This window comes from Cricetulus griseus, chromosome 3 (genome assembly GCF_003668045.3).
Source record: "Cricetulus griseus strain 17A/GY chromosome 3, alternate assembly CriGri-PICRH-1.0, whole genome shotgun sequence".
Taxonomy (NCBI): domain Eukaryota; kingdom Metazoa; phylum Chordata; class Mammalia; order Rodentia; family Cricetidae; genus Cricetulus; species Cricetulus griseus.
In genome coordinates this window covers 251,947,491-252,019,579 of record NC_048596.1, presented here as the reverse complement: position 1 = coordinate 252,019,579, position 72,089 = coordinate 251,947,491, and the positions used below count along the sequence as shown (strand labels likewise).

At 42.3% G+C, this 72,089-nt stretch overlaps 1 long non-coding RNA gene across 1 annotated transcript; it reads right to left on the bottom strand.

The window, feature by feature from the left end:
• Positions 1 to 34,504: 34,504 nt before the first annotated feature.
• Positions 34,505 to 67,202, bottom strand: LOC107979406. Its single transcript, XR_003484104.2, has 2 exons — positions 66,740 to 67,202; positions 34,505 to 37,667 (listed from the first exon to the last, which is right to left on the bottom strand). It is a non-coding gene; the product is annotated as an uncharacterized LOC107979406 (long non-coding RNA).
• Between the last annotated feature and the right edge of the window lie 4,887 nt (positions 67,203 to 72,089).

Below are 72,089 nucleotides of genomic sequence, written 5' to 3'. Positions count from 1 at the left end.
TCCAGGATAAATAAAGCCTGTGATTTTTCTTATTAATCACAAACACACGGCCTCTCTTTCTATTGTTCTGTGCCTCGTTCACACCCTATATAATTTTATTCTGTCCTACAGTCCTGACATGCCCTAAGTTACAATTGACATTGATTCAGTGGCTTTTAAAAGGTGCTATCTGTTCCCTGTGTCTACAAGGAGCACTCTGAGAGTTGCCACAGTGGTGACTCAGGCCTTAGAGAGTGGGGCACAGTGAGGTCACATGCCACCAGGGAAAGGATTTAGAACTCAGTGAATTTATATAGGGGGTGTTGGGGGTGCTTTTGTGGCTGAGCATCTTCTTTCCTGTGGTTGAACTCAAGATACTTTTTGGTGGAGTTCCACAGCAGTGTGTGAATCCCGCTAGCCCCATCCTATGTCTACTCCAAGAGGCCCCTAATGACGAAACAGATTGGATAAGACACACACAGCCTTGAAGTATTCCTGGCCTAGCCATGGTCAGCAAAGAAGGGACTTTTGCTGACAAGGTTACAGAGATCTCACCAGCATAACTCGTCAGTCGTATCCAATCCTGGGCTTCGGGAATCCTAGGATAGCTATGAATGCAGCCCAATTGGATGGAGGTAACAACACAATGCGTGGTGTCAAAAGGCTGGACAACTATCATTACAACAGAAAAGAGCCAGCTTTATGGGTGTGCTGAATGCAGGTTTGTTCAACTAGCAACAAATATGGGAGGAAAAATTAGAATAATGTAGATGTGTCCAAAGTAAACAAGGAAGGCTTTAAAGTTTAAAAGTGCACAGAATTAAACACTCTAATCAAAGTGAATGCTGGCAACATCTCTTCAGAGAAAGTCAACAGGTTAAAATTATGTTTAGATTTGCTCCATCCAAGCTTCTCATTTCGACATGTTTGGAACCAGACATTGAGGCATCCTGGAGAAGCTGCTCTGAAACACTCCTGGACGTGTAAGATAAGATCAAAAATGTCCCCTGCCACTTTCAGCTGGAGGCCCTGTGATGACACCTGCATTTTTCCTTCCCCCAGCATTGGAGGCTGCCTGCAGAGCTACAAGTATGATGGACACTCAACCTACATTCAACTGTGACATTATGTCAACATTTTCAGGATTTATTTGTTACTGAAGTATGGCCTCCTCCATTCTGCCCAGCCCTGTCATACATTAAAGCAGAATAGACTTTTCCCCTGAAAAGTTAGCAATAAATCTATGACCAATTTTACAGTTACTGCCAAGCAATTCAAAAACCGGAAAATTCTGTTTATTTTAGTTTCAGTAGTCTATGTGGAAAATTACTAGAAGCAATAATTATTCTAATGAAATGTTCTCCAGGACGGGTGAGAGTGGCTTATAACAGACAGTTCCCTAAAGAATATTCTTACCTTCTGACCCCTCAGATTTAGGTATACCCTTTTCCTACTTTCCATGTCCATAAATTAGTGAGAAAAAAATATGTTGGAAACATAGTCATTGAGCTCAAATGAAAAGTTCTTCCCTCCCACTCTTTCTCTTACTTTGTTTAAAAATGCTTGTAGGTGGCCAGGGAGATGATTCATCAGGTAAAGCACTTGCTTCTAAAACCTGTAACCTGAGCTTGGTCCCAGCACTCCATGGTGGAAGGAGAGAACTGAGTCCAGAAAGTCTCTCTTGCCTCTACACTCAGGCCATGGCATGTGTGTGCCCCTCCAAATTATACACACACACACACACACACACACACACACACACACACACACACACACACACGCCCCACCATATATGTATAAACACACTAATAATAACAAGTTAAGTTTAAATTAAAAATATGTATTTAAAGAATTCAGGTAAGGGAAGTCAAAACCCTTGGGACCCACTAGTTAGCAGCTAAGATGGAGTTAAGGAAGAGAACAGCCTGAGATGCTGAGGAACTGATCCGTGGCACACTGGTTATATGCAGGGGCCTGAGAAAATAAGTATATGTACTGAATATAATGGGTCTGGAGGTTTGCTGGGCATGGATATGTACCATGGAGGTCCTGTAAGTTGATAATGAGGGTAGAAACTCCTATCTCCTAGTGTTGGAACCAGATGGAGTTAAGAAGAGTCTAAGTAGGGCTGGGCACATTTTTATCAGAAATTAATATGTCTCAGGATGCTGGGACACATGGAAAAGACATAGGCACCACACAAAAGGCTCCTGGTAGCCAATGTTGGATAATTTGCCAACAAAATAAGTGACAGGAACAAATTATAACACGTTGACTGAATTATAAGTCATGCAGCATGCTGAATACAGCTAAATAAATAAATATGTGGGAGGAAAGGTCCAAGAGCTTCATAGCAGATTGCCACCTGTCAAAAGTAGAAAGAAATGAAAAATCTCTACCTGGAAGCCTGAATATTAATAATTAATTCAGTTACGCCCCATCATCAGGCTCTAAGACTAATGTATGAGCAATAGGTAAAGGGCAGGGAATTTGCCCGTTCTTGAAGTATTTCACAAGAGGCTTATCTGTCACACGAGCACAAGGAAGTTTACAGTGAAGTAAGAACACTGCTCAACCCTGGACTCCTATCACAGCATCATGGGCCACAGAAAAGACTCCTCCATTTCTTCTCTGTGGGTTTCTTGTGAAACATGAATGACCTCGATCTAGTCATGAGAAAGTACCAGGTATAACCAATTTGCAGGATACTCCATCAGCCACTCTCTTAAAAACTGTTAGGGTCGTGGAAGCTAATGAAAGACTGGGGAAGGTAGGGTTGTGGTACCTGAGGGCAGCTTGTGTATGCCCTGTGTGTGTGTGTGTGTGTGTGTGTGTGTGTGTGTGTGTGTGTGTGTGTATGTAGGTGCATGTGTGTCTGTGTATACAGTCAGTACTTTGTACTTCCAGTTTTTATATGCTTGGATTCAACAAGCCTTATATAAAAAAAAATACCTGTAGCTGTTTTGAACAAATAGAGTTTAGTTTTGTTGTCATTATTCTCTAATAACAAGCCTAACAACTCCATGGGATTTATGTTTTGTTAGGTATTATATGGGATTTCCAGTGTGTAGGAGGATGAGTGCCCATGTTATTTAAATATCATGTGTTTTATATAAGAGACTTGACTGTCCTTGCATTTTGGTATCCTTGGGGATCCTGAAACCAATTTCCTGGGGACATCAAAAGCTGTCTAATAGATACAGATACAGATACAGATACAGATACAGATACAGATACAGATACAGATACAGATACAGATACATACAGATGCAGATACAGATAGATATAAGGAGAGGCAATGACAAGAAATGCTGTTGCCGGGCGTTGGTGGCACACGCCTTTAATCCCAGCACTCTGGAGGCAGAGACAGGCGGATCTCTGTGAGTTCGAGGCCAGCCTGGTCTACAGAGCGGGTGCCAGGATAGGCTTCAAAGCTACACAGGGAAACCCTGTCTCAAACAAAACAAAACAAACAAAAAAGAAATGTGATGCAGTGCCAATTGGGGATCCATAAGGGCACATGGAGGTCTGTGCACAGTTCTCATTACTTGAATCTTAATGTGTTTCCCACACAGATAACTGAAATGATTGGTTCTTCATACCCTGCCTCTTTCTCTCAGGGTACCTCACTAGGCCCTTGTGAGCCTGGGTTCAGGGAAGTGGGAGAGGAACGAGGATGTCTCCATGGTGGGAAAATCTGAGAGAGAGAAGCCAGAGTGTCAGAAACTCATGGGAGATCATGGAGGAAGTCAGATTCTTACTGCAGTTCTCTCTGGCTCTAAAACACGGTCACCTTTGCAGTGTTGGACTCTGCTTTCATCTCCCTCGGGCTACCCGCCTGCATGGCATCCCCTCCACTGCTTACACTGGTTAACTCCCACTCTACAATGGTGGATTTTCCATTGTGCAGAGCTCTGTGTGGGGTCTGTGTAAACACAGACCTAACGTTTTTATTTTTAACTAACATTCGGTACACATTTCAGTCCATTTGGAGCACCTCAAGGGAGCGGTAGAGTACCTGGATGGTGTTGTGCAAACATCACTGCCATCTCCAGAACTTTTTCATCCTCCCAAACTGAAACTCTGAACTTATTAAACACTGGCTCTCCATTCCTCCTTCCCAGCTCACTGACTCTCTGTCTCCATGAACTTGACCACTTTAGGTGCCTCACATGAGTGGAACAACAAAAGACAAACTTCAGAGTTCATCCATGATGCAGGGTTTGTCAGAATTTCCTTCTTTTTCAGGGATGAGTCATGTTCCCCTACATGGGCGTACCACTCACCACTGATGACACCCTGCTCCACCTCTAGCCTATTGGCGTTAATGCCCTGTGAACACGACACAACTTTCACCTGGAGACTTAGACTGTTTTCATTTCCATGGGCAGTGAGTAAGAGCTGTAAGGCTTTAACCCATATCTCCTTCTCCATCTCTTGTCAGCAGACTCACACTGGAAGAGAGACCTCATGTTGTGTGAAGCAACAGACCACCAGGGTATCTTTTGTATCCTTCTTCATGCAAATCCCTAGCAACCCTGGAGGAGTTGATTGCACAGTGCCTGGAGTGCTGTTGGAGGGAAATACAGGGAAGTTTCCATGGGCAGTTAGAATCCCTTCAGACCGATTTTACACTTACATATTCACATTTACATAGAAAGGGCTTCCAGATATGTGGAGGGTACTGCAAATGACATTTTTAAGCTATCCATGGCCTGGAGCACATGTGTGCTCCTTGAAGACATCCACATGTGTTCAACAAGAGAGCAGGCACTGAGAATTCTCCAACACACACACACACACACACACACACACACACACACACACCAGCAGAAGACCTTTAATACTTTAGCTCTCATACTTGTCATTTTCTGATTCCAGTGGCCAATGATCCTCCTATAACTCCCTGCACTATCATGAGTTCAGTGGTGGGACTCTCTTCTTGTCCAAGCTGGAAAGTTAGCAGCTGGCAGAACTGTGAGTTGCAATTGCCTGCTTCTCAGCTGCCCGTGGGCTCCAACTGGCGAACTGTGATTTGGAAGATGGCTTGATTCTCCCTTGACTCTTATCAAGTTTTACCTGGGCCATAGCAAAGCTTGGTGGCGGCTCAGGCTTTAATTCTTTACATTGCTGGGCCCACACTGAGCCTGGTGTTTGTCACATTGTGTGGAAGGCTGACCACTCCCTCCTGGGATGCTTCATTCTACACCCTGGTTCCTACTTTATCAGCCCTCATGGTAACATGAGCTTGGAATCCCTCACCCTCAGATCCTCCAGAGAGACATCTACTCTGCTGTTCCCTTGGCTTTTGCTGCAAAAAGGAAGCAACCTTCTCTAAGTCCCTGAAGTCACAGGTCTTCCTCTTCACCTCTTGCTGGCTGCCACCATGGACTTTTGGAAGAAAGGAGGCAATGGGAGAAAGAGAAGGAGGAGAGAGACACTTCCATACCTGCTTTGCCCACTTCAAAGGCTCTGCTAATGAGCCTTCCTATTGTCTCAGAGCTGTCTATTCCTGTATTTTGCAATCCACATACTAGGGAGATCAGAGAGCACCAAGGAGCCTTTCAGACAGGGCAGGACAGCCCACCCTCCCCTCAGAGGAATCAAAGGGGCAATTGTCAAGAGCAGATGACCTGGCACAGAGCTACTGGGACAGGTTCTGTGAAGTGAAAGAAAGGGGCAGTCACCATTGGGAGGAGGCTAGAGAAGGGACTGTGGAATGCCATGCTTACAAGAAACTGTTCAGACAACTTCACACAGACGGCACAGCGAGGAATGGTAACATTCCTTTGCCAGATCTATCCCTCCTCCCACCTCAGCCTGTAGGCCAACAGTTGCCCTTTGCTGGTATGGAGGTGGTGGTATTGACATTTGGAAATATCTAGGGACATTTTTGGTGGTCATAATCAGGGTGGGGTGTTTCTAGCTTGTAAGTTAAATATCCTGCAGTGCACAGGACGGACAGACAGCTTTCTATGGGTAAGAACTACCTGGCTCAAATTGCCACTTGTTTCTGCTATGAGTTGAATCAGGAAAAAAAAAAAAAAAATAATATATATATATATATATATATATATATATATGTATATATACACATGTATATATATATGTGTTTTATGTCTATCTATATGTTTAATATCTATATAAAAACACATATGTAAAATATATGATATACAGTGTGTGTGTGTGTGTGTGTGTGTGTGTGTGTGTGTGACTCAGCTCCTTGTGTGGCTTTAAGGAATATGTTGCTGCTGCTATATTCTTTTTTTAATCATTTTTATTTGAATTACAAACAAGATTGAATTACATGACAATCCCAGTTCCCTTCTCCCTCTCTTCCTCCCCTACCACCCCCCAACTAAAACCCTACCTATCACATATCCTTTCTTCTAATCTATACCTGACTCAACCTTTCTGCTCCCTCAAGACCTCTGCATCCTTCCTCTTCTTCCCTTCTCATTCTCGTAGCTCCCTCCCCCCTCTTCCCAAGCTCTCATTTTGCTCAGCAGATCTTGACCCTTTCCCCTTCCCCAGGGAACCATGTATGTCTCTCTTAGGGTCCTCCTTGTTTACTAGCTTCTCTGGCAGTGTGGATTGTAGGCTGGTAATCCTTTACTCTATGTCTAAAATCCACATATGAGTGAGTACATATCATGTTTGTCTTTTTGTGATTGGGTTACCTCGCTCAGAATGGTTTCTTCTAGTTCCATCCATTTTCCTGCAAATTTCAAGATTCCATTGTTTTTTTCTGCTGAGTAGTACTCCATTGTGTAAATGTACCACATTTTCTCTATCCATTCTTTGGTTGAGGGGCATCTAGGCTGCTTCCAGTTTCTGGCTATTACAAATAGTGCTGCTGTGAACATGGTTGAACAGATGTCCTTGTTATATGAATGTGTTTCTTTTGGGTATATGCCTAAGAGCGGAATTGCTGGATCTTGTGGTAGACTGATTCCCATTTTCTTGAGGAGTCACCATACTGATTTCCAAAGTGGCTGTACGAGTTGGCACTACCACCAGCAGTGGAGAAGTGTTCCCCTTTCTCCACATCCTCTCCAGCATAAATTGTCATTGGCCACCTAATCCTTCCCAAAAAGTTCCAACAAGTTCCAACCAAGGAGCAAGTACTCAAAGAGATGAGCGTGTGGGAGACATTTTCATTCAAACCACCAGAGATGGGCACTTCTCCAGCTTCCAAAGAGTTTCACAGCGCATCTCTCTTACAGTTTATGCTCTTGACACTAATTTAGGGAAATGTTCCCAGCTATCTATCAGGCCATGATCATGATCACCCACTCCCTCTGTTCCACTCCCGAGTCTGTTCTTTTTAAAGTAAATCATCTCCTTTCCCTTCGTGGCCTTCCATGTAGAGAGATTGTATCATTATGTCACATCAGCACCAGAAACATAAAGGGGGTGGGCTTTGAGATTTCAAAAGACTCATGCCATTCCCAGTGTGCTTTCTGTCCCCTACTTGCAGATCCAGATGTGAGCTGTCACCAGCTGCCACAGCCACCATGCCTTCACTCTGTTCTCATAGATGATAACCCTCAGAAACCTAAGTTTTAAACTTTCTTTTCTAAGTTTTCTGGCCATGGTGTCTTATCACAGTCTTATGGGTGCTGTTTTCAAAGTCCTCAATTGTGTCCTTTTAAAACTGATGTTCAAACCTCACAATGAAGGCTGCACAACCCAGGTCAAAAAACAAGCATCCTGGTGCTGGCTGAAAAGTGATGGGCACCCTCAGTACACACAGATGGTCTGGTTCACACTACCCTGGGTTTTGTTGGCTGGTTCTGTCCATCTTTATTGGCTTCATGGGATGGTTAAAGCATATAGTACCGTGGGAGAAAGGCCCAGGCATTCCGATGAAATTGTTGTTGCCATGGGTTTCTGATCATTTTTACAGACATGTTACTGCTCCCATTTTTTAAATCAATCCCACTTGACTCTGCTGGGTTCCCCAAGAGCCATCATACCTCATCCATTGTCTTGTTCCTCTGTAGAATCTGGGTTGTTCTTTGTTGAATCTCCAGAATCAAAGGCAGAGCTCAGCAAAGAAATCAATACAAATGTGTTACTAGATTTTTTAAATGCAGTTGTACATGTCCTGGAGATGGAGAACATGGGTTAATTTAATTTTTCATATAGTAATGAGCACTGGATTTTATTTAAACTTCCCATGTGTTTTCTTCAAGTTTGAATGATAGTCTAATCTTAGACTATAAAGCCCAGACGTTCAATCTACCCACATGGCAGGCACCCAATGCCCACTGCCCTTCCCCACACCAACATATTCTTCCATAGTATCTCCTTCTCCTCCTCCTCCTCTTCCTCTTCCTCCTCCTTCTTCTTTTGGTTTTTCGAGACAGGGTTTCTCTGTGGCTTAGGAGGCTGTCCTTGAACTAGCTCTTGTAGACCAGGCTAGTCTCAAACTCACAGAGATCTGCCTGCCTCTGCTTCCTGAGTGCTGGGATTAAAGGTGTGCGCCACCACCATCCGGCAAGTCTCTCAATCTTAATATTAATGCATACAAGTTTATTTTCCAATGGTTTTGAAAAAGGAAGAGCAATCCTTATCCATCCTCCTATCTCTCCCCCATTGTAAACTATCTCTTGCAAAGATTCAAAGAGCTTCAACAACATCCAGTATTGTTACAGTTTCCATTGCTGCAGCAAAATATGCACGACTGGGAACGTTACAGAGAAGAGCAGTTTGTTTAGCACTCATGTGTAGAGGCTGGGGACGACACAAGACTGGACACTCTGGTCTCATGCTCTGACAGGAGCTCTGGGCACTGGTATCACAATAGGAGAAACTGTGAAGGGGGAGACACATGGGGGAAGGAGCCAAGGCCCAGTTCAGAGTCAGGCTCATTCCTTTGAACCAACTTTTCCTCCTGAGTGCTAACTCCATTCCATGAGAACTGCTTTATTGCTCTCCGTGTCCCAAGCATCTCCCATTGGGTCCCACTTTTTAAAGTTCTCTCCCCACCCCGCCCCAGACCCAACACCGCCAGGGGGACCAAACCACCAACACATGAACACATCAGGGCCATGCTCAAAGCACATCCAGCCACAACACATCAAGAACTTAACACTAGTATGCACTGATGCCTACTATTGTAGCAAACACGACCCAGAAGATGTTGCATGAATCACTTTAGATAGTAAAAGACATGAGGTGGAAATTGGTATCCCTATTTCATGATAGAGAACTAAGGTTCTATAAGGCTGTTAAAGAGCAGGTAAATGGTAGAGTCACTAGACTTACCCTAGGGTAATAAGGAGTCCCACAGAGGATGCAATGACGCTTTCGAACAAGTAATGCTGGTCAATAGGTACCAGAGTCTGGGATGAGACTCTTGCGGGGCGGGGGGGGGTGGAGGGGACGACGAAAAGGATAATATTATTCATCAGGATCTAAGCTGACTTTGGCAGATCCTAACAAAAAGGCTGAGTGTGGAAATGCATGGGCCACTTCCTTCTGGTGCTGTCCTGAACATGAGTTCATGTCTGTCTCTAGCAGCCTTACCTCCAACCACACCTCCCCATGGCCCAAGCTGCTGCTGGGACAACAGGAAGCAGATGAAAAAACACTTGTCCCTCAGTCCATGAGGTGGCCTGCTGTGACATCCCTAGATCTCCAGGAAAGGTCAAACAAAGCTTAAGAAGCCCCTGGAGTTGAACATCTGAGCTTCGAAGTCACAGGGAACTTGTCTCTTTGAAAGTGAGGGAAGTTTAATTATTTTGGAAACGGGACCAAGTCCAGGATGTGAGTGAGTTTTCTTTCTTTTGATTTTGAAGGAGGGAGGAAGAGCCTTTGCTAGTCTGCTGCATGGCAGCAAACAACATGGAGATGCCAAAGGGTCTTTCCTCATACTGCTCAGGAGAGATGAGAGTGACAGAGGCCAATTCCTTAAGAGACTATCAAAATTGTAGCCGAAGAGTTAACTTCCCCCTTCTGAGAGGAAATGGTAACAAGTTAGAAGGAAATTTGAATGAGCTGAGTGAGGTATAGAAGGTATTCATACCTTTCAAGGTGCTGACTCTCCACCCCAACCAGGGACCTGGTAGCTGTAATCAGGTTCCCACTGACCAATGAAAAGCCGAGAACAGCAGACCCTAGCACTCTGTTTTCATTAGACCCCTTCAATATTCCTTCAGTTCTCTACAGATGGCATGGTGACAAGGAAAAGAGTTAGAGATTAAAGAAAGAGTGCCAGTTCTCCAAGAGGGGGAACACCTGTGGAAGGACACCACATGAGTGCCATGCCACTAAGTTTGCAGCTCAAATGGGAAAGAAATGAACACTCTGAGTTCAGTCATGGAGATCGAAGACATCATTAGATCCCATTCTGATTAAGAGGAGAGCACACTAGTGGCAAGATTCTGATGGGGATCTGTAAGTGGCAAGGCTTCCCAGGGAATCCCATGAGAACAACTGGCAGAAGACAGTGTAAGCTGACCAGAGAGTGTGGCGGAGTTCCAGGTGGGCAGTATGGGACCCCCCTGACTCAAGTGCAGGACACAAGGACATATCATGTGTTCACAGATGGATGATATGATTAATGAGGAGAGAGGTAGGACAACCAGATAGAAATGCCAGCTATTATCACACAGCCATCCCCAAATCCTAAGACTTCACCATGTACTTTGCATATTCAGAATTAAAGCAGAGGGTAGTCCCAGAGCAGTGGTTCTCAACCTTCCTAATGCTGTGACCCATTAATAGAGTTCCTTATGTTGTGGTAATTCCAACCATAAAATTATTTCATTGCTATTTCATAAATATAAATTTGCTACTGTTATGAATCACAATGTAAATATCTGGTACATAGGATATCTGATATGTAACCCCTGAGAAAGAGTCACTCAACCACTCAAGGGGTTGCGACCTCCAGTTGAGGACCATTGTCCTAGAGTTATACAGGCTAATGTAGTGGGTTATAGAAAAGGCAGACAACTGCTTCTAGAAGTATTCTTGAGCAGATACCCTCCCACCGAGCAACGGCAGCAGTGAGGCCCTGCAATGTCATTAACAGAGGGCATCTAGTGTCTGTGCCTATATCCTGGGGGCTCTGGTCAGGGAAGCTCTTTGGGGTGCACCTACCAGCAGCTCATCCAGGCACTGGGTGGGAGAATAGTAGGTACCTCTCTCTGATTGAGACAGCCATTGTCCTGTTTCCCCACTCAGGTGAAGCTTGGATACCATGTGCCTGGAGCACTGTAAGGGCTCTGGAAAGGCCACCTTTTCCCAATGCCCTTCAGGTATTACTGATCTGGGGACTTAGCAGATAGCTGATGACAATGAATCTATTTCAAAATCAGTGTCAGTTTTAGTGTGGGAAAGTTAGCAAACTCCAGAAACAGAAAAGTCAAATGGATCTTCTCTAAAACAACAAATTAAAATTCCTAGAATTACTCACAGATTATCTTATCTGAGGTTTTGATGATGACAACTCTTTCTAAAGATTTGTTTACATATGTGTGTGTGTAACAGGGATGCTTTCAAGTATTTGCACGCACATGCTCCTTGAAGCCAGGCGATGACATCAGACCCCCTGAAGCCATTGTGAGCTGCCTGCCGAGGGTACTGGGAGCTGAACTCCAGTCCTCTGTAAGAGCAGCAAGTCCTCTCAACTGCTGGACCATCTCTCAAGCCCCATTACTTCAGCGAACTCATGAGAAACAGTTACTCAGAACCTATAACACACTGTCCTTAAAAAACAAACAAACAAACAAACCAAAGCTACAAATAGAAATTAAGCTTCAGACTCTGTCTTAGTATTCTACAGCTATGAAGAGATACCACGACCACAGCAACTCTTATAAAGGAAAGCATTTCATTTAACTGGGGCTAACTAACACTTAGAGAAGTTCAGTCCATTATTATCATGGCAGTGGCCATGACTGCACACAGACAGGCAGACACAGTGATGGAGAAAGTAACTAAGAGTTCTAAACCCAGATCCACAGGCAGCAGGAAGATGGAGCCACTTGGCTTGGACTTTTGAAGCATCAAAGCCCACCTCTAGTGACATGATGCACTTCCTCCAGTGAGGCCACACTTCCTAATCCTTCTCAAGTAGTACCACTACTTGATGACTAAGCTTTTGCATTTATGGTCTTATAGTAGGCCATTCTTATTCAAGCCAGCACAGACTCATCCACTGAATCTTGCCTGATGCACCATGTAACTGATGCTGAATGTGGGAGCACTGTTTATCCCAATCAGGATCTAGTTCAAAATGGGCACTTGTACGTACACAGCCCTTTTCTCTTCCCCAGTCAGTCACAATATTCTTGAAATCACATTTATTGACTTCGACTATGTGATAGGTTCTTTGATTGAGTCTCCTAATTTCTCTCAAATCTCACAATACTCTTTTGTTTCCGTAGTTGGAACACTCATATTTTTTTTCCTAGCATAAAAGGATCAGAGTTCCAGTATGTGATGCTGAGTGAGGTTGTCCTTCCTTCAGTAGAAGTGAGGACATTACCCAGTTCCTTTGGGCTTGATGACCTTGAGACCTTAACCACCCATGGAAGAGGGACTTGAGGCACATTCTTTCCATGAGGCCCAGCCTCAGAGGTCAGGAAAACCAGCACCCAAAAAGAGAGAAGCAAAAATAGCTGTAGTAAGATGTGGAAAAGTTGGACTGGTACCCACCATGAGAGATGGAGTTTGAGCTCTGATCTTCCTCAGTGTAACACTATAGCTGTTTGCTATCTATTCACTGACTGGTGTTTCTGCTACAAAATAAATGCAAGTTATTGAGTACTAACTTGGAAATTATTCTAAGGAAAATATAGTATTTTTATTTTGGGAATTACAAGCAGTTCTTCAAGGCCTTCAATAATTGTATTTTTATTCCCATAGATGCATGAAAATGCCCACAGGAGACTCAGCTCTAATCATCCACAGGTCTGTGGAACTGTTTTATGACAGCATCAATCAGGTGTCAGTCACCCTTACCTTAACATCTCTTCCTTCCCATTGTCCCTTCACCAAATCAAACCCTAGAGATTGACAAGCAGGACAGAGAGCCAAAGAAGAAACAAGATACCAACCCTTACCATCATGGGACAATGGCAAGGGCCTGGGCAGGGTTACCAGGGAGACCAGTGCTCTGGTGTTGTTTGTACTTAGCACTGTTGTCCATGTTGGCTTTGTTTTTATGTTTTAAGGTCTTGGTGGGATTTTTCTGTTACCAATGAGCAACAAACCAGGGAGATGGCCCTACTTTTCATCTGGGACCAGGACAGGGCTCCATTTAATCCTTATTGAGCTAGCTTCAAAAGATACGAGAAGAGGAGGAAAAGGCTTTTTTTTTTTTTTTAATGGCTATACATCTAAGCTTTGTTTTCATTGATCAACTGAACAGCTAGCAAAATGCTTCTGTTGTCTTTCAACTTCACAAATAATTACTTCACACAGGTGACAGGACCCATTTGAAACAACCCATTCAAGTTCTCATTTGCTCCTGGGCAGTGGGCCAGCCCTATCTCTGAGTACCTTTCTTCCTGGCTTGAGTTGTCCCTAGGTGAGGCAGATGTGGTCTACTCCTTCCTGTCTATAAAGTGGCATCTTGTCATATAGTTAAGCCTGACTTTTGCTTCATATATTTTAAAGCCCAACCCTTTGCTCCACTGGACTTCAACTGCCCTGCTCCACGCGGGTGGAGGGAAATCTCAGATGGTGCCATTCTGTGTGTCAAAGGAGGTTTGTTTACCTTCCTTGCAGAGTCAACAGACCTGCGACTTCCTGCCAAGGACTGCATTCTATAACAAGAAAGCCAAGCTGATAAAAGTAATTGTTCTGGAAAATATGCTAACAATGCACCTGTACCTCCTCTTCCCTGTCAAGAGGCCACCTGGTGCTCAGTGGCAGGGAGGTTTGGGGTGCAGGTGACTATATTGCTCAGAAGCCAGGCATGGAAACTGTAGAGTGAACACAGACACATTGTGTATCTTAGAGAAGTTTCACAGAATGGCCCAGGACCTGAGACTCACAATGGCAGAGTCACCCAGGAGGGCCTCCAACTGCAGTTCCAAGCAGGGCAGCACTTGGGTTGCAGATCAGTCGCCTCCTGGAAACACTCAGCCCTTTGCTCACAGCAACAGACCACTGTTATCAGCTAGGGAGACACCCAGAGATGCTAAGGCCTCACTCTCATTCCTGCAGAGCCTGACTTGTACCTTTGGGATTTCCCTGCAATCAGTTACTGTTCCTTCCCAGGAGGATATTAACGGAGGGAAGGGGAACTTGCTACTGCTTTATCCATGGCATTCTCTACGCCTGCTGCTTTGTAAGACTTAGTTAGGAGTTAAAGAGGGCACTAAGGTTCTAATCATTTTAGTCAAACAATACTAGATAGTTAGGTATGACTTTAGGAATGGCAGTCACAGTGTTCAGAAGACAGCATGCTCAGTTTTTATTTGTTGTTTAGCAAGCAAGTTAGTGTTGCCAGGCAGTGGTGGTGTGCACCTTTAATCCCAGCACTCAGGAGGCAGAGGCAAGTGAGTTTCTGAGTTTAGGGCTAGCCTGGTCTGCAGGGTGAGTTCCAGGACAGTGAGGGCTGCACAGAGAAACTCTGTCTCAAAAAAATAAAAATGAAAAGAGGAATTGGGGATAGGATTTGATTTGAATTTCAGGATTCCTTTCTGCTATACTTTATACTCCTTTCCAATCTTCTTCCGCATAACAAGGTACATGTCCCCCATACAAAGTTCACCACTGGAACACATGTGACATGTCTCCAGATAATTATGTGAAGAAAGGAAGAGACACGGACTGACCAGAGTCTGTCTGAGTGACATAAACCTTTTCCCTCATTGCACACAACAGAGAGCCACAGAGAAGGGAGACAGCAGGTCATGGTAGGACCATTGATTAGAGGGTGGAAAAAGAAGATGCTGAAGAGATAAATGCTTCTTGCAAGAGACCAAATACCAACAATCCAGAGGAAAGAACTGAACAGTATGGTGGCATCATCTAACCTGTGGACTGGCCTGAGAACAAGACTATGAAATCAAACCAAAGGCTCACTTGCTGAGGTACACGTTTCCACATGGGAAAAAGGCAAAACTCCCGAACCCCAAATCACCATGGCTTATGTATACTTAACACATATTTCATATTTTTTCAAACAGCAAATTTTAGAAAAAAATCATAAATGCCTTTTTGTCTGTAGGTCCTGTGGTTCTACATTCTTGTTCACTAGAATATCTGGGGCCTTTGTAGCCTCTCTGCTGACAGTGTTGACCCAAGTCTGAGATTATAGAGGCTTTTAGACCTATGTAGACCTTTCACTCTAAGAAAATTTCAGCCTCTTGCCAAAGCTCCACCTCCTATGGCTTTCAATCATGATACTGATTCTTGCCAGAATCACGGGTTAGAATCAACCCCTTCATAGAATCTGAGGATGAAACTCTCAGGTCTGGTCCCGCCACCTTCTAGGCAGTTGGAGGAAATGACTGCCATTTTACTCTGATGACCAACTCTGAGGCCAAAGGTCACCACCATAAGAGCAAACAGACACCAAACCATAATGCTAGGGCCCTGGCAACATAGCTGAAAGAGTCACAAAGAACCCTCTCATAATCTGTCTACAACCACAGCATTTCAAGCAGCAGGAAGCTCTGTGGACACCCATGTCCATGCCAGCATCATCCACCTTGGCTAAAAGGTAGACACAACAGGTGTTGTCTACAGATAAACAGATTGCAAAATGTAGTGTATGCATGCAACAGAGTATCATTCGGTCTTAAAAAGAAAGATTCTGACACACACTGTAACACAAACGTACCTTGAAGATATTCTAATTGGAGAAATAAACCATTCACAAAATGACCAATAACATGTGGCTCCATTCACAAAAGCCATCCACAGTGACAAAACTCATAGAGGAGGAAGTAGAAGGTGATGTGGGGGCTGAGAAAGAGAAACAGAGTTGGTGTTTAAGGGGAGCAGTGTTTTCATTTGGGAAGATGCAAGTTTCCAGGAGGTGGGTGATGGTGATGATAGCTCAACAAGGTGAGTGTGCTTCATGCTAGTGAACTCCACACTTGAAATTGCTAAGATGGAGACTCACAATACAAGCAGTGACAACATTTTTAAAGAGCAAGAAGTTCTTTGATGGTTATGTCATTCACTCCCAGCTGTGGTGTCTAGGAAGCAGCTGCTATCATAGGTGAAAGACAAGTCTTTGTTGTAATTTAGAATTTGAATGCTCACAATGGCCTTTTGTTTGTGTCTCATCTCCAACCTACAGGTGCTAAGGGGAGATAGTGGCGCCTGTAGGAGGTGGACCCCAGTGAACAGAAGTTAAGTTGAGGGATGCTGTCCTTCATGGATATTGGACACCTAACAACCCTCTTTCTCTGTGCTTTCCTGGTTCCCATGGAATGGAGGAAAGACTCCCTTCACCACATGATCTTCCAGAAAGTGCTGCCTCACCAGGGGTAACAAGGCCAACTGACCACAGGCTGAAACCTCAAATCACCAGTCAAATAACCTTTCCTTTTTTTTTCCTCAGGCATTTGTTACCGTATTGGAAAGCAGATCTGAAACTGTGCTGGTGGCTTTGCTATCTTGGACCATTTCAGTTAGATAATTTTATTTCTAGGAACTGCATTGCATTTGGTGATATGCTCCAGTGTGGTAAATATTTAGCTTGTAAAGGAAATGGTTATGGACTATAAAAACACTGTTTTTAGTTTATCTTTGGCAAAATGTTTTTCACAGTGGTTTGTACCCTGTTTTACGGATCATCTGCAAAAGATCAATAGCAATACTGTTCTTTTATGTGCCCCTTGTCTTTGGTGGGGGCAGCGCTGAAATTGTGTGGTCTAGATGAGGAGCAGGCCAGAAGGTAGCCCGTGGAAACCCCATTTTTGCCATCACTCCTTGACTACTGCTGTGTTCCAGCACTCCCCCATTCATTTATGTAAAAGCTTTACCCACCTTCTATCCAGGGACTCATATGCAGTCTTTCTTGGGGATGCTCCTGACTTGAGAAGAGGATGTAGTTCTGTTGTTCAGCAATGTGAACACACACAACTGAACCATCCACTTAAAACGGATTGTGAGGGTAACACTTTCTATATGTTTTCACAGTGACAAAACTAGACTTTCAAAGGAGGATCCAAAAGAAGAAAGTGACCCAATAACTCCTTGAAAAGAGGAGGTAGAAGTCTAGGCATGAAACTGTGGGCCAGTGGGAGTGATTGTTTCGATGGTGGGTGAAAGGAATGCCTTTAACAGGTCTCCCACACCCAGGAGTGCACCTGCCTGTACAAAAGTGGCAGGACCCGGGTTAGGAGAGAGGGTGGCTTCTGACAGCCTGACAATGACACCAACCGATTCTCAATGGGAAACACTGTCCACTCCCCACTGCCTGTTTGAAAGTGCAGACTGCACTGAATCTCATATGAAAACACTTTCCCCTATACATCCATCCCTACAGACAGGCCTACGATAATTAGCAAGACAGTAGATAATTATAACAGTATAATTTCTCCTTCCTTATGATATCATAGAGAGAAGATTTGCCTTTACCTTGGGTAGGCCCCTATCCTACAATGTTTTTCACCCCTCTAGGTCAAGAATTCCCTTCTCTTATAGGAAGCACTTCTTAGTGTCTCTTTGGCATGTTTCAACTCCCAGCATCATTACTCTTGCCCTTGGGGCCATTGTGAAGGGTAATCTGAACATAAGCACTGTGGTGCAATGACAACCTGATCACTACAATGGGCACTGAGTAATTAAGGGTGAGCAGTATATACAGTATGGACCCACTGGATGCGAGATGAGTCACATCCTGGGTGAAGCAGCGTACTGGCAACACAGCAGGGGTTTCATCACCCTGCTTAAGTAGGTCCACTGTTTGGAACAGGAATTGTTAATTCTGGGGCTTTTCCATTTGCTGCTTCAGACTGTGATTGACCAAGAGTAGTTAGACTACAGAAAGTGAGGCTGCAAAGCAGAAGGTCTAGTCTTCTCAATGGGAGACAATGAAGACTATTGGGTTGGGCACTTGCTACACAGTGTCACAGTAAAGAAGTCAAGACTACATGGGTGATTAAGTGTACCCTAAGTAGATTTTTCAGTATCAGGAGCCTACCCAGGCCCTCTTCATCCTCACAGGGGCTACCCAGAACTTTGGGTCAGTTCATCCTTTGACACCAAAGAAGAGTAAGGATCCACAGCAGAGAGGTGGGAGAGAAAATGTTCTTCATCCTTGCCTAGCACTTCTGTGGGAAAGCTGGGCCAGCTTCTGTGGAAGTGGTGCCAGATACATCCTTTCCAAGCAAATTCTAAATGATCTCTTGCTTCATTTGTCTTCTCTTTTTCACCTTCACCCTCTCCATGAGTTCCAGCATCACTGTCAGCCCTGAGAAAAGAAAACTCAAGCCTTGAGAGCCCAGAATATGGAGGAGGTGACCCTTGTCCTGTGCCTGCATCCTCAGCCTGGCCCCAAGTCAAGCAAAGGGGGGGGGGGTTGGGTGGTGGCCATGCAGAAGACAAAGTCCATGATTTTCAGCTTAACCTCATGATGAAGCAATCATCAGGAATCCAGAACCCCTTGCTGCAGAGGCCTAAAGAATAGCAGCAACATTTGACATGTGGGTGGAAGTGAATCAAGGCAGACAGCAATTTCCTTACAGGATCTTTTCTCTTTCTTTGTTCACTGTCCCCACCCTTTGGCATGGCTCCTCTGGGGATTTTTATCCTTCCTGGAGGTAGGGTTATGTGCAAATGCATGTAGCCAGTGATATGCAAACAGCTTGACTTCAGGATACATTGCCTCTCCTTTTATGCATCATGGAGGAACACGAGTTTAAGGACCTAAGAACTAGACCTGCTCAGACACAATTACTGGGAGTTAGACCCATGCCACTTAACACTTGACTGGATAAATGCAATGATGCCCACTTTGCCTGATTAGAATATCTATAGAAAACTTGCACAAATGTTGAGTTTTCTGGGAAGGGATGGGAACTGTCAATCGTTGTGGTAAAGAGTTGAACAGAAACATCAAATCATACACACACACACACACACACACACACACACACACACACACAGAGAGAGAGAGAGAGAGAGAGAGAGAGAGAGAGAGAGAGAGAGAGAGAGAGAGAGAGATTTGTGTTATTTATGTTCTCTAAGACCATTTGATTAAATGTGATTAGGGAGATCTTATTAAGCTTCACAATCAAGGGTGAAAAGTCCTGAAGTAAATCACATTGGACCAGAAACACTTTAAACTAGAGAGTTGGAGTCTTAATGCCTGTTGCTGTCTAGTCTTGTTAATTGTTCTCCGGATGTATTACTTAGCTGGGTCTCCCTGTTGTGGCCACAAACCCACATCACTTATTTCAGAATGGCACCAAATGTTGGATCCTGTCCCCATGGTCTAGTGTCTATATGTTTACACACAGAGGGAGATCAAATATTCCCTCTGAATTTAGGTGGTGTTCAGTAGTCCAAGACTAATGCTCGACTTCTCATTAACTACTGGGAAGAACACTCCACACTCGGCTCAAAAAAAAAAAAAAAAAAAAAAAAACCCAGCACAGGAATGAAAACAAACTGAAGAGTGGGACCTACCTCCTTAACCAAGAGGCTCTGGCTCTTGGCTCTTCATTCAAGAGCTATTGTCTGGACCTAGAACAGGCTCTGGCACAAGCCTATGACTCTGCCTGTCCCTTTTTCCTCCCTCTGTGGTGAGGAGGCCGAGGGCAGAGCTGCACATCCACTTCACAAGCTGTGACAAGTGAGATTTGTATGCAGTAGATTTTATATAGGACTTGCCGGTGAGCTCATTAATATGCCCACTGTATACCCAGGCTTGCAATAAAATCAGGTAGTATGCAGGATATGCTCCACTCATGTATACTTGTTTCCTGCTATCTGTGATGAAGAAACAGAGCTTGTATCAGGCCATTACCCCAGGGCCACAGAGCTAGAGTAAGTAGTACTGCCCACAACACACGGGATTTTGTTGTTTCTGGATGCTTTTTATGTCATGAAGATTGCAATCAATAGTCCTTGAGGTTGACTCTAAAATTCGGGGGAGGAGTGATAGGTACCTAGATGAAGAGCATCAAGCAGAACCTGGAGAGTATCACCCACCTTTTCTGTGTCATCAAGATTTTAGGGCACGGTCTGTCTCTGTGGTCTTTGAACTGTGTTGGATTCAGAGGTTCTAGTAAAGCTCCCAACCTAGCAAGCCTCAACAGCACACAACCATGCCCCAAACCTGACTCAAAACTTCATGGTACAGGTTGTTTAAATACAAATTGGATTTTTTCATCTGTGGCTTCAGAAAGAATTTTGATAAATTTGGATTTGGAGTGTTTGTTAGTATTCAGGAATCTCTACTGGCCTGCCCTCGGGGTTCTGACAGGATATGCCATTAGCTGCAGCCACTAAGAGCACCACCTGTGCACATTCACAGTGTCCCCCTGTAAAAGGGCCCTGCCCACCTTCTCTCTCTCTCTCTCTCTCTCTCTCTCTCTCTCTCTCTCTCTATCTCTATCTCTCTCTCTCTCTGCCTATCTGTTTCTCCTTCTCTCTCTCTCCCCCTCTGCCCCCCTCTTCTCTTCTGCTCTCTTCTGCCTCTCCTGTCCCCAGAGGCTGGTCTCCCCTCACCGCTCCCCCTTTTTTCTATTCACTTTCCCCCAACAAAAAGTCCTTCCACCCAAGCTCTGTCTTATAGTTTCTTTTTCTCAAGCACCACTTTTTAAAATTACAACGTTTCTCTTCTGACATGTATAAATAGCCACTTTTCATAATTTTCTACTTTCACTTCTAATGTCTTAAATTTAGAAATAGATCACTAGTGAAAGACCGAACATATTAACCAGGGAAACTGAAGATGAGTGTGAATGAGAGGCAGGACTGAAGATAGACAGTGACTCACAGTGGACAGAAACTGGTGTTTCCCTTCGGTCAAGACCCCAAACTGAAAAGATAAAAAAAGACAGGACCACCCTCCTGTTTGATGAGGGCTCTTCCCTGAGCCCTTTCTACTGATGAGGTTTTTTTTTTTTTTTTTTTTTTTTTTAGAAATAGTCTTGTGAGTTCTAATTAGATATAACATGAAATTATCAGGTCAAAACAAGACCACATGCAATACAAATATACAACTTGTGTTTTTAAATATATGGAACATTTAATTTTTGTTAGTGATTCAGGAAGTACTTTTATTGACAAAGACATTCAATGTGACATTTAATAGATAAAAGTGGTTGTAAGATAAATATTTAATAAAATAATATAATTATGGTCCATTAATGATTCATTAGAAGTCATATATTGGAAAGTGTTTAATGACAAAAATAAGTTACACATAAAAGTAATATACTTTATTAATATAGTTCCGCTGTACTTACATCTTTTGATACAATCTGTTTATTAATTCTTTGATAATTTCATACAATGTATTTTGATCATATTCACCTACTCCTCCAGATTCACCCCTCCCTCTCTTTTCGCCCCTTCCCCTACTTTGTGTCTTTTTTTCATTTTTTTGATATGTTAAATTTTTTTCTCTTTTACAGATACATTTTTATTGACAATAACTTGTTTCATACAGTATATTCTTGACACGGTTTCCCATCCCTCAACCCCTCCCAAATCCTCCTACCTTCTCACTACCCAACTCTATGTCTCTGTTTCTTCCTCTTTAGAAAACAAATAGGCAAATATAAAAACAAACAAACCAGCATTAAGTAAAGCAAACAAAGAGGAGAAAAAACCTAACCAAGAAAAACAAACAGAATATAAAAACAAAGCAAACCAGAATAAAACAAAGCAAACAGACCATGAGGGAAAAAAACCTAACCAAAACAAACAAACAATATAAAAACAAACAAACCAGAATAAAACAAAGCAAACAGACAAAGAGGGAAAAAAACTAACCAAACAAACACAAAACAAAAACAGAGAAAATCCACTCAAAACACGTACACATGTGAGATACACTCATAAAAACACAAAATTATAAACCATAGTAGTAAGTGAAAAACAAGTAAGGTAAAAATGGCCAAAGAATTATGAGACAAAAAAAAAATCACCAAAAATACTCTGAGTTTGTTTTGTGTTGGCTGTCAATTGCTGGGTATAGGGCCTCCTTTAAGTGTGGTTCATATACCCAGTGAGACTCCACTGGAGAGAACTAATTTTTCCATTGTGAGCCATTGCCAATTAGAGGTCAATTCTGGCTTAGGGATGGGTGCTCATGTCTACTCCCCCTCTCAGTGCTGGGACCCCATCTGGCTTGGACCTGTGCAGGCCCCGTGAATGCTGCCATGGTCTCTAAGAGTCCGAAAGTGTGTCGCACTATTGTGTCTAGAAGACACTGTTTCCTTGGTCTTTTCCATCCCTGCTGGCTCTTATTCTCTTTCTGCCTCCTCTTGACCTCCAATTCCCATCCACACCTCTGGTTTCATGTCCTCTTTTTTGTGCTGTTCCTATCTCCAGTATGAGGCCTTTCACTAGAGCATGGCTGACCTATTGGGGGCCACATCATTGAAGAAAACTGACTCTGTTTCTTCTAGAAGCTGTCAGCTGTCAGTGGCTCTTCAGTTAGGGGTAGGGACTCAGGAGCCCCTTCCCCTTCATTTTTTTTTTAAATCACAAATCAAATGGTCAAAATCATAAAAGATGTATATATACATGAAATTCAGAGCCAACTGGAGGATTCCATTCAGACCTTCCTTCAAAGTTAGGCAACTAGGTAACAAGCAAGCACCTAACACTTGAAGAGCAGCCTGCCCCATCAGGTCATGTCCATTTGTGTGTCATGGTCTGCCGGGCATTGTAAGAAGTCTGTTAGACAAGTGAGTTCCTGGAGCAGCCCGTCAGCAGTACTGTCTCCTGCCCCGCTGTAAAGCTAAGAAACTGGACATCCTGTGGTGTTTTACTCCTCTCACCCCAAACTGATGCTTCTTTAGCTTCCAGATTCCCAACCAATCCGTTTTCTCTTCCACTCCCGAAAAGATCCCAGACAAGCCTACAAGACCCCAGAGCCAACTACAGCACAGTCTCCTGATGGTACTTGGAATGTGTGTGTTTAATTCCCCTGGTGAAAGACCGTTAGGGGCCTAGCCTACTGGTATGCGTGGAATAAAGCCCACATTTGTAAACCCTGGCTTGCTGTGTGCTCTGTTCACCCCGCACCAAGCCCCATCCTGGTTTTTCTTCACACCCGGAGCTTTTTCTTGCCTCCTTGCTGAAGACCTCATGACCTTGGCCTTTCTCCCCCAGCACTTGCTAATTTGCACTGCTGATGAGCACTGACTCATTTGCCCGTCTTTCTTCTGCCTCTCCCCTGGACACTATAAACTTGCTAAGGGCAGGAAAGAATTCATCCTGTCTGTCACTATGTCCCCAGCACCTACTGGGTGAAAACTGAGATTCCACTACAACCCCAGACAGAAACTTTTGCCTTTTTATTATAGGTGATTCAACCTGATGTTTCCCATCCCATCATGCTGTAGCCTATTTTACTTTTAACATGCAGGGTTTGACTCAGGACAGTCCATAATTCACTAGCACTCCAAGCTGTCATTTCGAACATTATGATAATGAAAAGTACAAGTCATTTGGACAAGAATATGCCTAATCTCTGCAATTAGCTGGACAAGGGCACAGATTTGAGAAAAACCTTCAACTAATTCTAGAAATAGTAAGGATCAAGGCAATTAAAACGACATATGTAGTTACACAATAGATAAGGGGAGTTTCTTTTATTTTGTAAAGAGGAAAATGGGAGACAATTTAGATATGAGGTCATTTTACATTACACAATGTGACTTCCAAACTGATGATGGAAAAGCAACACCAGGCACATTTTTATGTGTGGTGGCTCCTAATGAGCCTGTACAAAACAGGTCCAGGTAGGGTTGGTTGCATGCTTCAAGGGCTAAGACAAGTTCCCTGAGTGAGAAATAATTCCCATATAATGTGACATTTTTCTGAAGAAAATTTGATGTTTTTCTTTACTTCATATATTTTATTTATTCACTTTGGAATAGAAAATTACTATAGTTGCTTTGTGTGTCCCTCAAAAGCTAGCCTGTCCTCAGGCCTTGTGCTGTGGGAGGTGGGGCCTACTGGGAGAGAGTTAAGACATCAGAGAAGTGCTTTCTTTGGGACTGTAAAGCCCTGGCCATTCCATTGTTTTACTTCCTGCTAAGAAAGGAACAATTTTCTCTGTCACTTGCTCCTCATATGATATGTCACCCAGGCTCACAGCAAGGGAGACCACTGATCGTGGAGTGAAACTTCTCAGACTGCCAGTCTCAGTAAACCTTTTGTCTGTATCGATTATTTCCAGTATTTGCTATAATGATAGAAAGCTGACTGCCACAAGTAGTTGGTTCTTTTTACTCTTTTGGGAGACTACCACCCAGTTCCCAAATAAATATAAGGAGGCTTATTCTTACTTATGAATGTGTGGCCTTAGCTCAGCTTAAATGTAACCAGTTTTTCCTAACTTAACCTGTTTCTCTTCTATATTTTGCCTCTGGGCTTTTTCCCCCAAGTCAGGCTTTTTCTGTGTAGCTTTGGACCCTGTCCTGGAACTCGCTCTGTGGACCAGGCTGGCCTCAAACTCACAGAGATCCCCTTGCCTCTGCCTCTGGAGTGCTAGGATTAAAGGCGTGCACCACCACTGCCCAGTGCCTCTGGTTTTTTTTTTGGGTTTTTTTTGTTTTTATTTTTTTATCTTTCTCTATTCTTTTTTTTATTTTTTGTCCCCATAACATTTTATGTCTGGAATAGATAGATATTAAATATCATATAGAATATAGATAGATATTGCCTGATTATTTTAAATACATGTCAAAGAAAGGAAGTTAAATGACAACATTAATGATCACAAATAAAGGTATGTGCTAAACATTTCATTATTTCTTTTTTATAAATTAGTTATTGAGACATGTTCCAGATTTTAGATGCTAGAAAAATCAAACATATGGATATCTTCCTTCTTTTTAGAAGATATTTCTTAGAAAATTTGAGCTTGCTGTTCTTTCTTCTACATGATAGCGTTATATCTACCCTCCAAAATTATGTTTCCCTGTAATTTAAAGGACTTAAAATAATCTTGGCAGGTATGGATATATGAATTATAATTTTTCTAGGAATAAATATCTTCTATTTTATTTGGAAGTAAGTAATTCCATCAGACATAACATTTCTAGCATTGATATTTAAGCTATACTTCACTTCTCAAAGCAGAGAGGATAATTCATGTGAACACCCACTGCTGAACACATATGTCAAAAGTTAGAGACATGCCATCAGAAAGTTATCAAGGATTTTTTTAACGATTTTCTTCTTTGTTTCTTGCCTTTTGCTACATAACTTATTGATTCAAATATAATATAATACATATTATTTCCATGGTAAACCACAAGTTGTATTAATGTATTAACAAAATTCAGTAATAAATCACATAGAAAAGAATAACATATAGCCATTTGAATGTTTTTAGGACTTAATTGATTGCTGAACATGTAAAATAAAATGACCACTAATAAAGTGTTGATATTAGTTGTTCAGGTGATTTTATATATATATATATGTTTCTAAAATAATGCATATATCTTATTTGCATATTTCTAAATGAATAAAATTTTCTAAATGATATTTTGTTAATGTAACATGTACTGTTATGCTATTCAGTAAGTTAATCAATCTTTTTACATTTTTTACTGTTGTATATTATGATATGACAGGCTACACAGGGGCAAAAGTCAAAGAAATCTTTCATTTAAAATGTTAGACAAAAAGTTATATATGAAATTTATTTTGTAGATAAGAGGGGAAACTTATTAAAACTATATTTTAAAAATCTTTGGTTCAGTTCATTTGGCATTGATTGTTTTTTGTACAGATCTAATTTTGCCAGATCTAATTTTGATCTTCTACTTGTAGATTTTCCATTTTTCCAAAAGCATTTGCAGAAGCTGTCTTTTATATAATGAGCATTTTGCATTTTTGACATTTGTAGTGACAATCATGTTGTAATTCCATGGACTTATATCTCAATCCACTAGCCTAAGACATTTGCGCACACACACACACACACACACACACACACACACACACACACACACATATATATATATATATATATATATATATTTGTACCAATACATGGCACTTATCAGATGTGGAAAGACAATGGCATTAAAGTTGGAAGGCAGAAAGCTAACATCGCTAGTTAGAGATAAGGTGTGATGATAGTTCAGCAGGTTTTGTTTTGTTTTGTTGTTTTTTGTTTTGTTGTTGTTTTTTTTTGTCCCAGATTATTTTGTATATCTGGTGAATTTTTACTTCCATATGCACTTTGAGGTTGTTTTAGGGGAAGATGACACATTTAATGGGAGGGGGAGAGGAACAAAGAAGATACTGTAGACAGGCCGGGCAGTGGTGGCACACGCCTTTAATCCCAGCACTTGGGAGGTAGTTGCAGGCAAATCTCTGTGAGTTTTGAAAGCATATGCAATAAATCTTGTACTTCAAGCATTGTATATTTCACCATGATAAGAAGTAGCCTTAATCCCCAAAGCTACCTTTTAACTTAAACATATATTGCAACTAATTATCTGTACATGAGGAATTTCAATTCTATATAACCAAAAATTATAGGCTATAACCTGGAGGATAAGGCTGACATTAAAATGCATTCCTATACTTGATTTCAAATTTTATGGTTACCAACAGATTTCTGTCTCCTCACTAAGTTAAGTAATTTGAAGTGTAGACTTTCAAATAAAGTTGTAACAATTAATTACAACTACTACTGCTTTTCCAGAATGACCTAGGAGGACATAAGACCACTTACATTTTTCCTGGGCATTTTTCCACCCTCCTATTCTGGACATCTGACTGTAATTACTTTCATTCTGTGAAGAGTTAACTAGTGTTTATGTTCTCTTACATAACTCTAATTCTCTCTGTTTTTAAACTTCTTCATTTCTTGATTATTTATCACCAGAATTTGTTACATTTTTTAAGTTGACAGATTTTATTTGATCTTCCTAAATAAATATATTTTACTTGCCCTGTAATTATATGTAATATCCACAAAGAGCTCTTTCATTTCGCACTTCAGCAAACAGTCGAAAATATGAACAGTCTATTGTCTTCCGCAGAACAGACCAGAAGCAGATCTGGATTCAAATGAAATTCAGCCGGGCTTTGAGCAAAACGTTGGTGAAGTGGTTTCTCTGTTTCTTAGCTCTGGGTCTGCTAAGTTGCCCTAACTCTCATGGGGTCCTCCCCTGGTGGTCCTCAGAGGCTGACTGAATCACAAAAGCTGCCTTTCCACACGGTTCCCAGGGTTGGAGTTGACTCGCCCTCCTGCAGGTCTCTGTGGGTCACACACCTGCTCCTAAACATGACATCCTAAAGATTTAAGACCACTTGCTGTCTCGAGCAATTCAGGGCTCACTGACTTCCTTCCAGAAAAACCACCAGGTGTTGAAATGCTGGTGCAAAAGGGGGACTGAGTGATGGTGGTAACCAGAAACTGCTCTGAGCTGGCAGAACTGACTCTAAAAGACATCTTTCATATAATCCTTGGTGTGGGGCTCTCTCTGTCTCTCTGTATCTCTGTCCCTCTCTATCTCTCTGTCTCTGTCTCTGTCTCTCTCTCTCCCCTCCTCTCTCTCTCTCTCTCTCTCTCTCTCTCTCTCTCTCTCTCTGTGTGTGTGTGTGTGTGTGTGTGTGTGGTGGATGTGTGCACCTATCCAGAGGGCCAAGAGGAAAGATATGGGTGTTCTACTCCATCAGTCTCGGCCTCATTCTCTTGAGATGGCTGGAGATGAACCTGGAGCTAGCTGATTTTTCACTAAGCAGGAAGGCAGCAAGTAAGCCCTCTACAGTCCCTTTGTTACCACCTGTCACAGAGCATTACAGGCACAGATGGCTACCCACACCTCTTTCTATGGATATGGTGTGGGGGGGGAATCAAACTCAGTTCCCTGTGCTTGTTTGGCAAGTGCTCTTACCCATGGACCCACATCTTCAGGCCCTCTTTTCCCTTCTTAGTTTATTATGGAGCTTATTCATTTGCTGTCATGGTCCCCTACCTGTGTGACCTTCAGAGGTGGAAAGTGAGTAAAATCTGTGTCTGTGCTGGATAGTTTTATGTTAACTTGATGCAAGCTAAAGTCATCTGAGAGGAGAGAACCTTAGTTGGGAAAATTCCCCCATGAGATTGGGTTGTGGGGTGTTTTCTTAATTAGTAATTGATGGGGGAGGGTTCAGCCCGTTGTGGGTGGTGCCATCCCCGAGCTGGTGGTCCTGGGTTCTATCACAAAGCAGGCTGAGCCAGCCACGATGAACCAGCCAGTAAGCAGCACTCCTCCATGGCCTCTGCATCAGCTCCTGCTTCCAGAATCCTGCTGATTGAGTTCCTGTTCGGACTTCCTTTGATGATGAACTGTGATATGGAAGTATAAGCTGAATAAACCCTTTCCTCCCCAACTTTTTGGTCATGGTGTTTCATTGGAGCAGTAGAAACCCCAGTGAAGACAATGTATCATATTTAATGAAGTCCTAGAATAGAAATATTTATCAGCCTTATGATTTGAATTCTCTAGCCATCATCCAACACTCTCTGAGCATCCCACCACGCAGTAGGCATGCCTACAGGCCTGAAGTTTCCCTGGGAACCAGAACAGACACTGTCTCAACCCTTTATGGCAGTGTAAACTAGTATATTAAACAAAGTGGGAGATATCGACTTTTCTAATTACTGAAAACCACCAGTATGTTCCAGGTAACGTTAATTATTTTGTTTTTGGTTTTATTTTGAGGCAGGTTCTCACTATGTACCCTAGTCTGGCCTTGAACTTGCAATCCTCTTGTCTCAGTCTGTTGGGTACTGGGATTACAACATGTGCCCCTGTGTTCCATTGCTTTTTTTTTTAATTAAGAGGAGGAGAGGCAAGGGGATTGTGGAAAGGAAGATATCAGTAGTGAAAAGAAACCAGAGGAAATGAGAGGCTTCCTGGAAACGCACCCCATTCATCTGAGCTGCTTAGCTTTGGGTTCTCAGCTCTCAAAGCAAAGCCCACATGCATGATTTCTCCTGGTTCACCACCTTTCAGTGATGCCTGCATATGCTCCGTGTGCTATTGGAGAGCTCAGTCCTCCTGCTTGTTCTTCTCCCTCCCTCTTCGTGGCTTTTCTGCCTCATATTCCTACAGGTGTGTCAGGCAAGCAAAGGCCCAGGACTCGCTGAGTGCACAAACACGCTTGGCAGGAGGCCTGAGTGGCAAGAACAAAGCTTGGGGATGGTGTCATGGAATTCCCAGAGTTGCACACATACAAAGCTCTTTCACCTGTGTCACCAGGCTCTGCCTCTGCTTCTTGGGCTCCAGCTACCCTTGTGATGACAGCACTGAGTCATGCCAAGCTCAGCTTTCCATGGGTCAGTCTGTTCAGTACCTCCTGTGTGCCATTTCACGATGTTTTTCACGTCCCCTTGAGCAGGAACATAGTTATTTCCATCTTGCTGAGGGCACTGGGGCCCATCCAATTCTGTCACATGCCCAGGACAACTGGCAGGTCACAGATGCAGAGAACAGCTCCGAATCTCTGCTCTCTTGTCCTGGTCCCTACACCCCTTGCACCAGGGAAGGGAGCACAGTCCTGAGCCGGTGGCCTCCTCTTCCTCATGTGGCACATTTCCGGGGCAGGGCTGCTGTTTTTCAGCGGTGACACCAGCTGTTCATCTTCTATTTCTTATGTGGCAAGAGTGTCTCCCTTAGAAAAGAGGAGACAAAGACAGGCATGGCAGGGAGAAGGGGAGCAGGAGATGAAGAAGACTTAGAAGGCCAGGAAACCAAACAAGCCTGCAAACTTGGGGTACGGGTTGGGGGTAGGGGTGAAGGGTGGCTTTTGTGGACCTCAGAACTTTGAAGGTGGTTTTTAGCTTTTGGTCTTTTCTTTGGTCACATATTGTTTGCTTCTCAGTGATGTTTTAGGAAGGATTTCTTTTGAAAACCCCAAGCTTTCTCAGCTGTGCAAAGAAACAAAGGAGCAGGCTGTGGTGTTCTGTCCAGGCTTGGACAGGTGCTCAGCAGAGGAAGTGTTCCCTTACCTCCGCCCTGGTCACATGGTGCTGGCAGGGTGGGGAGGAGACTTTGACAGACTACACCCAGCTGGGCCCTTGATATGCTTCTTACCCCAAAGCCTGCCTATTTCAGGAATCATTCCGAAAAAAAGCTGCCAGCTGCCTGTTTTATCAGCCAACAAAATAGAGGTTCCCAAGGAAATACACTAGAGAAAGGTTACTGATTTATCTTATAAAAGGATCCAACTCTAAAAGGGAACTTGGTCAACCCTACCGGTCCTACTGTCACCAGTGCTGAGGCAAGACAATCAGGAGAAGTCCAGGAGAGTGACAGCTCTGTCCTGAGCTTTCCCTGAAGCCTGTTGAGCACCAACATCTAGACTTGAAAAGGAAAGAGTGACACTGGTTTTCCAGGACAGTGGTGATGACCGAATAGTCCTTGCTACAATTTAGATCTTAAACATGCCCCAAAGGTGCACTTGGGCTTTGTGGTGCCATTGGTGCCTTTGGAAAGTGCTGGACTGTTTGGAGATGGGCCTGCTAGAAGAAGATTTTTTTTTTCACTATGTGTGTGCTCTTGAGAGGAATATTGGGACCACAGCCTCTTCCTTTTCCTCTTTGCTTCCCATTTGTCACGAAGAGAGCAACTTTCTCTGCCACAGACTCCAGCCACGATGACTAATCAAACCATTAAATTTAGGAGTATCAACTATTACATTAATTAACATCTCATAATTAATTAACGTCTCATTATTATTCCCTTCAATGCTCATGTCAAGGGCAAAGCACTCAAGCCAGGGAGCCCTGGCTTAGAACCTCCAAAACGTGAACCACAATAAACCTTTCTTCTTCATAAGCTGGTTCATCACAGGAACAGAAAGCTGACCCCACAGGATGGAGAAGTTTTGCAAGGATCACATTGCCTGAAAGCTGGTGTTCTGATTGGAGGGCCCTGAGGGTATGACTCATCACACTGAGTCTGTGCTTTTAAAACCAGAGTTCTTGTACTGCAAAAAGGTAGAGAGAAGTTCAGTCATGCATTGCAAAATAACACTACAGTCAGTGAGAAGACCACAGATAAAACAGTGGTCCCTGGATTATAATGGAGCTGTAGTGACACTGGCATGGACAGACTCACTGTGTTACCAAGCATCCAAAAGTACAGGCTGTGAACAATGTTTACTGCTTTATTATGGAGAAAATCACTGTGGTACTTAGAGTGTGAATTTACTGAAGTGGGCTTTTGGTCTCTACTGTATAGCATGCTCCTTGTGTTTAAGAGAACTGTTTCTTTCTGTGAAACAGTTTTCTATGTGAGCTCAGCATCATCCACATCTATCTCATGGTTAATCCCCTGACTACATTATTGTCCCTTCTGCTAGACTTAATCTTGAGTAGTGGAGAGGCCCAGGTACGTACTTGCTCCCCCCCTCTCTGCACACTTATATGTGTGAAACCATGCAGGAGAGTGTATTTGTGTACCTGTGTTTACAATGAGCTGTCAACAGATATCTGCCTGTTAGACAGACGTAGGCAGGCATTGGTTGGTAGCCGTATCTTTCTCTAGCCCACATCCCAGGGTGCCACACTGGCTGTTGGGGCAACTTCATTGGTGAGCATTTATGTTTCACAGAATGGCAACTAGGACATCGCACACATGAGGACTTTTTGATCCATAAGCTAGTGTCCCAGCACTAGTGTCTGGTAGGTCCCAAAGAAAAGGCTTCCAGGTGTTGCCTTAGTTGTTGCTCGAGTCACAAGTGGGACCCAAGAGAGCATTGGAACTGTGTGAAGACACCAGTGTTAACTGACATTGTGGGCAGTGCCCAACAGGGTGGATGGGTGGTACTTCCTGAGGATGGAAATCAGATCCCAAGTGTCCATCATCAGAGGGCACTTTTCTCTTACAGCTGGAAAATCTGTTTATTTTCTCCTAATCTAAATCATGTTTTCACTCACAATGCTTGGTTTTTCTTTAAAGGTTCTGCGAGTCTATAAAATATACTGATACACAAAATTAGACTTGAATTTTTTTAAATGAGTAGATGAAATCAAGTTAAACAAAACACAACTGTAATTAGTCAATAATTTAACAATGATTTAATAATACAGCTCAAAAAGCAGTCTCAGTAGCATCATTTGTCAGCAAAGAGTGATGGTTCATAGGTATATGAAGATGATTTCCACCTGGAAGAATTTTTTCAAAAAATCCAATAAAAATGAAAATTCATTCTGTCTTGGGGAAGTATATTTTCAAATAGTCACAGGTAGCTGTTTAGTTTAGTTGCCTGTATATTTATGTTCCCCAGTGGAAGTCAGCAGGGGTCTAGCCATCACACTTAGTATATTAAACAGGCCATGAATGGCATATTACAGTGGGAGCTTAACTTCTCAGTGCTTGCTACTAATGAATACAACCACCACAGTGTCTCATAAAAGCACCAGCCTGTCTTTGTCCCCTGAAGAAATAGTAGTAAAGGCACATCCCTCCACAGCAGGCTCCTGGCATCCCTGACTTTGTCTCCATGAACTTGGCTCTGTGGTTTATTCGTATTGTGTCATAATAAAGAATAAATGTTCCCTAAAGCCCTTAAAGCTATAGTTGCTGGATATAAGACAGACAGCCATTAAGAAAACTCACTGTGGGTGGGAGGGGTGTGCCCGCTGGGTACCACTCCCCCCTCTTCCTCTGTGACATCTGGTTTCACCTTTGGGCCACAGAAGGGAAGTTCAATCTTCTCTAAACAGAGTATAAATTAGTATCTCATGTCCTACTGATTTTCTCATTACGGTCATAATAGCAAACTTTCGGCATGTGGTGGCTCCAAAGATCTTGAAAGAGCTCTACTAGAAGTGTGGCTTCTACTCCATAGTGGACAAGGATGCTCTCCACCCAGAGCTCTAGCCACACAATATGTTTGCCCAGAAGTACCAGCCAATGGACTGGATACCCATCCCTTTATTTACTTGGGTCACATGCATAGTCAGAGGACTGTGTTTTCAGGCCTTTTCACCCTCACACAATAATGTTTACTAATAAGAACCTATGTAATTTCAGTTTAGATAGAGCAGCTTTCTACCTCAGTAGGGGATTGGTTCCAGGATGTCAACATGTACAGATACTCAAGTCTCTTATATGAAATAGTATATATAGCATTTGTGTAGAACCTATATACAATCCTCTTGTGAGCTCTGTACTGTATCTAGAGTTCTTATAAAAACTAATGTGTGTAAATCACCATTTTATTAGGGAATAATGACAGAAAAAACTCTGTATGTGTCTAGTCAGATCATTTCTTTAACCAGATATTGGGTCCTCAGTTCATTGGAGTGCTGAACATGATGGGGAGTTGCCTGTAGTCCTGTCTGCTTCTCAGAAGATACAGTTAAACACCAATGGCATTAAGCATGGTTTGAGTAGCAGTTTAGAGATTGGATCATGCACTGGTTGGCAGCTGACATGGTCACTATCCTGGGGTAAGAGGCATGAAATACTGCCCTTTACATAATGTGGAAGCTTAGCTGTTGAAAACATCACTAAGGTAGCCATGGAGGATGATGTCAAGACAGTTGCAATGATGCAAGCATTTGCAAATACGGAGTATTGGTGTCTGTTGAGCAGTGGCATTGCTTGGTTTTGCTGAGTTGGTTATATATCCAGCAGAGGAGAAAGAGAAACTATAGTTAATAGGAAAGCACAGGCACTCATGAGCTTCATCATCTGACCTGAATGGGCGGGTGCAAACCAAAATAAGATAAATCATGTAAATAGATCTATAACCTGCAATGATACTGAATAGTAAAACATCTCTCAGTGTGTGTGTGGGGGGGGCGGAATAGGACCATATACACTATCCAAACAGTTCTACCAGCTCTTCAAAGAATATCCAACACAATGCTACTCAGGTTACTCTAAAGTCTCTTAGTCTTTAAAATAAAATTCAAACCCTTTAAAAAGTTCTGTTACTTTAAAACGTCCAACACCTTTTCGAAAGTTAAAAGTATCTGAACTGTGGGCTCTGATGGGGAGGTCTTTCTGTGTAAATGTTTGTCTTATTGGTTGATAAATAAAGCACTGTTGGCCAATAGAGAAGCAAGTTAGGTGGGACTAGTAGAGAAGGAGGATTCTGGGAAATACAATAGGAGAGGAGTCGCCATGTGATCGCCTGGAAGAGAGGACACATAAGGCCAGCATTCTCCATAAGATAAGTCCTTATAAAAATATATAGATTAGTAGTTAAGGTTGATAATTAAGACTGAGCTATCAGATACAAAATCAGAGTCATTGGCCAGCAGCATGTAACTAGTATAAGACTCTGTGTTGTTTGGGGGCCCTAGCCTGGCGGCAAGGCTTGGGCGGCTGGCAGAAAGAGTTATCGTTAAGGGCTCCTGTAAAATAAAATTAAACAAACAAACAAAAACAAGTCAAATACTTTCTTATTTCAAGACAGAAAAGTCAGGACACAGTAACAATTAAAGCAAAGCAAAAGCAAGATTCAACAGTACAAAAATTCAGTGGTTGATGTCTGAGTACCACTCACAATCTTTTGGGCTCCAAAGAGCCTGGGCAGTTTCACTTCTAGTCTCTGCCATCTGAAGTTCATGCAGCTTGTCTGGTAGCTCTACTTTGTACTGATTGCTTAGTCCTTAGCCATTATCCCATGGTACTGGTATTTCTAGTATACTGAAGTCTCCACTGCAACTGAGGCTGCATCTTCACCAGTGGGCTCTCTTAGCCTTTCCTCAGAGCCTCCAGCCATGTCCCACAGGTGCAAACCTCAACTATTCTCCATGACTCCCTCATTTCTTCAAAGCCATTACTATCTGATTGACTCTTACATATTGCCAAGTTTTGTTGCAAGTGTAAGATGCAATGGAGACCCCAGAATATATGCACTTTCCTAAACACACCAATGACAAACAGATTAAGAAACTAGAGAAACAATCCTATTTACAATAGCCATAAAAAATTAAATACCCTGTGAATAATTCTAAGCAAGGGAATGAAAAACCTTTGTAACAAAAACTTTAAAACACTGGAGAAAGAAATTGAGGTAGACACTAGAAGACAGAAAGACCTCCCATGTGCATGGGTTGAAAGAATTAATATTGTGAAAATGGTCACTTCACCAAAGCAACTGAAAATTTAGTGCAGTCCCCACCAGAACTCCAGAGCCGTTCTTCCAAGATGCAGGAAAAGGATTTTTAAAATTATATGGAGACACAGACTAAGGACAGCCAAAGCTGTCCTGAACAAAAAGAACACTGTAGGAGGTATCACCATACCTGATTCCAAGTTATACTATTGAGGTACAGTCATCAAAACAGAATGGTACTGACACAAAACAGACATGCAGATTAAAAGAATAAGCTAATGCAACTATATCTATCTGATTTGTAATGAAAATTCCAAACTATTCACTAGAGGAAAGACAGTATCAACAAATGATGCTGGAGAAAGAGGATGTGACTGTAGCTTGTGTCAAGTTGACAAAAAAGGAGAGAGAAAAGAACAATTCAACCCATGCCAACTTGAACACCAAATACATTACTATTAGATTGTTATTAAACCATAACTTTTCCTTTCTTATTCAACCTCCAATATATCACAATATAAAACATAAATGACTTCAAAAGTCCCACAGTCTTAAAAAAATCAAACACTTTTTAAAAAGTGAAGCTAGGGCTTTATCTCTCATCTTGCATAAAACTCAATTCCAAATGTGTCAAGGACTTCAACATAAGACCTGATACTTTGAAAGTGCTATTGAAAAAGTCTGTGAGTGTACTTCAACATAGAGTCACAGACAAGAACTTTCTGAACAGGATTCCAGTTTTGTAGGAAAATTAAGAGCAACAATTGACAAAAATATCTCAGGGGACTCAGGAAACTAAAACTCTTCTGTCAGTCTAGTGAAGGAACAGCATACAGAATGGGAGAAAATCTTTTCTAGTTATTCATTTAACATTATACCAAGCTGGCTAACCCAGCCCCCAAACTCAACCAAACACAGCATATTCTCTTTCGTATTTGGGTCATAGCTTTGAATTTTTAGATTTGTTTGTTAAAATTGGAATATCTATAGAGATCTAGAAGGGAGAAAGGGGCCATGTTGAGCATGGATAAAAGCATAATTCAGACATCTTGAGGTATGTGGGGATGGCAGAACATACGTGCTATGAAAATAGAGTGAGGAAATATTGGGATGGCAATGCTTAAACAGGCATAGAATGGTAAATAGTGATAAAGAATGTATAAAGAAGGCACATGAAAACCAAAATTAAATAAAAAAAACTTTGGATAGAGGTTTCATACACAGGGCCTTGGGATGCCAGAGAGTATCAATACTGATCTTCAAAGCAATGAGTTACTAAATTAAGATCCCAGTACCAGCTATGGGACACCTCTCTAGGAATTGGTGACCAGTAAAGCCAAGACTCCTCCATGTAAGTTGAGGTTAATTGTAAGAGACCAAGAGGCTACAACCACTGTAAGGAACAGCAGGGTAGAGGGACTTGAGGGGAATGGGCTCACAGAGAACATTAGAGGTATTGTTTTAACAGAATTGCTTCTTACGATAACAAGAAGAATCACCAATGCTGATGAGCATTTAGAACAGGTGCTTCAAAGGGAAGAAAAGAGGAGCAGGGGGTAGGCAATCCCTACAATAAGCCACAGCCTCGAGTTCAATTCAGCTCACTACCTAGCCCATTCTAGATCTGAAGCCTAGTAGGGTTTGTCCTTGAAGGAAGGAGTCCACAGCACCATGGCCAGTGTGTAATTATTCCCTTAGTCCTTTCCCAAAGGGGCCCTGGTCACTTACACTCTTGACTATTGTCAGGGAGAGGACCTACCAGATGTTTCAGACTGTTGGGCACAGACTCACAGCCTCATTTTGTCTGTCATGTTATAGTGAGGGTCCATGGAGTCAAGTCGTATGAGAATCCGGCTAATGTCTGGGTTACAGTGAGTCTCTGGGTCTGTGGCCCCACCCAGCTGGTCTGTCTCCAGTTCCTCAGCAGACTGGCAGATAGCTAGCAAGTATGAGCTACCCACACCCTAGAGTTGTTTGTGGAGTCTGAGCTACGGTAGTAAGAAAAGACAAATGGAAATCATGAATAATCCCCCCAAGAGCTCCGCCAAGATATGAAATTAGAAGCAAAATTAGTCTTATCAGGTAGCAGGGAAAGACAGACAGAAACGAAGGCCACCATGAAGGGCCTGGAAGGCACAGCTGCACAGAAGACTCAGGACACAGGTCTTGAGGAGGTGGAGTCATGATGTGTGTGGCAGTCATGCACCCAGAGAAACAGATCTAGTGGCCTGATGGGCCCCTTGAGGCTCACTTCTCGGCCACCGGGTACCAAATCCCCTTTTGTTCAATGCAGCACATCATGGAACAGCAGAATTGGTAGGTCTGGCTTGAAGGAAGAGATGAGGGCTGTCCTCTGAAGTGTTTCCTGCATCCCTTGTTCCGTGTGAATGAATGCTCTTGGCAGCCTGTATGTGATGAATGTGATTTCAAGGGTTTATCCATGTCACCTCCTGGATAACCAATGACAGGAGCAGCCGTGGTGAAACCTGAGAATGAAGTACATGAAAGGTGGGTGGTGAAGAACAGAGACGCCACATCCCTAAGTTAGAGCTAGCAGAGTGACAGTCCACCCACTCACCTTCCTCTGCCCAGTCTCCTTACTCAGAAGTGCTTCTCAACCTTTCTCATGATGCAGCCCTTTAGTACAGTTCCTCATGCTGTCATAACCCCCAACCATAGAAGTATTTAGTTGCTGCTTCATTACAGCAATTTTACTACTGTTATGAACCATGATGTAAATATCTGATATGCAACTCCTAATGAGGTCAAAACCCATAGTTTGAGGATCACTGTTATATTGACAGCCCTGAGACCATGTGGGGGTGACTGTGTGAACTCTACTGCATCTGCAGTACACTGCACCAATAACACCCATGGCTTTCTCGGATGGTCCTGGAGAGGCCAGCCCCTGCCTGAAGACAAGGACTCTCTACCTCTACTCAGATCTTCTATAGTTTTCAAGGCTTCTTTTGCATCCAAGGCTCTTTAGGATGTCTCAGGGCCTCCCAGGGCCTCCCTTTGTGCTCCTTAAAAAAGGGATTCACAGAATCCTGGCACATTTAATACCATCAGATGCTTCTAAAATGGTTACACTTCATACTCTGGACCTTAGCTTGTCATCTTTGAACTTGTAATCTAGGGTGCTGCTGGAGAGATCCTAATTCATCACACCCAAGTCTGTGTTCAGCTTAGCCCCCAGATACCAGCAGCAGGGAACTGGTTTGCATTCTTGCATTTTTCAGGCCAAAGGAATTTAAATGATGGTGTGATACACAAGTTGGAAGACAGATATCCTTTAGTGTCAAAAATAAAATAAACAGAAATTCACCCAAAGCCATGTTTTTTGGTTTTTTTCTTTTTTTTTTTTTTCTTCGAGACAGGGTTTCTCTGTGTAGCTTTGGAGCCCATCCTGGCACTTGCTCTAGAGACCAGGCTGGCCTCGAACTCACAGAGATCCACCTGCCTCTGCCTCCCAAGTGCTGGGATTAAAGGCATGAGCCACCAACGCCTTTAAAAGCCATGGGTTTTTAAAGCTTTTAAAGCCATGAGTTTGTAAAGAAGAGCACAGTACTGCCTGTCCCCTGTCAAATGACGTAAGTATCCAGTGATGCAGAGGATCCAAGGATTTTAAAGGCAGAAGGGCCTCATTGTTGGCTGCAAGGACCCATTTCATAGGGGTGAAATGTGTCAGACCACAGCTGACACAGATGCCCTTACAGGTGCACCCAATGTGTGTGTGTGTGTGTGTGTGTGTGTGTGTGTGTGTGTGTGTGTGTGTGAGAGAGATACAGCAGTGGTCTTTGTGTAAAGATGTGGATCTAGCAAAGCAAGTTCTTATAATGGTTCTTGCCTGGTATAGTTCTTGGTATCTGGCACACATACATACTGTGACCTTCATGGCTTAGGAACTGGCCTAACTAGGGAGAATAAGTAAATCACACACACACACACACACACACACACACACACACACACACAGAGAGAGAGAGAGAGAGGAGAGAGAGAGAGAGAGAGAGAGAGAGAGAGAGAGAGAGAGAGAGAGAGAGAGAATCTGGGATCTGGGATCAGGTGGGCCTTGCACTCTGATGGGGACACACAAGCAGCATCCCAGAAACTTATATTCACAATTTACTTTATGTACCTGAATCAAGGCAGGTTTAGTTAATCTCCACAGGGGTATGCTAGGGGAGCAGTCTCAGGCTGTAAACATCCTGAGGAAGCTGTAGCAGACATTGTGGAGCATCCATTGTCAACATCTTCGTGTGGACCAGGGGAAGGCTTTGCCATTTCCTTGAGCCTGAGGCATTGGGGTCCTTGACATGGCCATGCTCATGTCCACAACATATATTCATTCACTTGGGACTCCTTCCACACACATGTATGGTCTTTTTCATGCCTTCCTGAATTTATTTTATTTTATTAATTTGACATCATTGTGGTTGTGGCAGTATTCATGGAGGCTGCTCTTCTAGGACCATTAGCAGCAACCCCACCTGCTCCTGTCCAGACCTACTTTTTTCTAGGAGCTGCAGTAAATGTAGTTTCTCTGGAGCCTAGTGTCTGCCTTTTTGTTTTCTTCCACCATGACCTGCAGCTACAATGCTGACTGGATTCTGTGTTTGGATGAACAGAGCATCGTGTGTATATGGAGATCATAAGCCCTATGGCCTATCTGACACTTCTTTCCACCCCACAATACAGAAGAGCCAAATCTTATCATATTCTCACACAGAAGCAAAATCTTATTGGATCATGTATCAAGTAACAATAACCACTTGATGAGTGCAGAGCATTGTTTTATTTATTTTATAGTCCTTTCAAATAATCAGAGGCTCATGGTAATATCCCCATTAAAAATGTGTAAGAACTGTGAAAAGTTAAGCCAGTTCTTTCAGATCATAGACACAAGCAGACAGCAGAATTTGAATTTACTAATCCAAAGCTCCTTGCATTGCTTTCATCTTACTGAAGGTGTGTTAAAAATCAGAGGAGTCAGGGCTGGGCAGGTAGCTCAGTTGATAGAGAGTTTGCTATAAGGACTCTTGCGTGGTGAGTGTGACAGCCTTCCTGTAATTCCAGGACTTGGAAGGCAGAGAGAGTTGGATCATTAGAGCAAGCTGGCAAGCTCTCTGCTAAATGGTTAGCCCTGGATTCAATTGAGAGACCTCTCCCTTTCAATGAATATACTAGAAATCATTCATGGTCAATCCTGATGTTAACCTCAGGCTTTCACACTGGCACACACATACACGCATGCTCCCTCTTACACACGTGGTTTCCTATATGTGAACATGCACATCACATACATACATATGTGAAAAAAAATCAAGAGTCTTTATTCCAAGACTGTCAATACTGGAGCCTTTCTTCCCCTCAAGGCCTCTGACCATAAGCAGGGTACAAGCAGGACACACAGCCCATCTACTAATCCTTCTTCCACTGGCTTCCCTGGATGCTTAAAAGCAGGGACTGGCCCTAAAGCTGTATCCCTGCAGCCCACCAAAAAGATCTCCACCCAAATTATTCAATAAACAAATGATTCTGTGGGTAGCTTAGCGTCTAATCTAAAACAGTGTAGTACCAGGTGGAGTTTTTATTTTAGTTTGATTTATTTATAAAGTAATTAAAATTTTATTCAAGTAATTTTGGAGTTTCTTTTTTGAATTGTAAGCGTCTTTAACACTGAATGACACATGTGAGTTATGAAAGCTTACATGCATGTGTTCCTGAGAGGCATGGTGATGAGATACTAACCTGTTCCTGATGAGTGGGGCTCAGGTAGCAACTAATGTTGCTGGATTTCACACTTAGGTTTTAATGTCAGTGTAGGAACTACGCTAGTTGTGAACTTGAGCAAAAACCAAATCAAACCAAAACAACAGCAATAAAACAATGTTTTCCTGGCAAAGCACACGTGTTAGAGTCTAAGTGGCACAGCCGATCTGCAATGAAGGCCAAGAGGCAGTGCTAACACCGAGGACCAAGCAGGCTCACCATGTCAGTGTGGTCTTCACTAAACAATACTGCAAATGCCCTCATGACTCTGGATGACAGTGTGATTCACACATTCCCTAGACTTGCAGGGAATATGGAATTCTGAAATCAATCACATACTTTCCATGGCAACCCAAAGAACATATTTTTTCTTCCCATTCTAAATGTGTTGGGAGTGGAATTTCTTGGGGAAATTAGCTTGATGTATGAAATGTTTGTGTTTATTATTGGAGCCTGTTGCTGAAACATGATGGGCACAGCTCTGCATGTACAGGTGGGAGCACTTAGTGGGAACTGTATCCTCTGCCCCACACACGACTCCCTGGGAGGGAAGGTTAGAATTCCAAAGGCACAGAGTTCTTTGGAGTTTCACCTACAAAGTAAAGGCAGGCAACCTCTTATCAGGGTAGGTTTATTTCTGAGATCCTCCTGTCACAATCATGCTCGAGGCATTGGTCTGTGGTATTTTAGGGTGCCATCTATGCCAGCTCTTCTGTGTCAGCCTCTGTGGGCTGCTCATCTTTCCCTCCTACCTAACAGCAGCTGGCTTTAAACTCCCATCTTCATAGAGCCATCATAGGTGGTTGTGTTGACTACTTGAAGAAGAGAATGAAAGAAAAAATGTAAAACTATTTTTGCACTCTATAGTCACAGTCTGGGTAAAGTTATTGAGTATTCTGTTAGCATATGTATTTCTTTGAAATCCCGTAGCTGTGTAAGCTTCTATAGCTGTAATGCTTTGGGGTGTTTATTGATACAGGGATGACTTTGCTTGTTCCACTCTGTTCACCTAATGATTTTTAATATAGGAAAAGTGTGTAATTATGGTTCTATTCTTCTCATAATATATTCATATTCATTACTAACTCAAAATGTTGTTGTTATTAGCATTTGTTATTTATTGAGCATTAATTATATGCAAATATTTGCTGGGCACCTTCCACTAGTATTCTATTTCTTAACACACACACACACACACACACACACACACACACACACACACACATCCTTTGTATTTCTTTCTTTTCTAAGTGGGAATTACATCTCAGAGAGACTATGTAACTTGCCTGAGGTCACACAGTTAGAGATGAAGAAACCTGGTACTGGATTCATGATAGCACTTTAATCTCATCACTGCTGACACAAGTAAGTTTAAAGCAGGTTGCTCAGGACAGTGATTCAAAGGCCAACTGCTCAGTTTCTTTGTTCCTTAGGCATCTACCCCACATCGCTGGTTGACATGTTCTGCTCTGAGTCCCAGCTCATACTGTCATGACTGCTCTGTAAAATACGGCCAGCCCTTATATCCCTGGGCTCCACATTTGTGGATTCAACAGGTTCAAGTCATGTGCTACACATTTATACATGCAATAACTGCATCTGTGCTAACCAGGTAGAGCTTGTCTTTGGCATCATTTCTTAAACAGAACAGTATAACAACCTTCATACGGGACTCACACTGCATCCACAAATTGACACATGATAGAAAGTGTGTGAAAAGATGATCATGGTTTACATGCAAATGATATGCTATTTTATATGGTATGGTATCCTGGGAAATTGGGAAGCAAATCTTCCATAGGTACTGAGGAAAGACTGTTAACTCAGTCTCTGTAACATGCACAGTTCTTGGCATTCTGGGAAATTCCAAGAATTCACTGCCTCTACTCATGCCTGGAAACCTGGAGGGCTATACAGAATTGAGAGTCAGCTTGTTACTGTGGGGCACAGAGAGCAGTGCCAGTCTCACACACAGTGCACCTGGCCCCTCTGTGTCCTTAGCTATTTATTGTATTAGGGTTTTCTAGGGGAACAAAACTTATAGAATGAATACAATACACGTATGCATATGCACATGTGCATGCACATACATAACAGGATCACACATATGTGGGGGATGTATTAGAATGGCTTACAGGCTGTGGTCAGCTAGTCCAACAATGGCTGTCTACCATTGGAGGACCTAAGAATCCAGCAGATGTTTAGTTCATGAGTCCGCTGGCTGTCTTGGCTGATCTTCAGTATACACCAGAATCCTGAAGCAGTAGGCTCTAATACCCATAACGGAATGGACTTGCCAGCAAGAACAACTAGGCAAAGAGCAAGCTTCCTTCTTCCATGTCCTTGCTATAGGCTGCTAGCAAAAGATATGGCTCAGATTAAAGCTGTATCTTCCCATCGCCAAAGATTCAGATTAAAAGTGGGTGTTTTCTACTTCAAACAATTTGGTTAAGAAAACATCACTTACAGGTGTCCCTGAGCTGCTTGGGTTTTAGTTCATTCCAGGTGCAGTCAAATTGACCAACAACAGACTCAGAGTCTTCATCACAGTCCCAGGCTTTTAGTATCCTTTCAAAGATGGAGAAGTAGAAGTACAGAGTGAGGAAGCAATGTGTCCTCATCCCAGCTGGGACAATCCGTTCCGATCCAGGCCATTGGTTCCGGTTGCTTTCTGTTCTCCCATTAGTGTTAGTGTCAAAACCAATGATCTAACCCTGAAGCTGAAAGCAGGTAACCTACTCACTGCTAATTAACCACTATTAGCAACATAAAGTACTTATCAGGTCAATGAAAACATTCAGTTCTCCTCCATGGCTCTGTAACTGAGGGCTGGGGTCTAACTGAGTCAGCCATATGTTTATTTTAAACACTGCTCCCTTGACAATTGTCAGTCTCCTGTCTCTGTGCCCAAGGGTGGCTCTGTCCGTTCTCACTCTTCCACGGCTTTCCATCTGCGCTCCCGCCAACTCTAAGGACATATTCACTGTTTTCTGTTCTTCTTTGCAGATGTCAACCCATCACAGCTTCTTAGTACAGGCTCAACTCAAGATCTTTTTCTCCAGAAAGCCTTTGTACCACCCTTGCAGTATTAAGTTTTCAGACAGATGTGAGCAATAAAATTCCTTGACCAAGATCAATGAATGACTCTTCTGTCTTCTCAGAACTTAGTATTTATGCTCTTGTTACAGCAGTCATCTTCATGTGCTGTTAGGGTGATCTGTGAACTGTCCTAGGAGACCTACTGGGTCCCCAGGAAGTCAATCCCAAGCTTTCCTTCAGCACCGTGCTCCATTGTGGATGCATGGCCAGCACTCCATACATGCACGATGCCATTGAATGAAGCAACACGTGAAGAACCAGCCAAGGTCTCCAAAGATGGGGCGCATCCCAAGATATCCTTTCTTTAAATCATCTTGCAGAAAAGTAAAGGTTTGCCCTCCATCCACATGGAGGCTTCTGGGGCCTTTATTCAGAGGACACTTGCAAATTTGACCAATGCTGGTTTTCCCTGTTAGCCTTTGATAGGAAGGGTAATTAGGAGAAATTTTATAGCAGTGCTGTAAACAGAGTGTAAACAGGCCAGAGGAAAGCAAATGTGACAACCATAGGCCTGTTTATTTCCCTTTATTTATGTTCTGTCTTCTGCCTTCAAATTAATTTCTGGATGAGAAGTTTTAGAGGCAGTTGCTGAACTAGCCTGTAATGAAGTATATGGGTGGAGCCAGGGTCTGCTTTCCCTGATGTCGAACTGAACAGTAAAAAATTTAATCAAAATAACAATTAACAAGATTCCCCATGACTCTGAATGCATCGAGAGTCACCAACACTCCATCTTTCAAAGCATCTCATCTCCTTGCTTGAGGTGGCTCAGTTATAGATCTTCAAAGAGGAGGTTTTCCTGGCTCTCTGAGGTTGGTTCCTTCATCAATCCTTCAGTGTGCCCTTGGTTGTTCATAAAGCAACTCAGCACATAGCCAAATCAGGCACTATTCCAAATGGACCATAGCAGTTCTGGAGTCTCCTCTGAGCATAGGAAGCTGCAGTTGTACAGTATGGTCTCCTCTCCAGGATGTCCACTCAACCCATTTGCCACCTTGCAGGAGACGTGGGTGGGCTAGCTGGTCTCAAGGGGCAGTGTAGGTGTCAGTTTCTCTAGAACCTAAAGCAGCAAGCAATAGTATCGGCACAGCCTTGGAACCACCCTTGGAAGGAAAAAAGACTATCTCAAGCCACACACTGGCTATAACAAAATATTTTACCCTGGCTGATATCTAAATATCATAAAATTATTGCCCATTGTTCTGGAGCCTGGGAGTCCAAGATCACAGTAGCAGTAGATCTGATGTCTGAGAAAGTATCTTTCTCTTCTTGTTCTATCCACACATGAAAAAACAAAATCAACCAAACAAGCAAAATCACTGCCCCACTCCCTTGGACCTCTTTGGTAAGGTCATCAATCCCACTTATCAACTAATGATTCCCTAAAGGTCTCATTGTCATCTATGACCTAATGGTAACTGGGCTTTGAGTTTGTAAACTTCATGTATCACTATAACAAAATAGCAGAAGTTATTCACATTAAAAGGAAGAGAGGTTTGTTAGATTTACTGTTTGGAAATTCAGTCCGGATTCAGTGTTGTCTTGCTTTTGAGTCTCTGGTAAAGAAGCTTATTATTTTAGGACTTTGTGGGAGAAGAAAACTGCCTATTTCATGGCTACCAGGAAACAAAGCAAGAGATAGGAAGGGACCAGGGTCCTAACACTGCCTCCAGGGTGTGACCAGGGTCTTAACACTGCCTCCAAGGTATGATCAGGGTCCTAATACTGCCTTCAGGGGCATGGCCCCGATGACTTATAATTTCTTTTCACTATACCCTGCCTTCTAAGGAGTCCACATATCTATTATCTCCATAAGCAGAGGAGCCCCTGGTAGTCAAGACCTGTACATGCGCATTTAAGAGGCACATCTGAGCATAACAAGTTATGAGGGACATGTTTCACAGTGTCCAGACACAGCAGGGTCTGAACTCAGCTCAGATCATGCTGATGAGCTTTGTTCTCCAGTAACTCAGGCCACCTTGGCAGGTCTCAGCTGAAAGCTCTGAACAGACCTCCAGGGCTTGACCTGGCACTGTGTGTGTCTGTGTGTGTGTGTGTTTGTGTGTGTGTGTGTGTGTGTGTGTGTGTGTGTGTGTGTGTGTGTGTAGGGCTTCTGGACACATTCCAGATGAGGCTGCCAAGGAGTTACATCTGAGTGAAAAGTGCTACCATACCCTTAAAATATTCCTGGAACAATCTAAGCCACGTGTTCAATGCAACCAGGCAAATGAAGAGTTCCCTGGGTCCCTAGAGATATTCATTATTTACAGAGGTGCTTCTGAGATTCTAGGCAGATGAGCCCTAACTTCAGAGGACACACTGTTAGGAAGAAAGACTGTAACAGGCCCTTCAACAGGAGTCCCCATGCCTGAGTCAGCACCGCCCATGCAAAGTGCAAACACCGAGTGAAGAACGTTCATTATAGAACACCCAGGCTCATGAAAAGGATGTCTTGTAGAGGCAGGAAAATAATCCCAAGCAAATGTAAACTCATGAGTGAAATGTTTGTATAAGATGAGCTGTGAGTCTGTTACAGCTTCACTTGGCCTAATGGTTAACTACATCAAAAGGGGGAAAAATCATAAATACAGTGTGATTTCATAAGCTTTAAACAAGAGTACATTTTTCATGTCAAGACCATAATGGGTTCTCAGAAGGGAGTTGAAGCTGAGCCCAGAGAGAGACAGCAGAGAGAGCAGGAGGGAGAGGGGAAACAAATGGAAGGTTAAACTGGGTGGAGGAAACTCAAATTTCTTGCAGGTTTCTTGAAAACGTCAGTTCATAGAAAGTGCCCGGAGCTGGCAGTTCTACAAATGAAAGGGGGAAATTAGGAGTTGGATAAGATCAGCAGGGTCTGGAAAAAGAGCAGAGGTCATGATGGGGTTGGGAGGGGCCACCCAGTGCCAGGAAGAGCAATCACTGGGATGTGGAATGCAGCTGTGTGCTCTGTGCTCCCTGTGAAAGGCTGGGGGACAACTCCCGAGTTTCTGAGCTATGACTGTCACAGAGGCATGGGCAAATGAAATGGCTTTTTAAGATGAGCATCAGGAACAGACCACAAGACCCTCTGTGGGTGAGCCCCCCTCAGCCTCTTCATAGGGTTGAGTGCAAATATGTCCTGCTGTTTCAGCTTGTCCTTACAGAATGTGCCTGACCACCCTTCCTTGCAGTAGGACTGAAGAAGCCTGCGATACTGGGTGACAACTTGAAGACTGCCAGAAAAATGGGTAATGTGGACATGTTTCAGGTGACAATTTGCCTGTGTCTCCAGGCATCAACTTTGGTGTAAGTAAATCTATGTGGATGTCAGGCATACTATACAGACCAGGCCAGTAGTTACCACTCATACACTCGGAACTCTTACAGTTGTTATTGATCTCACAGCAGCCTCTCATTGAGCATTTACACAGTCCGTTCTGACAGTGATAGGCACAACCAAATATCTGTATCCATAGGTGATGACTCTGTGGAGCAAAGGTGACCCAGAATCCACAGCACTTGACTCTGCAGTGTCACTATAGGAGTGCTGGGTGTAGAATTAGTGGCATTGGTGCAAAGCTGAAGCCTGCCAAGCAAATGGGTCTGGTGAGTCATGAGGGTGAGCATAAGAGAGCCCTCCAAAATGGGCAGCTCCTTCACCCTTGGGGGAGTTACTGGTGTAGAAGTGCTATACTGAGATAAAAGCTTGTCATTTGCAAAAAGAGCAATGACTCTAGGGCAAATCTGAGAAATACAGTTGAGCTGTATCAACTTTGGGTCATTATAATTCATCAAGTGGATTTGTGTGTGTGTGTGTGTGTGTGTGTGTGTGTGTGTGTGTGTGTGTGTGTGTGTGTACCACTCAACCCAAACCACTTAAAAGAGCCTTTTAAGCACCCGTGCATATATTTGAAGACGGAATGAAATGTCCTTGGTTTTCCCTGGGAAGTGCATGTTCTTCTGGGCTGAGTATTTATTGCATCATAAAGACACAGGTTATAGCTCATTTGCACAGAGTACCAGAAAGCAGGGTTGTTTACAGTGCAGAGAGGTACATAAAAGAGTCACTTGCGTGCTGGACATGTTCCCTAGGGGGACAGCTTTCAGAACTGACAGTGCTGTGCATGCTTCAGAGCCTGTAGCAGTGACCTGGAGCAAACAGGCCTCGAATGTGACAGGCAACATGCAGTCCACCATGAAGCTGATGTCATACTACGTGATAAAAGGGCAGTGACTAATGACCAGCTAAGGAGGAAAGCAACCCACACAGTGCATCTCCCCTGCCCCAGGGCTTCAATACTCTTTTGCCATATCTTTGCCTCTGCTGGGAGCTGGGTCCTTTCAGCTCCCACCCCTGGAAGCAGCATGCTCTTGCAGTGTGTGCAGAACACACTATGTCCAGTGCACCCCAGGAGTCTGTTGATCGTGTGTAGGCAAAGCAAACTGGTGAAATTAGACAAGGATGCCCTCAAGCCCAGGGTGATGCGTGCTGGCAGTGTGTCAAAAGAGAAGTTCCATTTTTCTAGTTATATTTTCACACAAAGCACATTACTGATAGTCATGAATTAAGAAAGATATTGCTTTCCTTTTACCTTCTCCCAGGAAGTTATTTTTCAGTTAAAGCTCTATCTTTAAAACCTACAGAAAACTTGCAAGAATACTGAAGGTTAGCACTTCATGTTATTCAGCTCTAGTTTGCTGCATCAGTACCTCACTGTGCTGGCTGTCCTGCCCATCTGTGACTTGGTTCTTCTTTCATTAAAATTATGTCATATAACTTACAGAGATTATGAATCTTCACCAGTAAGTATTTACTGTATGTCCCCTAATAACTGGAATTTCCGGTATATATTGCAGTGGCATCATTAAATTTAGAAAATTTAACATCAAGAAAATACCACTAGCTTGTTGAAAGTTGTCTCTCAGCACCTGTGAATTACTTATCCACTAATTCAACTAGCCTAAAAAATATTTTATTTGGAAAAATCAATGCCTGTGCTAAACATGTACAGACTTAATCCCAAACAAAGCGATTCAGTAGCGTCATCTAGAGGGGATAGAAAGTATTCAGAAGACTATTTGCAGATCCTATGCAAATACATGCCTGATTTGGGCATTCCTAGATTCCGGTACAAGTGTAGAGGGACAGGGTGGGTGCCCTGGGGGTGGTGTATCACACATTCAGATGTTGCTGTCCCTTAATTGTTCTAAAAGTTTCCCTGTCCAAGATCTTATTTTAGGTTCCACAAGTCCATTTTCTTCTCATGTCCCTTCAGACTCCCCTAATTTAGAGTAACTTGGGCCACCTGGTGTTTTTAGTGCAGTTGAGGGTTCTAAGGTATCCCAGGCCATTGTTTTTGTGCTATGTTTCTTTGCAGGTGTAGCTTTCTAGCCCTGAAGTTCTGCTACAAGGAAGGACCTCTGGTGCATGGCAGATCCCCTTGTCTTTCCTGTGACACATCCCTTTGTTTTATTTCATCCAATGATGATGATAATGGAGACTCTCTTGGGTTCATTCACTGAGTTAAAACCCAACACTGTCATTGTCCGTATGATGCCCAACTTGTCTCGGGTTCCAGCTGTGGCAACCCCTAAAAAATGTCCCCAGATCCCTTTTGCCATGGAGCTCTTCTTCTCTTCTCTATCCCAGAGCTAGAGCCACATTGGATCCATCAGTGAATCTGGAAGATTTTTAGCAAGAAGGAATTGTGTGCCAGCTCACCTATCTTTCCTCGTCACACACTTTCCTACACCCTCATGACCATGAGTCCACTGTCTACTTTAAATGGATGAACTTTTTTAAATCCCACATAAGAAAGAACATAAAGCATTTGTCGTTTGGTGTTTGACTTATTTCACTTAGCACAATTTCCTTCGGTTCCATTCCTATTATTGCAATTGCCAGGGTTTAATTACTTTTATGACAGACTAGCCTTACTAACATTTCAGTGTGTGTGTGTGTGTGTGTGTGTGTGTGTGTGTCTGTCTGTCTGTCTGTCTGTCTGTCTGTCTGTCTGTCTGTGTAAGAGAGAGGGAGGGAGAAACTTGAGCATCCACAGATTTGGTGTGAGTGTGTGTGTGTGTGTGTGTGTGTGTGTGTGTGTGTGTGTGTGTGTGTGTGTATGTGTGTGTCTGTCTGTCTGTCTGTCTGTCTGTCTGTCTGTCACTCTGTCTCTCTGTCTCTCTGTCTAAGAGACAGAGGGAGGGAGAGACTTGAGCAGCGACAGACTTGGTGTGTGTGGGGGTATGTATCAAGGAATCAAACTACCAAAAGATACTGAGAATGACTGGACATCACAGCATTATTTCAGGCACTAAATTTTTTGCCCATGTTGATTTTTTTTATTTTTGATGTCTCATTTTAGAACTATTTCAGGCTTATAAAAGGTTCCCTAAATAGGAAGAAACATTCTTTTTTTGCCTTTCATCAGCCTCCTCCAGATGTTAACACCTACAGATACAGCATGAAGCTCAATGCCAGCTACATTGTTACCATAGCACCATGAACCAATCTGCAGACTTTATTCAAATTGCTCCATTTTTCCAGGCACTGCCTGTGTGGTCCCTAACCCATCCGGGAAACACCTGACTTTCCACTGCTCTACTACTCAGGCTCCTCTGGTCCTGCATAGTTCTCTCTGTCTCTTGTGAAGCGATGTGTGGAATGTCCCCCAGCTTGGGTTTGCCTGATGTTTTGTGGATCACATCAGGAGACACTGTGACCTTAAGAAATCCATTTGCAGACAACGCACACTGTCTGGCTTCCCAGAAGGGAGCCTGGTACTCCTAAGATATGGCTAAGGACTAAAACTGAAGTGAGGCTTGGAGACTGGCACACAAACAAGCTGCTGCAGGCTGAACAACCACAGCCCCCTTCTCTTCATTCCCCGCTCTCCACTTGTGTATATGATCTGAACTTTCCCTGTCATGGATAGTATTTCTGGGCCTTCCTTGTAATCTCAGTTCTCCAAAACTTAAGATGAATGAGTGAAGGAATGAATGCATTATCTTTTTATAGCTGGACAGGCTGCCCAGGTAAGACACTGAGACACTATCTGTGCACTTCTAATTCTGCCATACACCACATATAGTACAGCCTTCCAGTAGGTACTACTCAGGATGGGATAGCCTTGGACTTGTCTTCTCACACCCCTCTACTTTCCACAGTGAGATCTCTCATCAGCATTCCAAACAGGCTCCCCATTGGACCTGATAGAGCACCAATGCCAACTGTGGGCCCAGACAATCCCAGAGGCCCTAATGTGTACCTTCTACTGAGGGTGGGTAGATCTTCTAGAATGTTTCATGGGGGGATTTCAAGAGCCACTTGTGAAAAACACAGATTGTGCTTCTGAATAGGCAAATGAGATTGTTTCAAATTGAAGGGCTTCTGTTCAGAAAAAAAAAAAGAATAAAGACTGAAATGACAACCCATAGCAAAAGAGAAAAGTTTGTAAACTATGTATGGTTGAAGGATTATTAGCCAGAATTTGTATGGAAATCAGGAGCTTAATAATAAATAATCTGATTAAAATAAGCAAAATGTCTGAATGGACATTTTTACGAAACAAGATATACAAGTGTAGACAGACTTTCATTTGGGCCACCAGCTCACAAATAATGTGACAGAAAGTTATTATTATAAAACCTCTTCTACTAGCTCTTATAAAATTAATTAACCCATTGCTATTACCCTACATTATGTCACACACCAGCATCCTGCTTCCTTCGTGTCTCCTCCATGCCTAGATTCTGCTGGCTCTTCCTTTCTCTCCCCAGAAACTCTGCCTATACCTCCTACCTAGCCAATGGCCATTCAGATCTTTATTAAACCAATCACGTAATATATCTCCACACAGTGTACACATATCTCACAACACACAAGTGGCTAAACAGGCACATGAAAAGTTTCCAAGTCACTACTCATCAGAAAACTGCCAAGGAAACCTCATAGCAAGAATGATTATTATCAAAAGATGGACAGTAGCAGAGACTGGTGGATGTGGAGAGTGAGATACTCTTATCCTTGTTGATGGGAATGTAAATTAGTGCGGCCATGGGAGAAAATATTTCAGAGGTGTGTCGGAAACCTAAAAAGAGAGCGACCGTGCAACTAATAATCCCAGTTCAGAACTTTCATCCAAATGAAATGCAATCCATGTAGTGAAGAGACACTTTATGCCTAAGCCATTTCAACCCTGTTTATAGCATTGTTATGTGGGAACAAATGAAGAAGCCCTCAGTGCAGGAATGCATTGCGTTAAAGACTTAATTTTATTTTTTTGTGTTTATGCATTTTTGTCTACATGCTAGTTTGTGCAACACATGTGTGCCCGGTGGCACAGAGGCTAGAAGAGGGTTGTGATCCTATGAAATGAAGCGACAGATATTAAGGAGCACAATGTGGGTACTGAGAACTGACCCCAGGCCCTCTGCAAAAGCAATTAATTGCTCTTAACTTTTGAGACATCCTTTCAGTGCATCAATAAAATGTAAGTGTGTGTGTGTGTGTGTGTGTGTGTGTGTGTGTGTGTGTGTGTGTATGTGTATGTGTGTATGTATGTGTTTTCATGTAGATTATGTACATCCTACCATCTCTAGATGACTTATAATACCTGAAAACTGCTATGTAAATAGTTGAATTGTTGAGAGTAATGACAAGAAAAACTTATATGTGTTCAGTATAGATACAATTCTTTTCCTAATACTCTTTTGACTGAGTTTGGTTGAACATGTTGCTGAGGAACCTGCAGCTTCAAAGTTCTGATGGCAATGGATGATTAGTCAATTCTTTTTAAATGGTTTAACTCTTGAGAATCTATGACCTTGTGAAGGTTAGTTTTTGGCTAAAAGCAGAATCAGCTGAGAGAGCGGCTGCTTGAAGACAGTAAATCAGTGCATCGTAAGGCTTCTAATTTCCTCACTGATGCTTTTGCCATGGTTTAATTTTAGATAAACCTTGTCTCTTACAGAACAGCTGAAGGTGGGGAGTGGGTTGTGTGGCAATGGGAAGAGGTCACTGGGGTTGGATGATGGGGTAACATGGTCCCAGCACAGTTGTTTTACTTTTCTGTTTTAATTCCCCCCTCTTTGTCTCAGGTCTCCTCCTCTGCGTAATCCTAACTTGACACGTGGGATGTCAAGACCCTTTTTCAACAATTATGTCTTACTGTCTCAACCATCTTACACTAAACATAGGAGAGTCATAGAGTGTCTTGGCTTTGTCTCGAAAGTCCCACTTTTCCTGGTATCCTTTTATCCATTTGCCTCATCCCCAACCCTTAGAGTATGCAAGTCAGTCACCAAAGCACAAATGTTGCAGTATAAATTTTCACAAAATCAAGGCACACAGGTAGAGGACAGCAGACTGTCAAGTTGCCTGGCATCCTGTGAGTTGTTTCATTTTGACTTGGAGCATATGTTTTCTTCCACAGCTAGAACACATGGCAGGAGAAGGCAGATGGGAATGCAACTCTTCATGCTTAGAGAGCTTGTTAACATGGGTTATAGGAGGCAAAGTGCTGTGAACTTGGAAGCCACAATCATGTGTGGCCTACAGAACATAGTTTCAGATAATTGTCAAGAACAGAACTTACATGAACCTCAGCACCAGAAGAAGCCATTCTGTTTTGAAAGTGGGCTGAGGCTAGCGCCACAGTACAAAGCCTGAGTCTGAGTTGCTCTGAGCCCTCTTTTAGAGAGGGTTCAGTGAAGCCCTGACTTCCTCAGCAACCCATAGATTATTCAATCACACAATGCACTCTTTGGTTTTCTGTCCAAGTCTCTAGTCTCCAGACCCACTCACTGCTGTCTGGGATTCACAGTGAAGTTTACACTAATGCATTCCTTGGTGGGGTTAATGTGGCAAGCATCAAAGCCATTGCTGGTCTGTTCAACCACCCTGACTCTGAGACACTATGCTAGCATCATTGGCCTACCAGATCAAACTGGAAATCTCTTATGAAAGCAGGATTTCTCCTTTTTGGTGTTTTAATAGGTGTGTGTGTACGAGCATGCTCACACACACACCTGTGAGTTTATATGTACCACATGGATATAAGTACCCTCAGAGGCCAGAGGGCATTGTGTCCCTAGGAACCAGAGTTACAGACCATTGTGAGATGCCTGATATGGTTGCTGGTAACAAACCTGGATCCTCTGCAAGAACAGCGAGTGCTCTTATCTGTTGAGCCATCTTGCCAGCACCATCCTTTCTGATCTTTTGAAATCAGCAGTAGAGACCTCAATGGGTTTAGGTGCTGCTTGTTTTGTCCTCAAAAGAAATCCATATGCTTTCAAAGCTTGAAGTGATCTCTAAACACCAAGATTTGGGGGAATCATGGAGAACCTTCTCAAGGCTCCTTCCTTCTACCCTGAATGTGGGTCTACAGAAAATGCTGAGCAAGAAATGAAATTATGCCAGCTTTGTGTTATGAATACAGTGTGAAGGGAACTTAGAAAGGTCCCATGGTGGATGAGGGATAAACACACCATCAGGCAGGACTTACATAGAAAGTTTATTGGTGGAAGGGATAGGAGGAAGGGAAGGGAGAGGGGAAAAGAGAGAGAGAAACAGAGAAAAGAAACAAAGAGATCTGTCTGCCTCCTCAGAGAAATGGCAGAAAGAGAGATCAGTAGTGGGCAGAGCTTGTCTCTTAAAGGGACCTTTGCACCTGAGTACAGAACCCAGGGTACTGCCTGCCATGTGTGCAGGGGTAAGCACTTTGCCAGGTCCCCAAGGGGCGGGGCCAGGTGTGACTGGATGACAACACCTTGAACAAAACACATCTTTGCTGCCGATCTGCTGTCATTTTGAAGACTTTTTGCATACCCTAGTTTCAGACTTTGAATGGCCCTGTGTGACATGCCGAGCTTATGGGATGGAATTTTCCAATAGTGCTTTCAGATTGCAGTTTATCAAGAGAAACCTTTCTGACAGAAAACAACTCTAGGCTAAGGAATTCTACTATATGGCATCTATAGTGCTGTGGGACAAAGTGCAGTAGGTTAACGTGACACAGAGATCTCTTCTGTTTGGACTTTGCTGTTTTCCAGAAGGACAAGTGTGATTTAGTTTTCTTCGTTGTCAACTTGATGCACCTGGGGAGAGGGAACCTCAGCAGAAAAATTCCTTCCACCAGCTTGGCTTGTGGATATGTCCTTGAGGGTATTTTCTTGATTGCTAATTGATGTAGAGGGCCACAGTGGGCAATACTGTCCCTAGGCAGGTGGGCACTGTATATCGACAGTAGCTGAATGTGAACCTGGGCTCAAACCAGTAAGAAAAATAAGAATGCTTCTGTGGTTTCTGCTTCAAGTTTCTGCCATGCTTGAGTTCCTACCCTGACTTCTCTCAAGGACAAATTGTTATCTGTAAGATGAGACGACTCTGTCCCTCAAGCTGCTTTTGGTCATGGTACATATATTACAGCAATAGAAAGCTATGAAGGGCAGCGAGATCCACTGGGAATGAGGGCACATGTGTTAATCCCACAGGCATGAGGAGAAAGGTCACTGACTCAAATCATGGTCAGATTTTAAAAAGCTTTATTTGTATACACAGTTGTCTGACCCTAAGGTGGGGTTCAAGAGATCAGCCCTGGACATTGAAAAGATAAGGTGTTTATAGCTCAGGAGCAAGGTGTTTCCAAATGAGTGATTTGGCAAGCAAATAAACAGGGGTCATGGAATCAGAACAAAAGTATAACAAGTTGTTCATAAGAACCTCCTGAAACAAAGGCATGGGTGCAACCTCTTGAAACGAAGGCTTGGTTGCCATTTCTGGGAACAGGCAGAATAGAACCATTTGTAGTAAAGATTACCATGGGGGCGGGCATAGTTTAATTTTTGAAAAACAGAGATTTAATCTTAAAAAGAAAGAACCTAGCTTAATTTTGCTACAAGATGGCTTTCGAATTCAAGATGGAGGCAGGCTTTTTATTACATGATGATTGCTTCACAGTGTTCCCTGCCTTTAATGTCAAAGACAAGCCTGACAACTTCCTATTTCTAGCTAACTGACAGTTGACAAAAACAATGGGTTGAGGCATTGCTGCAGTTTAGATGATACACACATGGTGAGAAAGCAGAAGGAGAAACTGGGGAAAGGAGAGCAGCAGCCAGTGGAAAGGGGGGGCACACAACGGTGGAAAGAATGACTAAGACCAAAGTGTAAAGACACTCAGGGATGAAGATGTCACAGTGAAACCCATTGCTTGTATGCTAGCCTAAAGTTTTAATGAAAAGAAAGAATAAAGATTAAGTTATAAAGTTTAATTTATAAGTATTTATAAATACTTTCTTTAATTTTTTTATGCTTTAGTCTGGTATAATGTATCTATTCTTGCTCTGAATTTGGAAAAAAACTTTTCCTGTATAATTAAATATTTAGTGAGTTTGTCTTATATTTATTTCATCTATCTGGAGCTGATTTCTTATGAATGATGTGATGTAGAGATTCACTTGACCATTTAAGTTATCAGCAATATCCATTTTTAAACTTTTCTTGAATTAAAAATGAACTCATGAGGATTGAAGAATCAAAATAATATTAAATGGCATAGTATAATAGTATAAAATAAAAGGTATTTTACCATGCCTGACAACACATCTCCTCTACACACTCAGCAATAATCCCCAATTGTAGACACATGCAGGAAGATGTGAAAATGTATTTATCATTTCCTCTTTGCTCAGCTCCAATGATACCTCCTTTTCCTCTTCCTCCTCCTCTTCCCCTTCTTCCTCTTTTTTCATGTAGACCTTTGTTCTTTTTAAAACGAACACTAGACTTGGATATTGTTAAAAGTTCTGGGAAGAGCAACCTCATTCATTTTGCAGCATTTGGCAACATCCCAAGTGCGAGTCAAGCCATAATTTAGATGTTTCTGTTTTCAACTGTGATGAAATAACAAGGACTGGATTTACTTTTCTACCTTAAGCAATGAGGATTCATGAAGCTGAATGCCGAGATTCAGGAAGCTGGAGAGAGGTTATGAGAAGCTACTGGTGTGAGGAATATGCTCCTTGAGCCAGATGTGATGATACCACACACACAGCAACACTGGGAAACAACTGGAATAGACCAAGACAACAGATCTTAGAACAACCCAGGGACAGTCATACTCACACTGACTGGAGAGCCTCTCACTTGGTGGAACTCTGAAGGTGTTCCAGACCACCTCAGTGTATATAAAATATGAGTGAACTCAAAGCAATGCTGAGGAATGCAATAGTATTCTACAGCAAAGACAAAACACAGCGTTTAAAACAATAAAATTCAATACCAGTCATGCCGAATTCTGAATGTCTAGCTTCCAGTCAGGAATGTGTTTGTTCAGCAGGGTGGTATCACATAGGATACTTAATATACTTAGAATACTTACAAAAATATTTGCCAAAAACAACAAGCTATATACCTAAAATGCTAAACAACTGCCAAAAGAAATTAAAGATGATCGAGACTGACAAAAGAAGAACATGTCAGTAGATCTGAACACTCAACATTGTCAAGAAGGCAACATTAACCACACAGATCTACAGAGTCAGTGTTCTTATCAGAGCTATCCTGGGTTTTGGATTGAAATGATCAAAGTTTATATTCACTTTCAAGGGATCCTGACTAATACCAATTCTAAAACAAACAACAATTCTTAAAATGTAGAACAAAGCAGGAGGAATCACAACTCCAGATTTTAGAACTCTCTACCAAGTTACAGTGATTAGAACAGTGTGGCACTAGCACAGAGCTTACACTCTAGATCAGTGCAGTAGAACTGAGAGCCAAGACATGAATCTGTACATAGGCACTCACAAATGGTTTGATAATAGTTAAACATTTAGTGAAGGCTTGGACCCCAGCTTGGTAGAAGCTTTAAGTGTAGAGTCTTCTGGAAGAGTTTTAGGTCTTTAGGGAAAGAGTTGTCAGTTGCTACTCTTTCATTCCTGCTTCCTGCAAGTCCTGCTGTTTCAAGGAAGAATGCCACACAGAACCCCACCTGCTGTGGAATGCACACGCGCCATTTTAGAGGGTAATGGGGAAAATTTTGGAGAACCCATTCCTGGAAAGTGATGGATGTAGAAGAGTTTGGGGAGGTGGGGAGAATGGTAGCTGGCTTGAATCCTGTTCCTTCAGTGATCATACATGGACATCACTTCAAGGCAGGCAACAAGTGGTATGCTTTTTATATTTTCTCCAGGGAATTTTGAACCGTTGTATGTAGAACACTTGCACAGCTTCTAGCAACATTCGGAGGCCAATGGACATGACACTGAGGCATAGGATGGCAGTGTTTGGCTCTACAGTGATCATTTGACTCTGTTCCATAATCCAAAAAATGAAACAGTCAAAGCCCTGGGCAACACCAACAAGCTATTGTCCACAGATATACTCATATGGTGGAGATGTTGCCTCCATCATGTATGCAGAACACTGACTGTATTCTGATGCTGATAGAAGAAGAATGTATAACCTCAGCTAAGGGCTGTGTTGGCCAAACACCAAAGGCCAACTAATGTCATCTGAAATACTCTCTACATAAGCTGAGTAGATTGCTGTCATTATCATCTGGCCTACAACCCTGTCCACGAACAACATGAATCTATTCAACAGAACAGCTAATTACATCTCATCTTGCAGCCCCAACCGCTCCCAACCAGAGGTTTCCTAAGCTGTGCTGAAGTGCAAATTAGCCTAAGGCTTTGGGGCAGTCACTGAATCATGAGATTTTACTGTTAGAACTTGTCCTGTGTGTTTAAAAACCACCAAAATATTGAATCAAGTAAAGTTACTAGGGAGACCGTAGCTTGGTAAGAAGATCAAGATATGGAGAAGCACTTCAAAAGCTTCGGCTCGTGGTGCCTGGCTCAGATGTGAGAGTTCTGGGAGACTAGGAGGGAAAGTACCAAGCCCTGTGCTTTCCTCCAGGTCACCTGGTTCTGTGCAACACCCCTGTGGGTGGCCTGCGGCATCTGTAGCCAGAGGCAGCTGGGTGGGTTTTCAGGGGTCTTCAGGTGGCACTTTCTCTTTTTACCAACCACCTTCTACAAACTGTTCCCTTTTGTATCAGCCTTTCTTTGTATCCTTTACATATATTCTTTAGGAGGTTTATTTTTGGCTCAAAGTGTGGTTCTCTCTGCATGTGATCTCAGAACTAGCTTTTTAAAAAGTGAACAAGAGACCTAGAGAAATCCTACAGATACATGCAAGAGGCATGCTCCAGGCCCCTCTTGGATAGTCAAATCCTCAGATGTTCAGCTGGGATATTGACATAGACCTAAACACATCCCAGTGTGTGCTTTTATCACCTCTAGACAACTTCTAATGACATTGCTGTGCCCATGCCAGGGAGATAGTTGTTAGGTCGTATTGTGTAGAGAATAATGATAAGCGAAAAGTGACACATATTCTGTGCTGATGCACTTTTTAACAATCCTCCCTGGAGTCCATTTGGGTCCATTGAACCCTAGTGGCCTAGTTTGCTTTCTATTGCTATGCTAAATACCATGACCAAAAGCAACTTGGAGAGGAAACAGTTTATTTCATCTTACTGTTTACTGTCCATTATCCAGCAAAGCCAGACAGGAACCTGGAAGTGGGAACTAAAGCACAGACCATGTTACTTACTGTCTTGCTCTCCAGACTTATTCAGATTGGTTTCTTATACAGGCTGGGACCATCTATCTGCCCAGAGTGGTACCACCCACAGTGGGCTGGGTTCTCCCATATCCATCTTCAATCAAGAAAATGACTCGCTCCCCAGACTTTCCTAAGGGTCAGTCTAATGGAAGCAATTTTTCAACTGGGGCTCCCTCTTCTGAGGTGACTCTAATTTGTGTCAAGGTGACAAAAGCCAATCGAACATTGAAGACACAGATGTTGTAGATACAGAGGGCTGATGCAGCAATGGGAGAAAGGGGGCTCATATTACCTCCTTCCGGTCACGTGTCAAAGTGCACTGTCCACTTCACTCTATAGGCTAAAAGAGAAAATCCTTTTGGATATTTTCCTTGATTGTACAAGTTGTTACGTCACTGTTGTTAATTTTCAACTTGACCGATTCTGAAATTGTCTGGGAGATGGTCTCTGGGCCAGAATCTTGTCTCATGTCTCCCAGGCAAGTGCTCTTTTACACTGAGCTACACCCTCACTCTTGTATCTTCAATTCTAAAAATAATATCAATGCCTGACTTCATTGGTGAGGATTAAAATAATATATAGACAAACCTGAGCACACACCTCATGTGCAAAGTCATGCTTAGGTGTTGACCAGAGTGGACATCTGTACCAGGAGTCACCTGATATGTTTAAAATGAGTCACAAAGGGCTGGGCATTGGTGGCACACGCCTTTAATCCCAGCACTTGGGAGGCAGAGGCAGGCAGATCTTTGTGAGTTCAAGGCCAGCCTGGTCTCCAGAGCGAGTGCCAGGAGGGGCTCCAAAGCTACACAGAGAAACCCTATCTAGAAAATCCAAAAAAAAAAAAAAAAAAAGAGTCACAAAGTATTCAACATGCTCTTTGACATAAGCAAGGCCAGCTTAAGTGGGAGCATTGATTTAGGACACACACTAGACACACCAGGGGACACACTAGGAACCCCTCTGAGGACAGCTTTTGCACTTATCTCAAAGCCAACATCACTTAGTTTTTGTGATACTGTCTACATTTTCCTGCTGTTGCTGTTTTTGACATGCCCAGGCCTGCTCCAGTCTGTATTGTGGGGACTATTTCCCTGCCTTTTCAAAGCTACAGAGGTGTTTGGGTAAGCAACTAAAGCTGTAAGAAGCCATTTCAACAGTAGTGTAAGATCTTGGTGGCGCCCATGAAGCTATTCAGTGGGTCTTTGGAAGAATTCAAGGACCAGTGAGCAATTTCACACACAAAGGGTACTGACTGAGAGACTGGGATGTGAAGGAGGTGTTCCCTTGTTACATTCTCATATAACTTTTCAAAGTATATGAATGTAATAAAAACATACATTATTAAAAATTTAAAATAGGCATTTCACATATGGAGCTGTGAAGAATTTCTTTTGGTGCCAAAAAGCCATAGGAAAAAAATATGAGGTTTGTGATTTGTGAACCTGCTATGCAGGCAACCCTTTTTCAAATTCATATTTTTCAAGAGGTGTTGTAACATTTTTCTCCATAAGAAACACAGGTGGGAAACTCTTCATATACCTCGTCTACAAATTGGAAATTTTCCTTGTTTGAGAATAATGCAGAAAACAGTCAGTAGTACATGTTTGTTTGGTGGGTTTTTTCTTCCTTGAACAACACTGCAGAAAACTTTCTAGAAAAGAATTAGAACATGTGCCAAGAAATTCATCACCACAATGGAGCACAGAACGGCAAGGTTAACCCTAAATTTGTAACTTTTGCTTATTTTAGGACTCAGTTAGAAAATCAATGTGTCTCATTTTCCAATTAGTCAGGAAACACATGCAGTAAACAATTAAGCAAGCTATGAAACTCTGAAGACCAAACAGCCTCTAAGAACTTGAAAGACGCACTGCTTGAATAATCAAGTAACTCTTGAAAGCATTGATATAGGAAAGAATTCCCACACAACCTCCAGGAATTGGTCCAAATGATGAGCTCTTTTCCAGTCTTTCTTGACAGCCTTTATTCCCTAAGTTTCCTATTCCTCTGCTTCAGTTGGAATTCATTAAAGTGCATTAATTTAAACTAATTACCATTTAAGCTGTTGACTCCAAATCTCCTGGATGAAAATGTTGGAATCTCTGAGTCAGCTGAGCTTATTACATAAGTGTGCCCCAAGGATTCACAAGCAGAAAACCTATCTTAGCTTTCAGTAATGCCAACAAACATTCTTTTAGGGCATCATTTTCTATGCTCATTATTTTATCTTTGCCCTTCAATAGTAAGTCTTTTCTTAAGTATTTGGTCAATGTTTTAATTTTTAAAAACATTAATTAATTATTTTTTAAACTTTAAGTTCCAAGTCAGACACATTTAAGTGACATTTGCATAATTTAAAATAAATGCTGGGAAGCATGTGAGCTGCTGCTCTTGGTTATTTACCCTGCACGAACAGCTCATGGTCACATGCCCTTCAGGTACTCTTTACTGGTACCTCACGAAACAGTTTACCCAACTGAGAAAAAATAAAATTTAGATTGTAGCAGGCAAATGTTAACATAACACGAGGGCCTTTTGGTTTTCGTGACTGTGAAGTGCAAAGGCCGTCTGAACAGCTTGCATGTAACTGTGTCTAACTGGGTCCACTTTCTTAATGTCCCTGAATTGCCGTATGCGATTCAGTCTTCAAATGGGAAGCTCTGCAAAGAGCAGGTGTCCTTGGGGAACAGAATCAGATAAGTATGAAGAGAATAATATAACACAGGATAGTTTTGCAGGGCGAAGCAAGTATGCAGTTGTCTTGTGATTTAGCAATCTCATAAGGATTGAACAACAGACATTGGATGGAGTGGTGCGTGCTATAGTCACTGCATTCAGGAGGTTGTAAGAGGAGGAACCCCAGTTGAAAGTCAGTCTGGGATGCATGGTGAAAGCATGTCTAAGAAAACTAAAAGAAAAAAAAAATATGTTCTAAGTGCAACCCAATGACTTTCAGGGAAATTGGAAATCTGCGAAGAAACACAAAAATAGAATACTTTTCTAGGATTTCAAGATAATTGGGACTTCAGTGAAATTAAAAACTGCAAAGAGATCAGTAAGAGCCTAAGGCAGATATTGGAACCCTGAGAAAGGATCAACTTTCAGATGAATATGGTTTCTACTGAGGACGTATCATCCTACCACTATGTTTGAGTGAAGAACCACAAACCAATCCACCAATAACAAGGAGAACATCCCCAAGTATATTTGTGCTGGGATATTTCTGGGTTCTCTTTTCTTTTCCTGTTTTTCCTCTTCTTTTGCTAGTACCATTCCATCTTAGTACTTGTACCAGTGTAGGTTCATTATGGGGTCAGGTGTTGTGCTGGTTAAACTTGTAATGGTCAACTTGACACAATGATGGGAGTCTCGATGAGGAACTATGTAGGTTAGGTTGCCCTATAGGGATGTTTGTGGGGGACTGTCTTGGTTACACTACACAGGCAGCACCTTCCTGTGGATTTGGGTCCTGGACTGTGTAAAAATGGAGCAAGCAGTCATTGGTTCATTCCTTTCTGCTCCTGTTACTGTGACTTCTCAGCTATGTTGAACTGTGACCAGGAATTAGGAGCTAAAATAAGCTGTTTCTCTCCAACGTTGCTTTTGTCAGAATATTTTATTAGAGCAACAGGAAATGAAACTAAACTTAAAGCCTAACTTTGTTTTAAGACTTTATTTAAACTCCACTTTTGGCATATGCTGCTCATATCAGCCAGGATATGGGAGGAGAAAATGTTTTATTCAAGGGGAGGCTACACTAGTTTGTAGCATTCTTAAGAAATAAGTGAAGAACAGACAGTTCTTGTTCATTCTTCCCTTCACTATAAATATCAAAAGAAGATCTATCCAAGTTGAGACCATGGTTCCATCTCTTGCCATACCTCTTTGGAGTTTAGGATCTCATCCACTTCCAAGAGTGTATGGTTGACAGCTGGGAAGTAGAGTTAGGAACATTGATTGGTTACCTGTGTTCACCCTGAGTAGATGACTGAGTCAGGCTACTCATCATACCTGCTCATCTTCTGCCTCAGGCCTTTCTCCAGGCATGCCAGACTCTCCCCAGATTGCTAAGAAGGGCTGTTGTATAAAGATCACAGACTGGACAGTTTCAACAACACAGATGTTAAGTTTCACAGTTTCAGGGCCTAAAATTCAGGATCAAGGCTGGTTTCCCCATGAGGCCTTGTTGCTTGACTTACAGATGGTGTTGTCTCCCTGGGGCATCCCTTTGCATGTGTACTTGTTTCCCCTTTGTGTAGGGACAGCAGTTGGCCTGGTTTAGAGATCATTCTGGTGACAGAGTTTAACTTAGTTACTGTGTTGATGGCAGTCACATTCGTTGGCACCAGGAGTTAAGACTCTTACACATGAATTTTGGGAAGAAACAGTTTATCCCCAAAGATAGTCAATGAATGGTAAAGCCATGGGAAACTTGGACAATGAAAAACAGCCCTAGGAAGCTAGCAACAGAGTTGGCATGTTCATAGCAGTCATGTGTATGAGTCTACTTAGCTGGGACACATGTCTCCAGCTTAACGAAGGGCTATGAGTTGTTTCATGGTTTACATAGCTGGAGGACACTGTAGGATGCCACTCAAGGGTAGACAAGTATGCTCCTAGACTCTCCAGGCAGCCACAAGCTGAGAACAGTTTCTTATTCTCTTCAGACTACAAAGTCTGCAGTCACCTTTGTAGAACATGGCAACTCTGTGTTGAAATTGTTCAGTCTATGATTCTTGTACAACCACTCTCCTTAGCAACCTGGTGTACATTCCTCTAAAAATATAGACTTTTAAACAATCATTTACTTAGCATCTCCAAAAATAGCAGGAATTTGACTGAGGGACACCTAATTCCTTTCGGCATTGATGAGTGTAATTCCTGGAACATGATTTCCTCAAGACAAATCAGATGTCTCTCTGTGGTTTTTCTTCTCCAGAACCTATGCCATGAGTGGGACTGTGTTTTCTAATTTCCAATACTCATTGCCATGTGATGTCAATTAGAAATGAAAATAGAATCTTTCTGTGCATCGCCATGCCCACATTGAACTGTTCAGTGCTTAGTTGGGACATGTGTATGCCTGGGGCATCGTGTGATTGTTTACAAATTATTTTATACATGTCACTCATTTAATTACAATTTATCTGGCTTGTTTTACCCACATGGTTTCTAACTATAAAACCCCTTTAAAGAGTACTGACTTTGGTTGCCCCGAGGAGGAGTTTTCACTATGTGGTAGGATACTAGAATCCCACACAAATTTCCTAATGAAAGTCATATCCTTTTATCAAAACAAGAAAATTGCCTCCCAGTACCTGAGTGTTACCCTCAGTACCATGCCTCTAAATATAGAAAATGTCTTAAGCACCACATTCAATTACCTGATTTTGCTGGACATTCTTTTCTCACAGATCCCACTAATAGTCTGAATAACTGTCTCCGTATGAATTTTTGTAACTCTTTAGAACTGAAGCATATGAGATTGTAGACTGAAGTAGACACTAAACCCAATGAGAAGAGTTTCAGATCTAGTCATTTTGAAATGCCACACAAATGAGGACAGAAAAGACCCTAAAATCTTTTGAAAGAAAACCCAAATGACAGCAGTGGCAATATTAGAAGGAACTCAGGACGGTTAAGAAATGGGAACCTGACTTTGTCCTTCCCACACAGGAATACTGAGAGGTAGACTGCAAAGAAATGATTCTTTTAATCCTCAAGGAAAATTATTCTCATCCTGAAGCTCTATTCCCAGCCAAACTATCAACTTAGTAGGAAAGTAGAGTGTTGGCTCATACTCTTTAAGACAGCAGTGGAAATTACTGGTGCTATGGAGATGTATTCCAGAAGTTAAGGCCAAAAATCCAATGAAGACCAATAGTGACTCAGAAACTGGATTGAGAAAGAATGAAGGAAACCATCCTCAGGAATATGGTGGGTGGAGATTTGCAAATGACTGCTCTGCAGGAGGGATGAGGAACAGGGGACCAGATGGGCAAATCTGGCGCTGGCAGGTGAGGAGTATGCAGGATTCCTTGTTAGCCACTTTCTAGTCTGAAGACTATGACTCGGGAAAGGAAGTAGAGCCATCCATTGTCCTGATGACAGGCATGAGGAAGATGATATACAATTAAGGCCAAATGGAAATACAAAAGCACATTCCTATACAGCACAGTTACTGCTAACAGGTTTCAATGACTATCGCTCATACAGATGTCCCTGATGGGGTCATATCTGTAGAAATCCATGTAAGTTGAAAGCATCATTAAATCCAAGATGTGCTGAATTCATCTCACCCACTGAATATCTGCTAAGCCTCGTGCACCACCACTCCACTCAGAACACCTGCTTTTGCCTGAATTTATACTAGAGTAACCTCCCGTGGTTATTGAATACCTTACGGATGGTGAAGAGCGAATGGTTGTGTGGATATGTGTGATCCCAAGGTTGGAAGCTGGAAGGTGAGTAACTCTAAGTATGGAGGGCTGACCATAGAAAGACTCGTAAGAAGCTGGCGCCCTGATAGTGCGGTTGAAGAAAACTCTGCGCACTATCACACTCTCCACATATTTGTTGCTTTAGACTATTTTTACTTGGAGCTACGACAACAAAAATGTATTCTTAAAAATGTAAGAATAAGAAATAAAAGAGAGGTGGAATATCCAAAATAGAGAAGTGGTTGGTATATTTCTCATAAGACACCAACTTGACTCATGTGCCCCAGAGACCAGCTGGGATCAGGTCCCAGCAGCTGGATCTCAAGAAGTTAGATTCTCCATGGTGTGGGGTATGAGGAGACAAAGTTGAGCTGTAGGAAACAATCCTTTAAAACATAATAGACCAAAGCTACACAGAGAAACCCTGTCTCAAAAAACCAAAAAAAAAAGAGTAATAGAAAGATTAACAATGAAATACAGAGCAGAATAAATGAATTAACTGACACTCCTCTGGAAGCTGAAAGCCTTTGCTAGGCACCAGCATTGAAAAATAGTAAACATAAGACAAACCCTGACAGAGTAGCTGTTGCAAAGGAAGGGCAGGTTTACAGCACTTGCTACTCACCCATCTTCCCAGAATCCTCCTCAATACTGTGTTCTTTTCCTCATGTCTTGAACCTTGTTTGCAGTTTTTAAGATCATGCTTTTATTCTGAAAAGAAATCCTTAGCATCAAGGTCTTCTTTCATCACACCAATGTTCTCTTTCTTGGTGGTGCTGGGGATTGAACTTGGGTCTCTCATATGTTAAGCAATGCTACACCCCTAGCTCAGATCCAATATCTTAAGGAAATGCTGGTGAAAATACGGCGCATATGCCTTCAACAGGTTGGCTGGACAGGTTTCTCGGAGAAACAGCCTACAAGGGATGAGGGTAGCAGGGAAAAATCTCACGAGACTTCTGAGAACAAGTTGAGAAAGGAGTTGGGGGTTTCATTTTATGGAATTCCACACAGACAGATAAAAGTCTCCTCAGATTTGGTCTTGGACAGAGATTTTTGTGTGATGTGATTCATACCTTCCCTAAGGAAGTTATAATTCCTGGCCAAATGTGTAAGCCGCTGACAAAGTTCAATGGAATGAAAATCCCTGCCGGGACCTGAATTCTTATCTCTCCCTCTGTCGGGAACATCATGATGTCTCACCAAATGGCCTTTCCTTACAGTCAGCAGCAAGTGGTGTATAACCCTTCCTTGTCTCAAAAGTGTTCTGATGTTAAATTGAATTAAGTTTGACCTAAATCTTTTTCCGTACTTTGATGATTATACTTGGTCCGAAGTTCCCTCTGTACATAGTGAACCAGACTCGAACTTGGTCCATAAACACTCTATAATCTAACCCAAAACTTGTACCTAAGCATGGAGTCCCAGCCAGTCATAACAACCAAACCCAAAGCCAATTCTAGCCTTACAGCTGCTAGATGATAACCAAGCATGGCCAATGCTGGGCTGTGCCACCAAGAAATCTCTGTCACTGTCTATTTTCCAGCCATATATAAATATCTCAGCAGTTGGGGTGGTACATTTTGGATAATGTTTGGCCTAGAATGTTATGATTCTAAACCATGTTCTTGCTCAAATAATTTTTTAAAAAATTAACAGATCTCTTGATGTTTTTATTCTTTGTTTTGTATCATTTTCTTTTTTGTTTGTTTTTAATTCAACTAAGAGTTAGTTAATATATAGGAAACTTATTACAGGTCTTTCTCCTTAGAGAAAACTGGAAAGAAAAATTTGATACATAGGTATCACTAAGTATTATGACCATTTTAAAGCAATATTATTGGCTAATTTCTTTGTTTCTGGTGTAAAACAACTGGGTCTGTAGCCCAGGAACTTTATTGTTAGCTCCAGAGAGGACAAAGTCCTCCTAAGTGCTATTTAGTTAATGTAAAAGCTAGTACACAGAGTTTCCAAAGGTTACAAATCCTGTTGTTATTTTGGCTACCATATCCTTGTCACTGTCTCAAGACATTTGGTAGCCCAATGCCACTTTTCATCTCCTGGTAGCCCACTGCTTCCCAAGACTCTTTACCTCTCTGGTAGCCCACCTCCACCCCAAGACTTTCCATCTCCTGGTAGACCACTGCTCCCTAAGACTCTCCACCTCTCTGGTAGCCCATTGCCACCCCCAGAGTCTTTCCTGTTTCAAGACACTAAGGTTCTCCACAACTGTCTCACTTGTAGACTTCTTCCTATCTCATTCCTCTTTTCTGTGGATTGGTAGATGCTGAAGAGCAGATTAGCTGTCTGCTGACCCAGAAACCTACTGATTTTATTTCTGAAGTTTTATTTCTCAACCCTTACTCTAAAACCTGGTAAAATAGAAGGTAATACCCCCAATTAAATTAATTACTTTATTTCATTGTGTTCTATATTTTCCCATTTTCCTGAGGGCATCACATCATCATTCTATCCAAAACAACATCCTTGTAAATTCACCTATATTTTTTTCTCTTTTTGGAATCCATTCACACACTGCCAATTTGGACTTTCCAGTCTCCTTATATGGATCTCAGAAATCTAAGGATGTGTATTTTTTGTACAACAATTCACATACTGCTTCCCCTTTATCCACCATTGGCATAACCAAACATAGTCCTTCTGTACTTAATGCTGTTGAGACAAGACTCATTAGAAACTTAGTGCTCATCTGAGTCCAAGGATGCTAAGTTCTCAGGCAGGTCTACCTTCTGAAGGTGTTCCTTCCTCACTCTTTGTAACCAGTAGTTTAAACACTTCTACAATGTGGTGGTAGGGTGGCCACTTCTTCTAAACAGTGTTAGGTCATCTACTCTAATGCCTAGGAATTAAAGAAAAGGAAAGCCAGCAAATTTCAGGTCACTTTAGCCACACTGATCCATCAAGCTACATAGTCCCACAGAAAGTGACAACTGCATCGGACACTTCAACTACATTTCCTCACAGTATCCCAGGTAGTTTCTCATAGGCAGGTACAGTTATACATCCCAGATTCTACTCCTGCTTGTCATTTCAGCCACATGGCTAACACCAGTCTTGTCTTGTTTCAGCTTCAACAACATGGGCCCTTTGGGTTGGGTATTTCAGCTGCATGGTCTTAAAGGTCTTAAAGGCTTTCAGTCTCCCAGGTGTTAGAGTCACATGGTTTCAGATCACTTTCATTGCTGAGGTGGCCTGACCAGTGTCCCTATTCCCCCTGAGTCAGCTGCTAGAGCTCACCGGAAACTGGGCTCTGTCTTCCAAACTCCATTTCATTCTGTGCATCTATCACATTGCACTTAATGTGAGTGGTGTGGGTGCCTTAATGTTTCTCCAGGGTTTCATACTGTTTCTCAAATGTTTTCAGTTTGGCTAAACCCCAGATGTATTTTTGCCAAACTTCTTTTTCTTCAATCTGTCTATGTTTCAAAGAAAATTTGAGCCATCTGTTTCTGTTTCATTGGCTTCACTACTTAACATTCTCCTTGGTAGAAACAGAGTGCAAAAAGTCTTTTAAATCCGACTTTAGCCTTCCACACCCTTTTCTCAAGCGCCTGGTAATGAAAGCATCCGAGGGATCAAGGTGTTTTTAGAACTCCTTGCTTTGGCTAACTGCCCTCCCGCCTCTACTGAGATGGTGCCCTGCTCCCCAGAGAGTGCTGCTGATGACGGGTAAGTCCCAGAGAGCCAGCACCCCTCAGCATGAGGGAATTGATGATCTGAGTTACCCTCCTTGCTCCACACATTTGAACTCTTCTCTGTTTGCGCAAGGAATTTACTTCAGGGTGGCACAAGCAGTATTTCCTTTCTACATTCTTTCCACATTTTGATAAAGGCTCTAAAATATGGGCCATTTATATTATAATACTAAATATGAAAGAAAAGCATAAAATAATGCTACAACTCATATTTTAAGCAAAATAAGTGCAATCTGTAAGGGGAAGTAGTTTGTTTCATACCAAATTAAGCATACTTATTGCAAATGTTGTTATCGTGTGTGTGTGTGTGTGTGTGTGTGTGTGTGTGTGTGTGTGTGTGTACACATGTGCTCATGTGTGCATCCTGAAATATTTTCATGATCACTTTCATTAAACCTAGTCTTAAAAACCTGACTTTATGACTTTATATAACATTTAATGAAATGGTTATCCTTTCATATCTATTTATTATCTTCATAAATCATACTCAGAACTGCCTTCTAGGTGGGAAGCCTAACTCTGATCATTTCCTTAGGACAGGTTCTTGGAACAGGGCTTGCTAGATGAAAATTTGGAAACACTACAAAAATACCCATGTCTGACTTGAAGTCATCATAATGCAGACTCACCTATCAGCCCAACAGTTCCCCTAGAAGTTGTGCATTTTAGTCCTTGTAGATTTCTCTTCTACGAGCAAGAAAATGCTGGTGGTATACATTTTAAATTACATCCATTTTATGCAACCATGGGGATTAAATAACTACAGAGTCATTTTTTATCTTCTTTGGAATCTTTGGAGAGCAAATAAAAGAAATGCCATCCTGTGACACTTAGATTTCAGTCATTCCACACATGATGGAGGCTGTATCATACTATCTAAATGTGTCTAGACTATGTTACCTAGATTTGTGTTGGTGTGTGTACTGATGAGCCCATGATAAGAAAAATCCCCAAGTGGACATTTTTCACAATGGGTCTTTGTCACTAAATACCATGGTAAGGTGGTTTCTGCTTAGAGAGATAGCTTGGAAAGACAATGAAAAATTATTCATCAAGATTAGCCAAAAGAATGAAATAATGTGGAAAAAATTGAACAGTTTTGTCTATTAATATATTACAAGGCCAAGGTAGAAATAATACAGGGTGACAGTGGATGAATCCCACAGGTTTATGAGAGGAAGAAAATTTGCTAATTCTATCAAGGTAAATGATAGAAGAGAATTCATCCATAAACCAATATGATAGGTTTTTTATTTAAATTTAAAGAACAAATAATAATAATATCACAATGATTAATAAAAGATGCACTTAACAAAATAAAAATTATAGAATATGACAAATAACGAGGGGCAAACGAATAAGAGTGAACTGTTGTGTTGGATAATATTAGGCATATAATTCAAATTTTTATAGTATAATCCTAAGGAGTAATCAAGTGTTGTAATGATTGAAGAAGAGATCAAAGTTGTGCAGTGGAAAAGTAGGCAAATTATTTTCCAGAAGGCAAGCTGACAAGAAACCAGAAGCACAAGGCTCTGAACTTCTGAAAGAACTGCCTGCATGGCCCTAAGTTAAGAGGAGGCAGGAGGTGGTGGGTAGGCAATAGATCAGTGTTCCTCATGTTGTGATGACCCCCAATTATAAAATTGTTTCATTGCTACTTCATAACTGTGATTTCACTACTGTTATAAACCATAGCATAAATATATGATATGCAGGGTATCTGATATAGGACCCTTATGAAAGGGTCTTTTGATCGGCCAAAGGGGTCATGACCCACAGGTTGAGAACCGCTGCACTAGACCCTGCTGACAAGCATGGGACTTGGCTATTCTAAGCTTTCAGTGTGAACTTAACAGCAGCCACCTCACTTGCCATCCAGAGTTGCTATTGGATGAGTGTATCTGAGTACTATGAGGAGGGACTATGCATATGGGAGCTGGGGGTCCATGTCACTCTGCTGAAAGGCTAAGGGGACTCTTGGGGGTCAGAACTGAGAGGTTTTTGTTTTTTATGAGATGCAGGACAAAAGGCATGCCTCCTAGCCTTTGCACTCTCTTGACCCACGTGTAGATAGATGTAAGTCCTTTTTATTTTCCAATACTCATTCTGATATTGGAATGGAGCAAAATTGTCAGCCTTGCTGCAAATCCTTGTGGAAGAGATGGAATTGAGCCACACATACCACATCAGAGTCCAACAAGCCTGACTGTGGTCTTTTGTCCCCAAATCCTCTCTCATGGCTCACGGTTGACCCTT